We start from the raw sequence: 72,089 nt of genomic DNA, 5'->3' as shown, positions 1-72,089 counted from the left end.
GGAGCAAAGTGATTTAATTTCTCGATTGGAAATGTCACCCAGAGCACTAGCAGGCTTGCTTTTTCATTTAGATTGAGGAGCATAATATGAAATCATGGTCTTTAGTGCATGAGTTCCTGAAACTACAAAGGAAATGTTTATGACAAGTTTTAAAGGTACAGCTAGCTAGCAAATGCCTTCCCATGAATCAAGTAGATATCAAGAAGCTAGTATCCTGCCTTCTGAATGTGACCCAGTTCTCTCCCCAGAAGTTTTGTTTTTTTTTTTTAAAATAAATAATGGTAGGCTCAGTAAGACAGACCTCTCTGGATTTATTGCAAGAGATAAGAAAGGCATCCAAGGGTTCATGGTTTCACAGTATTACGAGTCACACTGATAAAGATGGATAAATTAGGAGGCTGGCAAATTTCTCATGGCTGCCCATGAAAGAGGAAGGAATATCAGGGTAAACCCTGGCAAAGTTGAGACAAGGGAGATGATAGGAATGCCAGTTCTTCTTTTTGTCTTTAGAGATGGGAAATACTCCCTCTACAGCTTATATGCCCTTGGGTTGTTTTCTAGAAAATTGGGACCAATTCAATCTGCAGACATGGAAAAGGAAACACTTGATGTTTGTCTGTACCCAAGCCTGGCCTGCTGGGGGCTGAACAAATAATGTCTGGGGTAGGCACAAACTATAACACCATCTTACAACTAGACTATTTTACAAAGCGAAAAACTGTTCAAAATGACCTATGTGTGAGGTTTTGGCTCCAGTGCTCAAAACATCAAATTTCCCTGCTCTTTAGCTACCCATCTGATTTCCATCTGGATTATAAACTCATAAACAAGTGCTCAAACCGATTCAGGATGAGAGGGACCAAAAAAGTGTCATTGTAAATCCAAGCTGCTATAGGACAAAAAGGACTACAATCTCTTTTCTTGTACTCTGGTGTTTTACTCTCTCAATAAATTCCTCCCTAAATAGTTTTCTCTTCTCTTCAGATGGGCACAGGAAATAAAAATGCAAAGATCCCATATGTACAAAGTTTCTTTTTCTTGAACATTTTTTCCTGAGTACTTCATGGGATTCCACATTCCTTAAATACTGGGCTGACTCCATTCTGATCCAAAAGTACACTTTGTTCTGATAAAGTTGTTCTATGTGCTCCTTTTCTAGAATAAATACAGTGTGTCAGTTTTTCAGTCTTTGTCTTATTCCAAACTCAAGGTTTTCTGACGGATTTCTTTGTTCCTGCATCAATGAGTCTTGTTTTGTCTAAGGAGTGTTTCATGACCTCTGTTTTCCTTTCTACTGTTTTTATTTAGAAGCCAGCTATTCAAGGGTTAACTCTCAAATACACTACCAAGGAAAGAGATCTTTTCCATTGAAGAGTCCTAAGCAGGGAGAATAAATAGTGGTAATGGTGGGAGTGGATCTACCCCCATGAAAAATGAGTGACCATCTGAACTGTGCTTTCAGCATCCACATGACTAATAGACTCTATTTCTAATATCCCCAACTACACAGGCCCACCTCATGCCTATGTCATACCATAAAAACCTGTGTCAACCTCTTTTTTTAATTTCCAAAGGGTTAAATCTGACAGTCTGTGTAGTAAACAACAATAACTCTTTTGTTCCCTACCTAAAGTTAGACTTGTTGACTGTGATCTCAAAATAAACAGGAGATATAATACTTAACTAATAAAGTTCAGGGATTATAGAAATTGTATTTCTTGGTTCAAAGCTGTTGTACTAACTAAATCTATTTTTGCTCGTTTTAATCTCATTTGGTGTTTCCCTTGTCAAACTTTCTGTTGCATGTTAGTGTGTTAAAGAAGTAGTGCTTCCAATAGAACAACCTGACTTAATTTGAGACAATAAGCCATCACCTATAGGACAGAGAGGATAGGAGCTGACTTCCAGTACTAATGCTGACCCAAATTAAATGGAAGGGGTGAGTATAACGTTAGAGATATTAATTTTCAAATCCAGTACTCCTATGTCACAACTGTTAAAACTGGCCTGCTAGATGTTTAAAACAAAAACTTGGTGACCCAAAACAAGGAAGTAAAAGGGCCAAGGAAAAAAGGGCCAATATGTTGGCCTTTGTCCTATGAGGTCAGCCACAACTCAGAGAATGATGGGACTATTCTGAGGGCCTTCATCTCCCTTGAGTCCCCCAACCTCCTGATCAGGGGGATAGCATGGGCCCCCGAAGACAGGAAGCCGACCAGTCCACATTCTGCAACAAAGAGGGTCACTGGAGAGGGAAATGTCCCTGGTGCTTCCAAGGGAAGCTACATGTTCTGAGCAAGACCCTGAGCATCCTGGCAGATGGTATGAGTGGCAGAGGAAAGATAAAGGCACCTACAGGCTTCTTCCAAGTTTCCAAAATTGATCCCTGAGGAATCTCAGCTGACACTTAACAGCAGATAGGAACGAGGTCAATTTTGTCCAACTTTTTCTTAAATGCCTGGGGAAAAAGTATAACCAAAACATAGACATTTAACAATGGTTCTTTAATGTAACTTGAGATGTATACTTGAGTCAATTTTCTCAGGAGTAAGTAAAACCAGGAGGCTATAAAGAAAGGGCTCTTGAGAGCTAGGGAAATAGCTCAGTTGGTAGAGTGCTTACCTCATATGCACAAAGTCCTGGGTTCAATCCCCAGAAAATAAAAAAGAAAAAAAAAAGGTGAAGGCAAGAAAGGGTTCCTACACAGGAGTACCTGTTAACTACTACCAAAGATCCTGCCAGAGTCACAAGGTTGCTTTTATTCGGTTTGAGTCCTAATCTCCTCCAGAAGGAATCTCAATTTGTTTTTCACAGGTAGGACTGTGTATTTGGTCTGTTATTTATCCCTCAGATTGGTCTAAAAGATGTCATGGGGCACATAAAACCCTAACTTACTTTACCAGGAGAGTGCTGAGTCATATAGCTAAAGGGATCCTTCTACTAACACCACAGTAATGGCAATGAGAAAGCTAATTTACAAAAAATCTGATGGCTTTCCACAGCTTGAGGGGATACCTAAGACATTATGTGAATGAAACGTTGTGTATGTTTCTAGCAGCTCCGCTAAGGTTTTTAAAGCCTTAAAGGGCCTCCACTCATCAATCAATGGCATGTCAGACCACACCTCAAGCTCCAACAACTTGCTGTCTTCAGGGATTTCAGAGGCTGATTGATATACTAATTGCTTTTGTGCTCACTGTTTACAGGAAATGTTCTGCCATATTGTTTATTGTCCTAGCACATCCCTTCCCTATGTGCACATCATCTAGTTTTCTGTCAACTGCCATCACGGACCTCTGGTCTGCCATGATGCATGTGATGCACACCCTTGTGTCTGCGAATTTCATTTTTTATTTGTCAGACAAAGAACCCAACCTCATGCTTCCTGCTATGAAAGAATGAAAAGGGAACCTTTATTCATGACTATCAAAATAGGTTATAGAGCCCACTGTCTTGGAGTCTTGGAGTGGGGAAAAGAGCTGTGGTTCAGCACCTAACAGAGCATGGGTGAATGGGAATTTAGAGTCAAAGAGCATGGTCCTTAATGGGAGGTGTCAGTGGATGAAAAATGACTAATAAACATCAGGAGGGAGCTGATTCTGGCTGCACAACCTCATAGGATTCTTGTTGAAAGCAGTGCAGTGTGGTGAGACATCACATGTCCCATACTGGGCATAGTGGATGGTAGAAGAAGAGAAGGCTGATCAGAAAGGGAGAGTCACCAGATATCCTCCTGGGAAGGGGTTCTTGCTATACTATCCTCTAAGCTCTTTGCCAACAAAAGATTTACAAGGAGGTGGGGTGATGGGCCCAGAACATGGTCCAGGAGACTTACAGAAGTTTGGCCAACTAGAGAATCTTTGTCAATTTCCTCTCTTACTTCAGAAACAAAAACATATTCTTCTCTTTTGAACAATTTCAATCTATTTTCTCATTGGTCACTTTTTGTTTATCAGGAACCAGTTGAGTCACCTGTTGAATCTTGGTGGCAAATGTTATCTGCTGGAGAGTGCTACCAGTCGGGCATTCTGGAGGAAATATTTCTATGAAAATGAGGACAGAAAATGTTATAGAAGGAATTTAACTCAACTTTGTGAAGGCTATGTAGGACAAACCCCAGACCAACATTATATGGAATGGAGAAAAACTGAAAGCATTGACTCTAAAAACAGGAATGAGATAAGGCCATCCACATTCCCCACTCCCATTCCACATAATTCTTGAACCTCCAGCCAAAGAAATTGGGCAAAAGAAAGAAATTAAACAGATACAAATTGGAAACAAAGAGATCAAAGTATCTCCATTTGCTGACAACAAGTTCCTAAATCTAAGAGACACAAAAAACTGTACCAGAAGACATCTAGAGCTCATAAAGAAATCTGGCCATATAGCCGGATGCAAGATCAACACAAATAAATTAATTGTATTCCTATATTCCATTGAAGAATCTGCTGAAAAGGAAATGAGCAAAATTTTCACATTTACAATAATCTCAAAAAAATACAATACTTGGGAATCAATCTAACAAAAGAGGTGAAGAAGGACTTCTATAATGGAAACTGTAAAACACTGACGAACAAAATTGAAGAAGATCTTAGAAGATGGAAAGACCCCCCATGTTCTTGGATAGGCAGAATTAATATTGCCAAAATGACTATTAAACCAAAAGCAAGTCATAGATTCAAAGCAATCCCCACCAAAATTCCAATGGCATTTTTCACAGCACTAGAAAAAGCAGTTATGCAATTCATCTGGAAAATTAAGAGACCCAGAACACACAAAGCATTTCTTAGCAAGACCAGTGAAGCAGGAGGCATCACAATACCAGACCTCATATTATACTACTGAGCTGTAGTAACCACAACAGCACAGCACTGGCACTGAAACAGGCATGAAGACAAATGGAAAAGAAGAAAAGACACAGAGACAAACCCACATAAAAACAATTATATGATACTAGATGAAAGAGCCAAAAACATACCTTTGAGAAATGATAACGTTGTAAACAAATGGTTCTCAGAAAACTGGAAATCTAAAAGGAAAAGAATGAAATTTAACCCCTATCTCTCACCCTGCCCCCAAATCAACTCAAAGTGGATTAAAGACCTAGGAATTAGACCAGAAACATTTCAACTACTAGAAGAAAAGGTAGGCGCAACACTCCAAGATGTGGGCACCAGAACCCACTTCCTTAACAAGGCTCCTAAAGTACAAGAAATACAATGAAAATCAATAAGTGGGATGGCGCCAAATTAAAACCCTGCAGAGCAAAGGAAATAATGAAGGATGTGAAGAGAGAACCAACAGAATGGGAGAAAATCTTTGCTATCTGTTCCTCGGATAGGGTATTAATACCTAGGCTATGCAATGAACTGAAAAGACTTGACACCAATAAAAAAACAGTTCTATCAATAAATGGGCAAAAGAACTGACTGGAGACTTGTCAAAGAAGAAATACAAGTGGTAAAGAAATACATGAAAAATTATTCAACATCTGTAGCAATTTGGGCAATGCAACTTAAAAGTACATTGAGATTTCATCTTACTCCAGTCGGAACAGAAATTATCAAGGATACAACTGTTAATGAAATTCAGGGAGTATGTATCATGCATTGCTGTTGGGGCTGCAAATTGTGCAACCACTGTGGAAAGCAGTTTGGAGATTCCTCACACAAGTAGGAATGGAAACATCACATGACCCATCTATCCCACTCCTCAGCATATATCCAAAAGATTTAAAATCAGATACATCCACATCCATGTTTATAGCAGCACAATTCACTTCAGACAGCTATGGAACCAAAATGGAGAGCTTCAACAGATAAATGGAGAAAGAAAATGTGGTACATATACACAGTGAAATATTACTCAGCCATAAGGAAGAATGACTTTATGGCATTTTCCAGTAAATGGACAAAACTGCAGACTATCCTGGTAAGTGGAATAAGCCAGTCCCAAAAAGCCAAAGGAGGAATGTCCTATTGCAACTGCTAGAAGAATAGGTAGGCGCAACACTTTGATATGCGGAAACTAATCCAAAATAAGGGGTCAGGAGATTAAAACAAAAAAGAAACAAAGAAAAAGAGAAAGGCAAACAAAGAGGGGGTGGGGATTTCATCACAACCCAGGAAAGGTGAATAGAGTAGACACAGTGGATTGAGAAAGAAGGGATGGGAAAGGGAAGAACAGTGGAATGAATCTGGCCTAACATTCGTATGGGCATGCATGTGTGTGGCACGGTGTGCCTTGATATGGGGCATATCCCTAGACACTACCTCAAAAAAAGTAAACTGTAAATGGATTGAAAAAGAATCAGTGGAGGGATAGGGGGGAGGATGGGGGTAGGGGCTGGAAGGAATTGCTGCAGACTGAATTTGAGCTGGTTGGGTTCCATGCTTTTGTGACTAGCTCAAGGCACTTCCTGGTGTCCTATCATAACTAAAATTAATTTACAAATGTGACTGTTACTGAAAGCTGGGTCTTCATCCCCAATGCCAACTTAATAAAGAGAACACATTTTTCAGAAAAAGGAAAAAGAAGAGTTAATGCTTGGCTAGCAAGGAGAAGCACAAGGGACTCCTGTCCTGGAGGCTGTGATTCTGCTCATAGGGAAAGCAAGAGGCTTTCAAAGAAGCTCTTCAAAGGCTGCCTTCTGGGTGTGCCCTCAGGGAATGGGGGGCCAGCCCAGGTGTGCCATGATGGTGTCTTGAAATGCACTTGTTAATTTGGGAGTTGGTCATTTCCTGCACCTTCCAAGAACATCTCTTTCCTGTGGTGTGTGTGTCCTTAAAGACAGATAATTAGGCCTAACATGGGAAAGGAAAATCTTGTCCCAGCCCCCAGATTTCGGAGGGGGAGAGGAAGAAAAGGAAAAGAAATACTTGTCCCTTTTAAAATAAGCAGTGGGGGCTATATTCAAAAGGTGAAGAGGACCACTGCTACATGGCCACTGTACTGCATGTTGAGTATCCCTTATCCAAATGCTTGGATCAAGAAATGTTTGGAATTATGAATGTCTTTGGTTTTGTATTTGCAGATACATAATGAAATAGATTGCAGATGAGATCCAAGTATAAACAGAAAGTTCATTTACTCTGGGTCCAGCAGTATGCCTATAATTCCAGTGACAGGGGAGGCTGAGATAGAAGGATGACAAGTTTGAGGCTAGCCTCAGAAACTTAGCACGATCCTTGGCAGCTTAGTGAAACCATGTCTCAAAATTATATATATATATATATATATATATATATATATATATATATATATATATATAAAGGTAGGTGTCTTCTTCTTTTAGAAGAAAAGGTACCTTTTCATCATATATATGTCTGTATATATATATATATATATATATATATATATATATATATATATATGAAGGAGATGTAGCTGAGTGGTAAAGAACCCTGGGTCCAATCCTCAGTCCCCTCAAACTATATCTGTGTTGCGCATTTGCCTTCTACACCTAGCCTGAATGTAATTTCACACAATATTTTCAGAGTACATACATGTTGACTCTGAACCACCATGTGAGGTTGGGTGTGGAATTTTTCATTGGAGGACATCACCGGTGATAAAACAGTTTTGTACTTTGAAGCATTTTCAGATTTCAGGTTTTGGGATCAGGGCTGCTCAACTTGTACTTTCTAATCCAATGCACAGGGCAAGCACAGAATAGGACCCGGGTGCCAATTCTGTCTTGCCCCATAGCAACTGACCAAGCAGGATACAGAGAGAGCAGGGGCTAGGAAATTATGTCCCACATGTTAAAGCCACCCTTTTTGTTTTGTTTTGTCCATAAACTAAGAATGGATATTTACATGTTTAAATGTTTGGGATGGGGGAATCCAAAGAGAAATAATAATTTGGAATAGGAACTCAAACTACAGGAACTCAAACTCTGAGTCTGGACAAAAGCCCTGAGGAAATCTATTGTAACCAGAGTTTTGAGATGAGACTGAATTCCCCACCCCATCAATTTCCTTCTGGGTTCTTGTCTCCCAAACCTGAACAATAAAATCCATGAACAATAACAGAAGGGAAAAGTAAACCAAGTAGTTTTTATCTAACTGAGAAGAGATAGCGCTCCTGCCATGTGGGAGGGGGCCAGGTAGTGTTAGTGAAAGCTGGGTCCTTGTCCCCAGTGCCAATTTAATAAGGAAGACATGGTTTTTGAGATCAAGGGGGAAAGGAGGTTTATTGCTCTGCTAGCAAAGAAGCACAGGGGACTCCTGTCCCAGAGACAGTAATTCTGTCCATCAGGGAGAACAGAGAGCTTTTAAAGAACTATTCAAAGGCTACAGTGCAGGTGTTTCCTGTAGGGGAATTGTGATTCACCTATTAATTTGAGAGATAGTCACTTCCTACATCTTCCAGGGACATCTCCTTCCTGTGGTGGGTGTGTGCTCAAGGACAGATAACTAGGCCTCAAATGGGGAAGAAAAGATAATGCTGTCTCTCTAATCCTATTAGGTAGGGGAAGAGCAAGAAGAGAGAGAAGAGAATGTCCCTTTGGAAATAAGCCCCAGTGCATCCAGGGTTGTATGAAAAGGTGAAGTGGACCATTGTGACAATAGTAGGGAATCCCATTTTGGTGTGCTAGCTTAGGGCCCTATATGGCTCTGGGTAGAACATGGAGCAAAATCTGTGTTACACAGGCATTGAAAAAGTATCAAGGCTATTGGTTGTGTTCTTTGGCCTGAGGTTTTTTTAAAAAAAAATATTTATTTTTTAGTTATAGTTGGACACAATACCTTTATTTTACTGATGTATTTTTATGTGGTGCTGAGGATCAGACCCAGGGTCTCGAAAGTGCGAGGCAAGTGCTCAACTGCTGAGCTACAACCCTAGCCCCTGGCCTGAGTTTAATCCTTCCTATAATCCCCACCTGGGTTCACACCAAGATCCCACTGTCTCACATCTGGGACATAGGAGCTGGCCTGACAATGTTCCCACAGGTGAGCCTCATGGTCTTTTCTATTGAAAATGCACCTTGATGATGCCATTAATATTTCCACCTGTTAGCCTCCTGGTGTGGTTTATGTAATTGACCAAGATGTCCATTGGAGCCCTTCACTTCTGTCTGCTGACCATTGACTATACTTATCATCAGTAGTTTTAGACAATATGTAATATCAACACCTGGCATTAAAAGAATGTCATAATCCTATTTTGACCTGATTCACAAATTTTGCTTAGAACAATGTCACCCAAGTTTGAAAGAGGTCTTTGGTGTGTGTGTGGTGTGTGTGTGTGTGTTCCTGGGGGAAAGAACACAGGGGCTAATACCTGTAGCAAGACACTCTATCACTGAGCTATATCCCAGCCCTCAAAGATGTCTAAGTAGGTACAAATTAAATACAATCATTGAAATCATCATGAGACATTATCAAACAAGATATACTTGGATCAAAAGAAGGTCAGATTAGAAGTATTTTTAATACTCTTATGAAAAGCAACATTGGAAATGATCCTGAATTCTGTAGATGTCTAGAAAGGGGAAGGCATTAAAATCAATTGGAAGAGACATTCGCATCAAACTGCACACCTATAAAAATGGGTGATTTCCTAGATAATACAACAAATGAACAGACTCAAAGAGGGAAACCATGAACAGACCAATGAGTACAGAAAAGTTTTGAATACTGCCTCAAGACCTCCCATTGTTAGAGACTCCAGGAACACAGGGGTCTCCCCAATTTCTTCTCACTTGCAAGTTTTGACTGACCCTTAATATATGTTGACCTTTTTTGAAATGGTCAAGATCTAGACAATAGAGAGGTGTCCTTCTTCCATTCATTTCATGGCATTATATCAAAGCTTCATACTGTCAAGTTAGTTCACCTCCCTAACGTAGTATGTCAAGGTATGTGAAACAGACATGATTTTGACTTCCATGGCAGATAAAACACGGCCAATTAAATTGTGACTTCCTCAACAAAAGTAAAAATGTTGCTGATGATTTTCATTCCATGAAAGCCAAAGAGTAAACTTGTAATACCTTCTGGCTTTGGTAGAAAGAATACATTTAAATTGAAATAACCACATCAATTTGAATACACAAACTTTCCATTTTTCAATGTTGTTTCTACTTCTTTAACACTATAAGAAACAGAACCATTCAAAACTCAATAAAATCTAGTAGGAGTATGCAGAGATCTCTTCCCTGGAGCTGAGGGGTGACTCCTCAGAGCCCCTCCCCAACATTCCTAAGAACCCTACATAGGCTTCTTAGTGTTACCCTGTATCAGGCTTTCTGCCAATGTCAAACCAGTGCCTGTGTTGTAATGCACAGCAGCTAAAGCCTCAGTGAAGGGATAATTTTGTAAAATCAGTCTTGCTAAAAGATGACAGGAGAAAGTAAGGAATACAATAGGCCAAAGGGCAGAGGCCCCTGGAAACATCAGGCCACTAGCCCACCTGGGCTGCACCCAGAATGATGGGTACTGTTGGTCCATCATTTGGCCTGTGCCACCCTTACCATAAAGGCTCCTGGGAGCTGAGGCCCATGATTTGGGGCAGTATAGTCTGGCATTATGAATGCACAGCCCTCACCTACAAGGCCCCTGGGAACTTCAGGACACAAGCTTACCTGAGAAACCTTGGGATTCTGTGTAGGGCATTCCAAAGCTCTGCCAGGCTGCACTCACTGGGAAGACTCCTGAAAGCTGAGAACTCATGGATTCTGGACAGTTCAATGTACACTTGAGCCAGATCTTGAATTTGATTTTGAACTTGACCGTGAACTCAACTTTGAATTTGACCATGAACCTGACTTTGAACTTGACTGAATTTGACTATGAATTTGAAGTTGATTTGAAGAACCATGTGTTCTCAGAACATTCCATCTTCCAGCCATGGCCAAGCCTGGCTTCATCAATGTCTGGAGTCTCTTCACCCCAGCCCAGAGGGTAGCATTAACAGCAGCATTAACTAGGATCGGAGGGGAAACCCGTGCTGATGACAAAGCCAGCCACTCACAGCATGCTATCCAGTGTTTTCCAGCAGCTCCAGAGAATGAGCACCCCCACCTTGATGCCCACTTTCATACACAAGAAAGGAGAGGCAGCCAGGATACCTCTTTGTGGGGCACAGGAGGCCTCCCTTGACCAAAAGAAGCTGAGCCCTTGGTGGGATCAAGAACCTATTCCAATTGCATGGCACATGCCACGCTCTCTGTCATTGTGCTACTCTGCCGAAAGCAGACCCATGGCACCACACCAATACCTGAGGGTCTGGATAAAGACTGGTAGACGTCATGTTTTTGTAAAGAAGGATCAGAGTAACAACAATCAGGGTGACAGCCCAGGGACTCATTACCAACTTTTCTCTCAGCTGCCCAGGATCCTGGTAACCAAAGCAATGCCTTGAGGGAAGAGCTGGTCTTCCTCAAAAGCCAGGAACCAGCTGTTAAGCTGCAAATTGCATTTTCATACAATAATCATTAAAAATACCCTCACTGCCCAATATCATGCTAAGCAAAGCAAGCCAATCCCCAAACCCAGAGGCCGAATGTTTCTTCTGATAAGCAGATGCTGATTCATAGTGGGGATAGGGGTGGGAGAGAATGGAGGATCTTTGGATCAGGCAGAGGAGAGTGAGAATTGGGCAGGGGCTCTGGGGATGGGAAGGATGGTGGAACAGATGGACATTATTACTATATATATTTGCATGACCAGTGTGACTCTGCATCATGTACAGCCTTAGGAAAGAGAAGTTGTGCTCCATTTGTGTACAATGTGTCAGAAATTGATTCTGCTGTCATGTATAACTAATTAGAACAAATAAAAACTTAAAAAATAAAATTAAAGTTAAAAAAATAAAAATGAAAATACCATCACTGTTGATCAAGCAAAGAATTTCTGTTCTCCTGAGGATGCAGTCACATGCTGAATGGGATGTCCCTTGCGGCAGAGTGAGGGGAGGCCTTGGGACATCAAGACAGAAAGCCCTGTGGAGAACAAGAGTCAGCTTGGTCCTGACCCAAGGAAGGGACTCCACACTGACAGTGGGGAAATCTGAGATGTCTCCCCCTCTTGCCACCTCCCTGCCCAAGGGAGCAAGAACAGATAGCCTAGCAAGCGGGTGGAGGGAAGCCTGCATCGGTGGTCTAATTTGACTCTTCAGGTTGCTCTTTCTTGGCTCTGGACTTTGGGAACCATACTGGCCCGCAGTGGGGTGACAAAGGATCCTTTTTTGGGCCATAGCACCATTGAATTAGAAGGTGCCAGATGTTCCAAAATGACCAACAGAGAATGAATCCAGAGACCAGCAGGGGAGCCAAGGCAGCTCCAGCGCCCTTTCCTCAGGGTACAGGACATAAGCACCAGCACTGACCTTTGGAAAAAGAGTTGGTGAGAAGACTGGATGAGAGACCTGGTAGAAACAGAGAGAGCCACACTCTGTTTCTTGCACTGACCATTTCCCACATTGGTAGAACAAGAATCAGATGAGCGCTATGAAAATGGACAGTTTTCCCATCAAAAAAGGAACTAGAGACAACAAGCAGGGGAGAGGCCCCATGTTTGCAGGGAGTGTGGACAAAGATTGAGGCCTACATCAGTCCTCATCATACAGCAAAGGGGACGCTCAGGGGAGAGGCCCCATGGTTGCAGAGTGTGAGAGAAGTTTTACATAAATGAATGCAGGCAAAGTTTTGTCTGAAACAGATTTTGGCAGGGCTTGGAGTTTATGTTTTTAGCAATGAAAGGACCAATTTAACGCAATCTCTACAGTCACTGGCACAATGGACACAGACCTTGATCCTCCACCTCTGAGGATGCATCAGAGGAAGTCTAGTGACCCCTCCTATTCCCAAAGACTGCAGAGACCAGAAATGACTGATTCAGCAAATGCTCCACCTCTTCACAGGAGCTGTAGTAGGAAAAGAGGAGAAGGCTCCTTAGGGCTTCCACAGATGTTCACTGGTAGTTCCTTCCCACACTGATCCCTTCTTTTCTTGGCGTCCTTATACTAACAATCCTGTTGTGGTTCCAATCAAATTCAAGACCTCATTCTTCCCCTGATTAATGAAGAATGAAAGTCCCAAGAGGCCATCAGGAACGCTTGCACTGAGCTCAGGATGTCACAGGAATTACAGGAATTTGGTCCCTACAAAGCAAAAGCCCGGAGTTACTCTGGATAAAATATTGGAAAATCAACTGCTGGGTCCAAGAAGGGACATCTCAAATTTGACCCAGAGTTGGGACTGGGGAGGGGGTCCCTTGGTCGCCTGGGAGTGAGGCTTCTTCTCCCTCCCCTCAGCTGCCTGGCTCATTCCTTGGCTTCTCCTGGGTCCTGTTGTGATTTCTTCCAACTTCTCAGAGGAGAAAACCAGACAGGGATGTGAGTGCATGCCTGCTGTGTGGGACCGCGCAGCTTCTGCCTGAGAGCAGAGATGTGTGTGTGTGTGTGTGTGTGTGTGTGTGTGTGTGTGTGTGTGTGTGACTGGTATGCAGATCTGTGTTGGGATGAGAGGATTGTGAGGGTGCATCCCTCAAGGTGTGCCTGCACACATATGTGTACAAGTATTTGTGTGTGCCAGTGTGAGTGTGTGCATTTGGGTGTGCCCCTCAGGAAAGGAATGCATCCCCCTTCCTCCAGGGGAATCTTAGATCCTCACCCTCCTTCTGCAGAGAAACAAAATGACAAGAAAACACACTCTTAGGCTGGGCTGTGACACAGTGGTAGAGTGCTTTCCTAGCTTGTGGGAGGCACTGGGTTCCATTCTTGGCACCACATCAACAACTTACAAAATAATTTTAAAATATTATTCTTTTAAACGCATCAAGAATGAAGGTAAAATGATGGATATTTTTAATTAAAATTCAGATATAGCCAGTCAAGGCCCAGCCCACCTTGGGGAGGACAAGGACACCCTCCCAGTGGTCCTAGGGAGGAAGCTTCCTCCATTTCACATTGTACTGCCCACTTGTGCTCCCTGGGGGTGGCTTGAATCAGGCCTCACTTTGCGACCCCAACAGAAAGAGGAATAAACTGTGCTGAGGATTTCTTAGAGGAAAGACTCTTGCAGGAGGAGGATCAAGGAAGTAGGAAACACAGCAGAACCAGAGCAGCCATGCGCCTTGCTGAAGGTGGAGGAAGAGATCACCTCACCTGTGCTCTTTGGACAACATCCTCCATGCCCACTTTCATTTCCCCTTCTGCTGATCCAAGTTTGTTTGCTGCATGAATATATGTTTTCTTCAAATTCATAATAATGTTTTCACCATTCTCTTGATTTTGTTATTGAAAACAAATGTCCAGGGGACAATAAATGATATCTTTAGGATTAAAATGGCCAGCATATTTATTTCTTAGGGCTGGGGTTTTAATAACTACAAACTCTGTAGCAGAGAACAGAAATTTAGGGTTTCACATTTCTGGGGTTAGAATGCCCAAATCGAGGAGTCAGCAGGGCTTTCTACCTTTGAATCCTCTTGGGGAGGGTCCTTCCTTACTTCTTCCAGCTTTTGGCTGGTTTTCTGGCAATGTTGGGTGCTCCTTATCTCACGCAGTAAAGGGAAACTTATACAATGATGCTTATTGAAGCATGGTAAGAGAGCCTTTATTCAGGACCACTGCAAGTGTTGGATGGGGGACTTGGAGTGGGGAAAGAGGTGGGGTTCAACACTAATGTAGAGGGTGACAAGGGAATTCAGAGCCAAAGGGCAGGGCCTCTTAAGGGGAGGGGTCAGTGGATGAAAAATAACTAAGAAGAAACATCAGGGCTGAGGTGATTCTGGCTAGACAACCGGATAGGATTCTTGCTGAAAACAGTCTGGTGTGGTGACACATCACACAGTCCCATATGGATGGAAGAGGAAGAGAAGCAAAGGGAGAGTCACCAGATATCCTCTGGGGACGGGTTCCTTGCTAAACTGACCCCTCCAAGTTCTTTGGCCGCACAGGATTTTACAAAGAGAGGGTCCAGGAGCCTGCCTAATGTTTGGCCAAGCAGAGAATCTTTGTCAGTTCCCCTCATGTTCAAGAAACAAAAATATATCCTTCCCTTCTTCAAACAATTTAAGTCTGTTTTTTCACCTGGTCACCTTTTATCAGGAACCAGCTGAGTCATCTGTTGCCACCTGGTAGTAGAAGCACATCTGCTGAAAGGTGCTACCAGCCAGGCATTCCAGGAGGAGAGATTTCTATGAAAATAAACAAGGCAAAGGTTATTGGAGAAGTTGGAAATGAGGTTTCTGAGTCGATGCTGGGCTGGAGTATGTCAGGGAAGAAATGAGGGCTAGAAATCCCTCTCTCACCCCTGTCCTCTCCCACCCTGGATTAAAAGGCACACACAGAGCAAGTGTCCTACAACTATGATCAATACATTGGCGATCTACTCATAAATGGTAGGCCACGACCAGAACAAGCATTGTTCATAAAAGGCTAGGAATAAAAGGTAAGCCCCAAAACTTAAAAACCCTATAACTGAGGTGACTGCTAACTTCGATGGACACTTCAGGACCTGGACACAGCCAGTGAAATAGTTAGAGAGCCTGAAGATATGTCCACAGAAACACTGCAAATGGACATACAAAGAGGCAAAAGAATGGACATGATGTTGTACAAACAGTTGAAAATTGGCAGAGAAACATCATTAGAACACCAGGTGAGGAAAGGGGAGCCCAAGAAATGTTTGTTATAATATGGGCCTGTGAATTTTCCCAGATTGAAGACAGACACCCAACCTTGAGAGCAGGAAGGTCAGCAGGAGAAGCAAGAGCAAGCAGGAGAAGTCCCCCAAAGTCAAATGTCACCTTCAGGCTGCTGAAAAACTAAAGACCACTGAGAAAACCTGGAAAGTAACCAGAGGGAGAAAATTGCCTAAAGCATCTAGTGGCTATGGTAAGAATGATAATGAACTTCTGGTCAGAAACCACACAAACAAGAGGTAAGTGAAATAAAGTGCTATAATTAAAAAGAAAAATCCATCCACTTGGCAATCTGTATCCAGCAAAATTATTCTTCACCAATGAAAGCAAGGACTCTCCCAGAGAAGCAAAAACTGGGGGGCACTTACTACCAGGCAGAACTCCCTTGCAGAGAACATTGCAATGAGTGCTACAGAGGAAAGGATAAGGACACAGGACAAAAACTAGCATCTCGGAAAGAACGTTTGTCCAAGAAGAAACCCATGATGACGCAGTAAAATTGGTTTTGTTCTTATTCTTAAATGATATCTAAAAGAGAATGTCTCATTCCAGATAATAATGGCCAAAAGTATTGAGTGATGGCAGCACATGGCTAAAGGGAATGAGTGACCGACCACATTGCCAGAAGGGACAGAAGGGAGGAATTGTAGTGCACGTGAAGCACCAGCAGTAATTTGAAGAGAGACTCTGATGAGTCGTAAAGGTAAGCTACAAGCTGCAGGGTAACTGCTTAAATTTTTAAGCAAGAACATAATCTATATGCTAAAGGAGGAGAAGAAATGGACTCATACAAAATGCACAGTGAGACACAGCAACAACAGAGAGAAGGAACGTAAAACAACAAAATGTCACGCACAGAGAACAGTTGTGAACGTGGTAGATAGGACCCTAGCTGCCTCACTGACCACTGTGGATTTGAATGTCCTAAATACAACAATAAAAGGCTTCTCTAGTCAGAGTGGATTTCAATAAAAGGCCCAACAAACTACAACTTGTCTACAAGAAGCACGCTTTACACATAAAGATGAGAAGTCTCAAATCCAAGACATCAGACTCTATTCTGTCATACCACAAAAAAAAAAAAAAGGACTGGATTCATAAGTAAAATCACTTCTAAAAAAATAACTACTGATCCACAAGGCCCACTAGCTAGCAAATAACCCTCAAGGAAGAAAGAATGCCCAATCCAGGTAAATACTTCCAAGTATTTTAACTTAAATTTTCAAGCACATATCACAACAGCATCACTGTGCATGGAAGAAGACATTATAAGAAAGAGAAAATACAGAGATTTCTAAACAATACTTTAGCAAATTGAATGCAACCATATGACATCATGAACAAATAGGATTTGACCCAGCAATGCAAGGTTTGCTTAACATTAGAAAGTCAGAGGACATGCTTCCCCATGTGGGTGAGTTGAATCCATGTGGTCATCTGAGAAAATATTCCTAAAATTCGACACCCTTGGATGGTAAAAGGTGTAGAAGGGCACTTGACCAGAGAAGGAGCACCATGGAATGTCTGACAGCTAACATCATCTTTGATGGTGACACTCCAAATGACTTCCCCCTGAGATCAGGAACAAGGCATGCATGTCCACCCTTGCCACTTCTGTGGATGTTGGAGTCAATGCAATGAGACCACCAAAAGAAATTAAAGACATGCTGATTGAAAAGGAAGGAGGAAAGCTCTGTCACTCTGCAGATGACATGATCTGGTAAACATCAAAAGTCTCAGGGAACACACAAAAGACAGACCGGAACTAAGTAGTCACTGTAGGTTCCCAGGTACAAAATGACTGCACACAACTCAATTGGACCTCCATGTAGGCTAGTAACACACAGTGGGGCATTGACATGATTTTGCAATAGCAATGGAAAATATGAAATATGGAGAATAATAGGAAGGTGGATATGCTGAAAGCTGCCACTGAGAGAAATGCAAGTCTGAAATAAACGGTGAGAGAATCCATGCTCTTTGCACAGAAGGTTCAATACAGTTAGCACATTGAATCTCCCAAACTGCATGAGAGAATCAGTGGGATTCTGATCTAACCTCCAGCATGGGTTTCTGGGGAAATTGACAGGAATATTCTTAAAATCGCATGGAATTGCAAAAGATCCAGAACAGTGACTATAACTTTGAAAAGACAGTTGGAGAATGAAGACTACCTCATTTCAAGGCTTACAGAAAGGCAAGCGTCATCCAGATAAGTGTGATGTCCACATGAAGATGGACGCAAGGACCCCAGAAATGCAGATCTACTTTTATTGCTGTTAAAATAGATAACACAGGCCTAGAACCATCCTTGTAAAGACAATGAATAGTTGATACCAATAGAAAGGCAATGAATGGCAGAAAGGGGAGACTTTTCACCAAGTGATGCTGTAGCTATTGGATAGTCATATCTTCGCCCAAATGAGCATTGCTCAATGGGTCCTACTACAGGCCCAAACTGAGTCACAGTGGATCTTAGACCCACATGTGAGTTTAAAAATCTCTATGAGAAAATATGTGGAAATCTGTTAGTAGTTTGTGTTATGGAAAGTTTTCATAGCTACAATATAATCCTGATAAAGGGTCACCATCCAGAATACACATAGAACGATGCATACAGTCTCAGTAAGAAAGATGCAAATGACCCAGTTGAGAATAGACAAAATGTTAGAATAGCTGTATAACAAACCTGGTGCACACCCCTGGTGCTTGGGGAAATACAATTATAAACCAGTGTTTGATGCCGGGCTGCAATTAAAAAGACCTTCATACACACTGAGGGCTAGGACAGGAAGGCACCAGAGCAGGCCCCTACCACAGATGGACATATGAAATGATGTAGTCATTATGGGGCACAGGACCGCTCTGCCTGTCACATGGGGAAAACCAACCACCTGAGAGGCAGGGTGCTGATAGAGCAAAGTTCATTCTGAGGAGCTAGCTCTTCAGAAGGCAGCTGAAGGGCCCTACTGGTGGGAGTCCGACTCAGAGGCAATTTGTTTAGGAGCTGTGCACAGGTGGAGGTGTGTGGCCAAATGATGAACATCTCATTGTAACTGCCTAGTCACCAGGTTCTTTTCAGTTCAGCAAATCTCAAGAGCAACAGATGGTTATATCCTCAGGCTATTTTCATCACTGATTAGTTTGCCCACATGCAGTTCCCAACATATTAGGCAATGGACAGGCTAGAGGGTTAGGTGCCCCAGTCCCTCTGGCCGCCCACTGAAATCTTGGCAATAAAAGAAGACATACTTCACCTGATTCTTGCAGATGACCAGGGTCAGGTGAGGTGAAGTTGGGAGTCTCCAGGAGATCTGGTCTCAGTTCTTGGCTTCCTACCCACCTTGGGAAATGGTTTTCCCCGCCTATTAAGCGTTCAATACACACCTACCATGAGATTCATCCGTTCCAGCCCCAATACCTACCTGAGCACCAAGTGAAAGCAGACATCCACACGAAAGTTGTTCTTGCATGGTCGACATAGGTTCGCTTGCAGTGGATCCAAATTATTAACATCCCCCGTGTCCAATCAGAGAGTGAGGAGATACACAAAGTCTTTCATATCTATACAGGAGAACGCAACACAGCAATAAATATAGATGAACTACTGAGGCATGGTGAATCTCAAAGTAATTATTTTTTCTTTTTAGTTTCATTGACTTTATTTTTTAAAATATATGACAGCAGAATGCATTACAATTCTTATTACACATATAGAGCACAGTTTTTCATATCTTTGTATGTACAATATGTTTATGCCAATTCATGCCTTCATATGTGTACTTTGTTTTGTTTGCATTACAATTCTTATTACACATATATACCACAATTTTCCATATTTCTGTTTTTTATGAAGTATGTTGACAAGAGAACACAACAGAGCAACAAATATAGATGAACTAATGAGGCACAGTGAATCTCAAACTAATTATTTTAATTTAAAGCAGTCAGCCCTTAAATCCATGTTGCAAAATGTGTGTGCACGTGTGTGTATTTCACAATCACTGTGCACATTTCCAGAAAATGCAAAGTAACCTACAGTTCCCAAAAGGTATCCATGTTTGCTGGTATGGGGAGGAGAGTGTCAGGGTGAGTTGCAGGGAGGGGTTGACTGGGGCATGTGAAAATGTTCCGTATCTTGACTGTGGTGATTGTGCCACAGACCATATGTCAAACTACCTAGTGGTGTGCTTTAAATAGGAACATCTTGTTGTACATCACTGACACCTCAGTGAAGCTTCAAAAACTCAACCAAAAATGTGGAAAAACTTGCCGGGTGCAGTGGTGCATGCCTGTAATCCCAGCTCAAGTATCTGAGACAGGAGGATCTCCTGTTCAAAGCTAGCACAGCAACTCTGTGAGAACTTGTCTCCAAAGTAAAATGCAAAATAGGATGGGGGAAGTGGCTCAGTGGTTGAGTGCTCCTGGGTTCACTCTCCAGTACACACACACACAGACAAAAAAAAATGTGGAGAACCTCACTGACCTTTGGGGATATATCAAGTCACCAAGCAGACATGCAATTAGTCTCACTGAAGAAAAGAGGGGAGGGGGGATGCACAGGTATTTGAAGAGATCGTAGTAGAAAATGTTCCAAATATGAGGCAAAACTATAAACTCAGATCTCCAGGGAGTTCTACGAAGCCCAAGCAGGAAACAAGATGAAGGATGAAGCCCACCAACTGCCAAAGAACAAATAGAAGCAGACATTCTTAAGAGGAGCCTGAGAAAAGATGCATGATTGAAAGAGGCTGGTGGGCAGAACCAAACCGTCGGAAGCCATCACAGAATTGTTACATAAAGTCCGGTTCAACCCTAGTGTGGGTGATTCTGTAGCCTTCAGTATGACAAATTAATGGGTTCTGCTTGTGTTAACCTGTTCTGTGAACGTAGGAAGTTGCAGAAGAGCATGGAGTGTACAATCCCATTTCTGACCAAAGGAAAAGAAGTGCCTGCACAGAAAAATGTCAACACATTGCAATTTATTTCTATGAGCTTGAGAAAGAAAAGCATCACCAAATAGCAGATAAATATGTTCTCTGTAACCTCAGGTGTCTGGGGTTGGTGGGGCTTGTAATAAATAGTAAGGGGACTGTCAATCTTTATTCATGCCTCTGTGCTTTGTTGCATTTGTGTCAACAGCATGGGTTAATTTGGCCATGTTTATGGATTCCAGTAACCCAAAGATGGGAAACTCGTGGCAGAATAATATGGTGGCTAGCAGGATTAACTGGAACTAGACTGCCTTGCTTTGAATCGCATCCCAGACCCTGCCAACATGTGGCACAATTTCCAGAAGCTCGTGCAACCAAGAAAGAGAGGATATGTCCTTGGTGAGATGGGGGTTCTTCTCTGTCCAGCGATGCAGGCTACACTCGGGGAGGAAACAAGTCCTCCAATTAATGTTATTAGAGATTCGCTAAAAGGTCAAAGACTTTTGTGGTTTCAAGGCTCAAGGGATTCAGTGAGTTTTCCATAAGTGAACATATGTGTGTGTGTCAATCTCTATGAATATGGAGGATACAGAAAGCAGGAGGAGAGGTTGAAGGAAGGAAAGGGTGGGGTAGGGAAGGAAACATCTTCCTAAAGTAAGAGATCAGGGGAAACCGAACAGGGTGTGTGAAAAGAGCTGAGAGTAAAATGTTGCACTGCAAGTTAGAGTCACCAAAGGAGGGACTCAAAAATCAGAAGCAGGTATAAAAATTGAGAGAAAGAAGGAGAAGGCAGATTAACAACACAATGAGTGAGTTAGCAACTTTCTCTTTAGTAGAATGGGGTTGATCACTTGTTGATGTCTGAAGCTGATGAAGTATTGAAATGGAAGGGTGAGCTCTTTATTTAGATATAAGGTGGTAACTGACAGAACAAGGAAAACAGAAATTATTCAAACCCTCTGTGAACCCTGTGAACCACCCAAGGAGTAGGAAGTGATGGGCCCCTGGTTCTGTGCTGCTCTCCATAAGCCACTTTGTGCTTTCTGATCACCACTCCTCAGTCTGTATCAGGGGTTCTCTTGATGTTTTGACTACATCCCCTTGTTGCTCTGAAACTTATGGTTTTTTTTTTTTTTCTTTTCACCGACCTTCTTTTGCCTGATTTTCTTTTCCCTAACCTTCTCCTCCACGATCTTTTCCCTCATCTTCTCCTTCCTCATCTCTCCTCCCTGATCTCATTTTCTCTGAATCACCCATTTAAAAAACCCCTTTTCCCAATGATGGGCAGAATCACAGGCTCTGGGACAGGAGTCCCCTGTGTTTCTCCTTTAGTAACAAAGCAATGAAACATTTTCCTTTTTGTGAAGACTTTGTCTATTCTTGGATTGGCACCGAGGACAAGGACCAAGCTTTCGGTGACAAGTCCACCACATGCATGGCTTCTGCTCATTAAGAACAACCATTTTTTGAGAAAAGTGTTTAGAAGATGGTGTGTACGGGAGCAGGTCCCAAGTTTCATCACAAAGACGTTAGCAAGATTTTGCTATAGTGAAGGAGAATTCATTTTGCATCTGTTAAACAAGTGAGAACCTAAATTGTGCAACAGCTCATGGCACTCATGAGACAGCAGCCTCTCACACTCCAGAGTCCAGGAAGGAGTCGCTTCAGAGTCCACGAATGAGTCGCATCAGAGTCCTGGGCCTTGAAGATATTGTTCCAGAGGCATCATGAGACCATGCAAATGCACTCAGAATGGTTGCACTATAGCAAAACAGTTGAAGGAGTGTGTCACCTTAGGGTAAATTATGTCCAAGGTGGCACCCAAAAGGTTGCTCGAAGGGATAGCAGAAAACTCACTCCTGGCTGAATACCCCATTTCATTGGGACCTTATTCTCCAGTCTTCTGCATGGTTTTCTTGAGTACAGACAAGCCCATGCTTTCGTGTATTCATTTGCAACATCCTCGAACCTCACAAGATTGAAGGTCCTAGGGTTGGGAAGACTGTGGCAAACTGCAACCAGTGTGTAAGCTCAGAGAATCAGGCGGTTGGTTGCCTGGAATCCAACCTAGACATTGCCCAGGGTGGAGCCTGGAAGCTCAGACTCTCTAGATGCTGATACCTTGCCCTGGTTAGAGAGAAACTTCCTGCTTTCCTGAGGAGCTAAAAAGAAAAGTCTCTGGCCTTCAAAAACCAGCAGAACAACAAGCATACCCTCAGGACAGAGGGAAAGGGGGTTAAAAGGAGTCTATTGTATTGGGCATTGAACACATGCCACACACTGGTGGAAAACATTTACAATACATTATCATTTTTCAGCATTACAAATATCCCTTTGTTCAGAAGAGGACTCCAAAGGTAAGAAAAAATAAAAGAAGGTAAAGCAATTTGACCAAGGAAAGCAAAACTAGTCCCTCATGGCCTTTGACGCATCATTAGTTATCCCAGGTCAACTGCCTGGGATTTTGACAAAGAAGGCTGTCAGTTAAACCTTTAAGCATGTGTCTGAAGGTGAATTGGTTCCAGAGAGAACAACACCTGGACTGTTGCTTTGTTCTTGCTTGCAGAGCAGGGTTGGGGCAAAACTCCTAGTTTAGAAAGGAAACTCTTAGGATCCTAAATCAGAGTTTCTGGAATTCAAATTCCATGAGCATACTAGGGCTCAGAGAGGCTACAAGTTTGGCTCTGGAAGTCGGTCTACAAGCCAGTTTGATTCCATGGCCCATCTACTTTGGTTCTCACCACAGCCAGGCCCAGGACTTCAGGAATATGTAAGATCTGCCAGAGAATAGTCTTCTTTCCTCATGACCATCCAGAGGCCAAATACCACCAATTAGCATCGTTTGGTGGACTCTGCCTGCTTCCTGGAGACAGAGAGTAAAGAGTCAAAGGGATCCTCAACCTCAGGGAAGGGGGGAAAAGGGGACAGACAGAGGAATAGAAGTGTGAGAGAAAAACCTAGCTCTCCCTTGTCTCCTAGGCAGGCCACTTTGTGGAAGGACAGACAGGGATGGAATGCAGAGGGTAGCAAAGGGGTGGTAGCTGTATTTTGTACTGATTCATTACCCTAAATAATCTAAACACCTGGTGACAACAGAGGAGAATTTTTTTGTCTTTTATTTTCCCATTCTGGCTGACAGAGCAGAATATTTTTTTTTCTTTTACTTTCCCATTCTGACCGATGTTGTGCATCTCTTCTGTGACCTGCTGCAATTTCCTGTATTTTCATAAACTCCCTTATGATTTTAAAAGGAGGGAGGAAGGTTTCAGGGAGGCAGAAGCCCACAGGAAGAATCGAGCTCAGAGCCCAGAGGAGTCAAAGAGTTCTAACAACAAAGCTCCATGTTGGCCAGGGCAGAGAGAGACAAGAACAGGGAATTGGCCAAGGGTCACATCAAGCAGCCCATTATACTTAAGCCACACCAAGGAGTCTGCATATTCCCAAAAGCTCAGTCCTTGTCCCTGATATACCAATTTAATAAGGACACAGTTTTGAGGAAAAGGAAAATGAAGGTTTATTGCTTTGCTAGCAAAGGAGAAGCACAGGGACCTCCAGCCCCAGAGGCTGTGATTCAGACCATCATGGAGAACAGAAGGTTTTAAATAAGCTCTTCAAAGGCTGCCTTCCAGGAGTGTCCTGACAGGGGTCCCAGGCGAGCCCTCATGGCTTGTTGAAATTCACTTGTTAATCTGGGAGATAGCCACTTCCTAAATCTTCCCATGCCACCTCCTCCCTGGGGTGGGCAGGTGCTCCAGGACAGAAAACTAGGCTCAGGATAGGAAAACAGAATTTGTTCCCCATGCCCACTTTAGGGAAGGCAAGAGGTAGAAGAGCAAAGGAAAAACATGTCCCTTTTAAAAAACAGTGAGGGCAGTATTTCAAAGGGGAAGTGGACCACTGTCACAAGCACTTTAGTCAAAGTGAACTGGGGATCCATAGTGGGTTTTAAAGGAGGGAAGGCAGAAGACACAATTCACCTTTTTTTTAAAATTGACTTTATGTTTTTTAAATACATGACAGTGTTACTGCTGTTTAGCTGTGATAAGTCCTTGCTTCCCTGAATGCTGAAGTATAACACCAGAGAAGCACGCAGAGGCAAGTGTAGAGTGGAAAGGGTTATTAAAGGGAAGCAGAGGGTCTGGGGATGAGGCTCAAGTGGTAGCTAGTTTGCCTAGCTTGCGTGAGGCATTGGGTTCAATTCTCAGCACCACATAAAAATAAAGATATTGTGTCCACCTAAAACTAAGAAATGAATATTTTTTTTTTAAAAAAAAGGACAGCAGAAAAGACTTCTCCCCAGAGGAAAAAGGGGACCAGAAAGGCAGGTGGAATCCCTGGAAGGGCAAGGTCTTCCCTTTTTTATAGCTAAGGTCTTCTTTTAGTCTTCCCACATTCCTGTCCTTTGTTTCCCTTTATCCTGCAGTGATAGAATGCAGGTGGGAAGGCCAAAAGGTGGGAGATAGGTGGGCTGAAGGAGTAATCTGGGCAGGAAGGGCCTTGGATGCTTTTTGATTAGCACCTCCCTGTTTGCTGGGGGCTGTTTCATTAACAGTTCCTTAGGATGGGTTCTGGGCATTGGGGACATTAACATTTCAGTTTCCCCAAGTGCTGCTCTGGTTTCCTGGACTCCATTCTAGATAATGTCCCCCATTTTCTTTATCTTCCTTGATATTAGACCTGATTTCCCTAACCACACTAACTATCTATCTTTAAATCTGGCTTCAACAGCGGACACGGTTAATAAGGACACAGTTTTTTTCAGAAAAGGAAAGTGAAGGTTTATTGCTTTGGTACCAAAGGAGAAGCACAATTCTTATTACACATACAGAGCACAATTTTTCATATCTTTGTATATAACATGTTCACGCCAATTCATGTCTTCAAACATGTACTTTTTTGCATTACAATTCTCATTACATATATATACCACAATTTTCATATCTCTGTGTATAAAGTAAGTTGACACCCAGAAACATCAGCCTGGCTACTGGACAGAGAAGTGACTTTGGTGGAAAGGGGTAACCAGTCAGGAGGCTATCGTGGGAATGCACGTGACAGTGGGGAGGGTGTGAGGGGCTCCACGTTGCTGTTTTAGGATGAAATGCCTATGAGATATGCAGGAGGAGACATCAAATAGACAGTCCAACAAGTAGGACATCATCTCTTGGCCTCATTCCTCCCCTAGCCCACCCACAATGTCTGGGCGTTATACCATTGCCTCCTCTGCAACTCGCCTTCCCCACCTAGAAATAGCACACAGTTTTGGAAACCCCACTGAATCATCCCACGTATAAGTAAGTCACGCTCATTGGTGTTTGTGTGATCACCCTTGCATAAAATGGTTCTGCCACAATGCATCAGTCTTTCTCCAGCCGATAGATGCTTGCTTCATGTCCTACTTTGCCCGGTAGGAGTTGCTCTGTGATGAAACATGCTTGCAGGTATGTCCTTATGTTGTGGAGCTCTGATTTCCATAGGACCAATTCCCATTTCATCCCTCCGTGCTCACATCTGTCTCCCTGCACTCTTCAGAACCTTATCCGTTTGCTAAATGGGTGGTATTTGAGATGATTTCATAGCAAGTGTTCATCTTTGTTAAATAACAGGGGCACTCCCTAGATAAAAGCCTGAGCTGAGTTTTTGTGGGGCTGAATCTCACAATTATTTTTGTTTGGAGAAGTTTGATGGAAATGAACAGAAACAATATGCCTACCCCTAAATACACTTAGGCTTCCGTTCTCCATTCTGCTATGCATCCTCATGCAGCCCTGGCAATGAGAAATACATGGGAGGAGGCTTCACAAAGTGGACCTCTGACTTTGGAGTTTTGATGCACTTTTGCATAGAGTCCATCTGTCCATCTCCCTACTGGTGCCAACCCACCTCTTCCTTCCTCCACTCTTTCTATATCTTCCCTCCTCTCTGAACCATACTCCCACTCCTTTGGCTATCTCCCTCCTGATAGGAAGAAGGAGGTGGCCATACGGAACAGCAGACCACTCTTTGAAGGTCTCCATATCCACAGCTCTCATTTCAAAGCCTCACTGGGAGATGATGAAAAAGAGATGTCCAAACCCCAGCCCACAAAGTTGTCCTCATCTCAGGTTAAACCAACTCCCCTACACATGCAGCAAGGAGCAGTCCTTCTCAATCCCTTTTGCGGGCTTGTCCTCCTCGAGCCCACTTCTCACTGTTCGAGTGGCTCGAGAAACAGCCCAGCACCTGCTTCTAGTGGCTTGTCCTCTGTATAGGTGATCAGTCCTCAGAATGATGGCTTTAAACACTATCTGCATCCTGTTGCCTCCATAATTTGGTTTCCCCAGACTTCAGTAATTTGACACGTGCAAACAGGAGCTCCATACACACTCCCAACTGTCTCTCAGCCCTCTCAAAACCTATCCCACCTGGTCCCCTTACCTCCAAAGACCGCGCTTGGCACCTCCCTGTTGAGCATGTGCAAGGAAATATCCCCACAGGAAACATTCATTTCTGAAGTTGGTTCACCAACTGCCCTTAACCCCCCTCAAGTGCCACCTCTTCTGTTTGCAAAATTCCACGGGAATTCACCCACTGCTCTCCACATTATGCTTGCGGTCTGGGACAAGGCATTGCCGGCTCTCCATTGGACGATAGCAGGAGCCTCATAACTGGTTCCTTTGCTTTCCTTTGTGCCCTGCCCACTTGCATCATTTTCCAAACAGAGCAGCCAGAGGGAAATTACTGAATGTAAATTCAACCATGGCACTCTCCCTGGCTCCCCAGAGCACCCTGACTAAGAACCAAACCTCTCCAGTGGCTCCTGCCCTACACTGCACCTTTCTTCATTCCCTCCCTCCATCTCCTCTGGCACAGGGCTCCAGCCACACACACAGTCACATCACATAATCTCATCACCTCATCCCCACTTAGCAGCAATCATGGCTTGCCCCTGAGCCTCTGCATCCTCGGGTTCCTCTTGGACAACCACCTAAAATGGTGAGGCACAGCTCATCAACCTCTGCCTGCAAGCAACCTGGACCCCCAGGAGATGGCTCCTAGCAGTGGTGGCAGTGGTCACCGTGGTCAGCTATGGACTGTATGGCAGGATTCTCCTAGGTCTCTGCCCCTTGCCTCTGCTGTCTCTCGCCCTGCCTAGGGCCAGAGAGCTGGGCTCTGCAAGCCAGCAAGGTGTAAGTCTGTGTGCGTGTGTCTCCTGCTCAGCCAACCTGGGATGCTTGCCAGGCATTGAAGGTAAATTCTCACTGTCTCGCCCCCCCTCCCCCCCCCCCCCCGCCATGGTAACTTAGTGGCTTTCTTAGGTTCAGGGTTCACAGTGGTTGTTCTTTCATGCGTGACTGCTACAGGTCCACCTAACACCACCACCAGAGAAAGCCAGCTTCATTTACCCAAACACAGTGGATGGACAGGGGGTAGGGAGGAACGTGCTGAGCCCATGATATTCCAGGGCCACTGCAGTCCACTCACCTGGCATGTATATGCTGCTGCTGGCAGTTTTGTTATCCATAGGGGCAGCATGAGCTCCAGTGTTGGGAAGATGTCCTGGATGGGGGCACTATGTTTGGTCCCTTGGTTGTTATCTAAGTATCTGAACCCACTGGCTCATGGTAAGTGTGAGACCCCATATCTCGAATGAAAGAGGGATGAGACAGGTTTGTTCTGACTCTTTTGCAACTGGTCCCATGTGACTGTCTACTTTTTTTTTGCCACCCCCATCTTGGGTTGATGATGTGTGCGTGTGCCAGAAACAAGCACAGGTGTGTTCTCACAGATGGGCACTTATATGAATGTGGATGATCAATTTGTTCTCTCTCTCTGAAGTTCTGATTGTAAATCTTCCCTGCTTGAACATGCACAAGAGTGGAGCCTGTGATCTGCAGGGCAGGTTTCAGGCACCTTAGCTCACCTCTCTGCCTTCAGGCCCTATCTCCTACTCTGCACCTTTTTTTTTTTTGTTTGTTTTGTTTTGTTTTGTTTTGTTGGTTCTGTGGAGTGAATCCAGGGGCACTCAACCACTGAGCTACATCCCCAGCCCTTTTTTGTGTTTTATTTAGAGACAGGGTCTCACTGAGTTGCCTAGAACCTCTCTGGGCTGCTGAGACTGACTTTGAACCTGGGATGCTCCTGCCTCTACCTCCCAAGCTGCTGGGATAACAGGCGTGTGCCACCAAGCCCAACCTTACTCTGCACTTTTGGAGACCATGATCTCTGTCCACATCAGATTATTAGGCATGAGCAGAAGATACCATGTGAGCTCTATCATGCCACAGATCCTTGAGCACACAAGTGATCCCTCTGCCTCCAATGCCTCCCCTCCTGTCTAGACATGATGGACTGCTACTCAACTTTTAGGGCCTACCTCAGGGTGTTTCATCTTTGAGGCAGCCTCCCTTGATTCCTACTAGGAAGAATTAGTGGCTGAACTCTAGTTTCAATTATAGTCTACTCTGAGGGTAGATAGCTGCTTGCTGATCTGTTCCCTCAGCATTAAGCCCTGTGTAGCCTCAATGCTCCTATCTCTCTCTGTCCCCTATGCGCTCTCTCTCTTTCTCTCTGTCTCACAGGAACACAAACACACACACACACACACACACACACACACACACTCACCCCCACACACTCATGTATATACACATAGGAATCACTTCTTTTCTTCCTGCCCCATACATCAACAAATGAACGCCCATTGCTCAGTTATCACATCATTGCCTGTCTCCTAGCCACCAGTGCTGTAGGTATAGCTGGTAGACTGGGACTAGGCACCTCATTCTACAGAGAGATTTCAGGTTTTGTTTAAATTTTTCTTTGAGTGCAGATGTACCTTTCTTGGTCCAGGTTGGAAACCTCAGCACCTTGAGGGCACAGGCAAGACTAAACAAGTGCCTGGCTCTGGACTAGGCCCTGTTCGCTGCCCTTGGTTAGACATTTCTCACTTGAGGATTGAGGATGGTGCTAGAGAAAGGGTGCTCTTGGTCCCCTCACTTCCAGGCAGGTGGGCCCGAGCTGGGGTGTTCAGAACCCCAAGTCCATAATTCTGCTGAGATAGGGTTTCCGGTCCAGATTGTCTGCTCCCAAGACAAAGCTAAAAACCAGGCTATGTCCTCCTGTTTCCCAGACCTCTGCATCCCTAAGGACTGGCAGGGGCCATCCATAAATATTTGTGGCAGAGGAGGGAAAGAACTGGAAAAAGGAAGGAGGGTTCAGAAAACAGACCATTCTGCTGCATGGGTAGCTTGGGAGCCTGGGAAAGGGAATGTTTTCATTGGTGGTGGTGACTTTGGGGCCCTCTGTGCTTTGTGGTGGGGAGGAACCCCTGAAAACTCCTTTCCTTGGCTTTGTTTATCTTCAAGGCCGCCCCCACCCACTCTTGCAAGGTACTTGATTTAAACATTGAAATGTTCCATTACAAGGAGAAGGGCACAAAAAACAGCCCTGCCCCCCACCCCGCGCCCCCACCATGGGACCCGAATTCCTTTGGTCCACAGTGGAGCCCTTTCCTTGGCATCCTCTTCATGAATATGCGGAGGCCCCCAGAGGCATTGAACACCCCCATCCCACCTCCCTAGCCACCCCGCCTCTAGCCTCAGGCTGTGCTCCTGCTCCTGCTCTGGCTCCCGCCCCCTCCCACCACCCGCGGCCCCACAGCCCCGCAGCTGCCACAGGGGGAACCAAAGAGACAGAAGCCTTCCCAGCTGCCCGGACCACAGACGCCAACACCCCCCGCCCCCCACCACACGCCGCCCTCCCGCCCGCGCCCCGCACGTTAGCCCACGACCGAGCGGCGGCGGCAACAGCAGCAGGCTGAAGGCTGCGGCGACTCGCATCGGCGCGCTCCTGGCGGCGCTCGCCATCCCAGGTGATTTGGACTCGCCAGATCGGCTAGCTCCGGGGCCACCTTCCTCAGCTCCCGATCGCTCCCCCTGTCCCGGGTTCCGGCACCCACCGGGCCTCCTGCCCTCCCCCTCCTCTCCACCCACTCAGTTCTCTGGAAGGGAGGTCGCGGCAGCGGCCCATTGGCAGCGGTGATCCTGGCGACAGCGGCGACAGCTGCGACAGTGGCGGCGGCGGTGGCGGCGGCGGCGGCCGCAGCGGCAGAGGCTGCGGCGGCGACCGTGGCCGAGGCGGTGGCGGAGGCCTCCGTAGCGGAGGCGGAAGCAGAGGTGGAGGCCGAGGTGGAGGCCGAGGCCTCAGGAAAGGAGGCAGAGGCGGAGGCCAACCTGGGGGAGGAAGCGGAGGCCGCTCGTGCGTCAGCTTTGGTGGCTGCGGCGGAGGCCAGCACTGCCGCTGCCGCCTCCGCAGCAGTGGAGGCTGTGGCGCCCCGCATGGGGGAGCTGGATGTGGATGAGGAGCTAGCGGCGGCGTTGGCTGCCGAGGATGCAGGTGCGGAATTGGGCGGGGGCTCGGAAGGGAACCCAGATTTTCCCATGGCCTCTCTGTACGTGGGCGACCTGCATCCCGAGGTGACCGAGGCAATGCTGTATGAGAAGTTCAGCCCAGCGGGGCCGATCCTGTCCATCCGCATTTGCAGGGACAAGATCACCCGCCGCTCTTTGGGCTACGCATATGTCAACTACCAGCAACCGGTGGATGCCAAGCGAGCCCTAGAGACCCTGAACTTTGATGTCATAAAGGGCAGGCCAGTGCGCATCATGTGGTCCCAGAGGGACCCCTCGCTCCGCAAGAGCGGGGTGGGCAACGTCTTCATCAAGAACCTGGGCAAGACCATCGACAACAAGGCGCTGTACAACATCTTCTCGGCGTTCGGCAACATCCTCTCCTGCAAAGTGGCCTGTGATGAAAAGGGGCCCAAGGGCTATGGGTTCGTGCACTTCCAGAAGCAGGAGTCGGCCGAGCGGGCCATAGATGCGATGAATGGCATGTTCCTAAACTACCGCAAAATTTTCGTCGGGAGATTCAAGTCGCATAAAGAGAGAGAGGCTGAAAGGGGAGCCTGGGCAAGGCAGTCCACCAGTGCTGACGTCAAGGATTTCCAGGATGACACCGATGAGGAGGCCACCTTGCGATGAGCAAAGCCAAATCTTGGCTCCCACCCGGTTTACAATCCCCCCCACACACCCCCAACCCACCAGCAGTGTATTGTATTGGGAGTGCAGGTCTCTCTCTCTTCACCCCACCTCCCTCTCCCTCTCCCTCTCCTGGCCCCCTCCCAGAGTCTTTCCTCTCTCCCCCCCTTCCCCACTTCCTAGCTTCTGCCTCCTCTCCTTCTGTCCTCCCCCGCCCCCCACACCCCCTACCTAGGGCGTCCTGAGCAACCCTACTAATCTGTGCCATTTGATAAGTTAAAGGCTGCCTCTTCTCCCTGTGGTTTGGTTCATGAATGCATTTACTGTCTCTCTTTGTTTACTGCACAGGTGATAGAATTTCATGGTACAACTATCAGAAAGGAGAAGGAAATCATATGAGAGAAAAGCAAGAGAGTAGTTGCTCCCTATGATCCCACTTCCCAGAGAGAACCACGTTTACCTTTTTGGTGTGCTGTTTTTCCAGGCTCTCTTATCTCCCTCCCTCTTGCCCTCACCCCGCCTCCCCTCTTTACATACTGTTGTAGAATGGTTCATCTATGTGGTGTTTCTTAACCTGCTTTTTCAGCAACTAAAACCAAACAAAAATCAACCCATTGAACTTCTTTCCATGTTATTCAACAGGCTTATGAAACGTCATCATCAGTGCCTGCAGAGTGCTCCTGTGTATCCATGGACCTTAACATTTCTGTAATCATTCCCGCATTGTTGGACATTCAGGTGGTGCCTAGTTCTTTCCCTGTGTTTAAAACCAACACTGCGTGCTCTGATGAGTGAATCCTTCCTTGTCAAGCCAAATCTTTGCTAGCATCCTGGATGGTCTCCCTAACTGTGGACTTGCAGGATCCACATATAGACGTTTCAGAGACTTTTCCTGTGTGTTACCAAAAGGCCCCCTTCATAAGCATCGTGCCGATTTGCACTTGTGCCAGCCAGCGCAGCTAGTAAAAAGAGTATGCCCATTTTCCCTGCATAGTCTTCTAGTTGCTGTAATTGGGGTGTGTGTGTGTGTGTTTGTGTGTGGGTGTGTGCGCGCGTGTGTGTGCGTGCGCGCACACACATGCTTGTGTGTTTGTACCTTGTTCAGCTCAGATGGGCTGCAAATGCTATTTCGCTGTCCTTGGTTGTTTTGCTGGAATAGAATACTGTTAATCACCCTTTCCCCCTGTGTTCACTTTCTGTCCCCTTCCCTGTTGTCCAAAAAAAGTTCAGCTTCACTGCAGGAAAAAAAATCACAACGCAGACAAATCAACAGAAGAAAATTAGTGTTGTTGCTAATCAATCCTAATGACTACCCATGCCTTTCTGAAACATGCTCATCTGTACCTACCCAGTATTTTTCGTGTGATATATATATATGTGAATTTAGTGTATATACTGTTTCAATATCTGCTTTTTCACACATGAAGATATAATATAGATTATAGACATAGATGTATAGATATTCTTGAACTTCCTTTCATGTCATTAAATATTCTTCTACACTACTCTATGGGAGTCTATTATTCTGGTGTATGAATGGGCTAAATACAATGATAGATCAATGTATGTACACATCTGTGTTATTTTATATATAGTTATGTCTACTTTTACATATTTTGTCTTTGTTGAACATCTTTGTCACCTTACATTTTTTTCTTATCCTAATCAAATTGCCAAGAATATCATAGTGCACATAACTTTCTGTACTTACTACTATTTCCTGAACAAATATTGTTCAAATTAAATAAAAAAAAATGAATGTATATGGACGTTTAAATATATGTAAGTGATCATCCATGAAGACAGTATCTTTTTACCCTAAGGACACAAATATTCTGAGAGGACTTAGACAAGTGGTTAATTTTCTGCACTCTATTATAATCACATCTGCAATCCTAGTATTTAATCAGAATAATGGAGTTTTTGCTTTATTGATTTTAAATATTTCTAGAAATATTATCAAAATAGAATCACTTAAAATTTTACTGATTAGGAAAAGAATCAAAATCATTCCTAATTCTACCATTTGACAAAAGAAATCTTTAAAATGTGCATACAAATAACTAATACCTCCAAAAATATAATGTAGAATGTGTTTCATTGTGGAATATTTTCACCATTTTGGGTCTTATCATTCCAAATTATTAAATGTACATATTTAATTTTACTTTTTATTTAATGTTCTAATTTATGTTTGAACTATGCTTTCTTAAACTCATCCCATTTATTTATTTTCAAATGGTTCTCGCTTTAGCCTACTAAGATCAAAGTTAAAAAAGGTAATACATTTATAGGTGAATATTTGCTGACATCTAGGGATATTTAATTGTCTTATTTACCTTGCTATCTTTTGATAAATGGTTTTTATATGTAATTTATGTCCAACTACAGTCTAAGAGTGTTCATAATTCCCTGTTTGAGTTGTTAAGTTAGCATTTTTTTAGGTTATGAGAAAATTGATTATGTTTGTGGATTTTTCTGTTACTGTTTTATAAGAGCAGTGATTTCAAAAGAAGGCACAAAACTTAAATATATACAACAATCACTTAAAAAATTTATGCCTTTGAAGGCTTTGCCTATTTATAAATTTTTAATCATAAATTGAATCATACTGAATATATTCTGTATAATATATTCCCTATATTTATATTGAATATATTCTCAAAATTTTTCTTTTAATATATTTTAAATACATCTAAAACACTCTTCTTTTTTTTTGAGGCTTATGCAACAGGAATTTATTTTACCATAATTGTGCATGCTGGAAGTTCAAGATCATCATATCAGCACATTTGTTTTTTTTTTTTTTTTTTTTTTTTAAAGAGAGAGAGAGAGAGGAGAGAGAGAGAGAATTTTTTAATATTTATTTCTTAGTTCTCGGCGGACACAACATCTTTGTTGGTATGTGGTGCTGAGGATCGAACCCGGGCCGCACGCATGCCAGGCGAGCGCGCTACCGCTTGAGCCACATCCCCAGCCCAGCACATTTGTTTTTAATGTCTTCTGAACTTTCCTCTGTGTATGCACATCCTCTACTATCTCCCTGAAAGTCCATATATCATCTTTTTTTCCCAGAGCTTCTTCTTTCTCAAATTTTATTGGTGTATTATAGTTGTACATAATAATGGGGTTTGTTGTCATATATTTGTATACATGCACACAATACAACAATATAATGTGGCCAATATCCCTCCCCAGTACTTCATCTCTCCCTCCCCAGCTCCACCCCTGGTCCCTTTTCTCCACTGCTCTCCCTTTTATTTTCATTAGATTTGCCCTCACCTTTCTTTCCTTTTCTCTCTTTAGCTTCCACATATGAGAGAAAATGAACAACCTTTGGACCTGAGTTTGACTTAGTTCACTTAACATGATGGTCTCTATTTCAATCTATTTACCTGCAAACTATATAATTTAATTTTTCTTTATGGCTGAATAAAATTCCATTGTCTATTCCACATTTTTTTAATCCATTCATCCATTGATGGACACCTAGGCTGGTTCCATAGTTCGGCTATTGTGAATTGTGCTGCTATAAACCTCAGTAGGCATGTATCCCTATAGTATGATGACTTTACTTCTTTAGGATAGATACCAAGGAGTGGTATAGCTGGATCATATGATGGTTCCATGCCTAGTCTTTTGAGGAACCTCCATACTGATTTCCCCAGTGGTTGTACTAATTTATAATCTCACTAACAGTGTGAAAGTGTAAAAAGTTTTTTTTCTATTAAATATTCTCCCATAACTCCCTGCCAGTTTATTAGTGGATCATAATTTTTAAAAAGTGTTTCTTTACTTTGGACTTTTAGTTTCTAAATTTGCCCCAGTAAATTCAAGTCTGTGCTAAATAATTTTATAGTAGCACACTCATAATATTACTTAAGATAAATGCCTAAGGGGCTGGGGTTGTGGCTCAGCGGTAGAGTGCTCGCCTAGCACGTGTGAGGCCCTGGGTTCGATCCTCAGCACCACATAAAATAAAGACGTTGACCATCTACAACTAAAAAAAAATAAATTAAAAAAAAAAAAAAAGATAAATGCCTAAAAGTGCATTTGAAAAGTGGAAGCCTTTTAAAGTTCGAATTTACACTGATACATTAGAAGAAATTGCATTTTCCTTCCCTGGTATCCTAGCTATTTTATTACCAATATTATGCTATCAAAATCATGTCCTGTTTGTTTTGCTTTCTTGTTTTTTAAAAAATTTTTGTTTGCAATTCAAGTAATATGAGTGCCTTTATAGAAGAAATTAGCATTGATAGGCAAAATATGGAAAATAAAAAACACCTGTCATTCTCCTACCCATGTATAATAATTGTCAACCTTTTGGTCTGCCATAGATCTATTATGATAGATTTAATCTTCATCTGGCCTCAAGTTTTGATGAATTTTTCCTCATTCAAACCAAATGTTTCCTCATTCAAATGAAAGCTGCTTGGAATATTCGGATGCACCAATCATTGCTTTCACTCAGTATTATTTCCTGAATAAATATTCTTACAAAAATATTTAGCATATCCCACTATTGGTATGTAGTATATAACTTTAATTTTATATATATTATATTAAATAGACAATAAATGTTTATTACAAAATATCAGTGACTTCAAATTACAAGAATTGAATTTAAAACTGCCTACAATCCTATCCTTAATACTGCTTTAAATATTCTAGCCAGTACCTTTCCAGAAAAAATATATATTTATATTATTTGCATTTTTTACTTTATATATACTTCTTATATATAAAAATCAAACCATGATTCATTTCTTTACATTGCTTCAGAATCTATTCTATAATAAATAGCCATCTGACATTTTCATGTTTATTTTTCCACATCATTCCAAAAGGTCTTCCAACCTTACATTGTCATAAATTTCTTTATTCTTGATTCTCCTATAATTTCAAATCACTGTTTACTACATTTTCCTAAATGTATAGTCACATCTTCAATACCTTCCTTACCAAATGCTTCTAGAAGAAAAACAAAAAAATATATTTTAATAATTTATATTTTGTGATCAAATTTCCACTTTTAAAGTTGTGTCAACTTCCATTACTGTGTTTTTGTAGTCTTAAATGTATTCACACTTCTATGCACATTTTGAACTATTAGAACTTACTTTAATTTTTCTGTATTTTAGGTGGATAAAAGACAATTCTTATTTTTAAATTTTACTTGTAAAAATTAATTTTACTTGTAATAGCATTTTTAAATTTCTGTTTGATAGGCAAATAATCCTAAAAATATAATGTATTCTTACATAGAGGGAAGAACATGGAACGTGAGTATATGCCGCAGTCTGACTGGGCACAATTCAGGAGCCACTTATCAAAAGAAACAAACTTTATTTTTAAAACTACAAACGCCAAACAAAACAGCTCCTCAGGAAAACCCTCAGAGCCCAACTGCCACCACCGGCTTCCAGAAGCCTCTCCCCACACAAACCACACCACCTCCCACAATCCTCCTGCTCTTGAGGCCGATTGGCTGGGTCGCGTGGGCGGAGCCAAAGAAGTCCCCCAATGAGCAGTTCCGTAGTCTGAAGGGCAGGGAAACAGCCCAATGAACATGACTGCAGAGGAGCCAATCAGCTAGATGTTGCTGGGGTCACTGTGAGCCAATCATCAGCTGGCAGCTTGAAGGGCAGGGAAACAGCCCAATGAACATCGCCGCAGAGGAGCCAATCAGCTAGATGTTGCTGGGGCCACTGTGAGCCAATCATCAGCCGGCAGCTGGGAGTTTGCTGGCAGCTGGAAGTTTTCTGGGGCCCCTTTGGCTGTGGCTCTCAACAAGTATAACCCCACCATTGGGTAAAAACTGCATTTAAATTCTATTGTATGACTCTTCACACTTATATATGTAAAGATACATACAATATACATATTTTTCATGTATATTAGAATTCTCCAGAAAAACGGAACCAGTAGGACCATGTTATATATGAGGATATTTATTTTAGGAATTGTACTGCATGATTGTGGAGGATGATAAGTTCAGCAATCTGCTGTCTACAAGCTGGAGAATCAGAAAAGATGAAGAGAGAAGGCAGTCTAATAGAAGTGGGGAAAGGGTGGTCATGGGCATTTGGGCCACTTTTTCATGTAACTTACTTATGCCTTCACATATATAGCTAAACATTTCTATTTGCTAATGGAGAATTACCTTGCATATCCAACTTTATAAATCGGTAAATCAGATATAACTCAGATCATGATGAGAACCTCAGGTCATATGGTTACTTGGTGTTCCATGGCCAAGTGTTTATTCTTTACCAAGGTCTAATAACAGGCCAAGAGTCATCCCTATAAGGGAGAGTAGTTATCTTTCAATGATAGCAGGGCCTTTCTCCAAAGTCCTAAAGTCCTATAATAGCAATTCATGTGTAGGGTCTATCAAAGGCTCCAAACAGCATCTCTATCTGCCACTGATTTTTCAAGTGTCATTACATTGTCTGTATCATATGGCCCAAATGCCAAAGCACCCTGAACCTGTAACAGAGTCTTCTCCTATTCTGGACCCCACTCAAAACTAGCACCTCTTCAGATACATTGATAAATAGGCCAGAGTAACATACCTAAATAAGAAATGTGTTGCCTCTAAAATCCAAATAGGTACACTAGCCATTGTGCCCCTTTCTTAGTTGTAGAAGTGGCCAGATGCAGCAATACATCTCCCACCTCTGAAGTGATATCTCAATATGCTCCACACCTTGAACCCCTAGAGGTTTAACTGAGGTAGAAGGCCCCTGAATTTCAGATTTATTTCCCATCTTCTGACAGACAAATGTCCTACCAATAAATCTAAAGCTGTTGCTACTTTTCACTCACTAGATGCAATCAACATGTCATCAATGTGATATCTTGTGGAAGAGAAAGATGATGAAGATCCTTTTGAATTAAGTTCTGATATAGGAATTCACAACTGATATACCCTTGAGATAGGACAGTGAAGTTATTGCTGGCAAGTCTGAAAGCCAACTGCCTATGGTGGGTCTTGTGGACAGAGAGAGAAAAAGAGGAACTTCCCAGATCAATAGCTGCATGGCAGGTACCAAGGGATGTGTTAATTTGTTCACATAATGAAAACACATCTGTTACAGAAGCTGAAACTGGAGTCACCACTTGATTAAGCTTATGATAACTTACTGTTATTTTTCAGGGTTCATTTGTCTTCTACACAGTCAAATAGGAGAGTTGAATAGGAGTGTGGTGAAAATCTCCACCTCTGCTTCTTTCAAGTTCTTGATGGAGACACTAATATATGAAATCCTTGTAAGGTTAAATCTTGCATTCATTGTATTATTTTCCTAGTTTGAAGCAGTTCTAATGGCTTTCATTTAAACTTTCCTACCATAATAGTTCTCATTCCACAGGTCAGGAAGCCAATATGGGGCTTCTGCCATCTGCTAAGTATTTCTACTTCAATTATGCATTCTGAAACTGGAGAAATAACCAAAAATGGGTCTGGGAACCCACTAGACCCACAGTGATATGTACCTTAGCAAAAACTCCATTGATCACCTTACTTTCATAAGTCCTTACCCTGATTGGAGGGCTTCAGTGATATTTTGAGTCTCCTGGAATCAGTGTTAGTTCAGAGCCAGTGTCAAGTCATCCCTGAGAGGTATAATTATTTCCTTTTCCCCAATACAAAGTTATTCTGGTTAAAGGTGTAGGCCTCTGTAAGTAAACTGGAAGAAATATTATAGCTTTTTGGTAATGTACTAGAGTCTTTCCTCAAAGGAATCCAGTCTTCTTTTCTTTCCAAGTGTTCTGAGTCTGTAATTTGGCTCAGTCCTTGGAAATGATTAAGCAGCATACTGTCACTGTCTTTATGATTCAGTTTAGACCTCTGTTCATTTTACCTAGAACATTTTTGCTTATATAGATTAAGTAAGGATTTAGAAAACATGCTATCTATTTCACTTCTGGAAATACCATGGTCAGCCAATGTCCAAATCTGATTGACACAGGTGTGGATCAGATCCCTGATTGATGCTTTGACTCTGTGTATTAGAGTAGCCATGCCCACCATGTGTCTTGTGGTTAAGTGCCACTACTTGGTCCCTGCCACCATGGGATCCAATTGCTCCTATTGGATTTATTTCTCAATTCAGTGACTGTGGTTCTTATTGTGAGGTCTGGCCTACAAAGAAAGTAATCACAGAGCTCCTCAAGGATGCTGAGGCTTCCCTCACAAATTTATCCCTTGTGGTGTTGGTGAAAGATATGTCTTCTGGATCCTCACATCATGATTGAAAATCCACTATAATATTTCAGTCTCCCTAATACTTTGAATCCTTCCCTATACATTAAAGCAAGACATGTACAACATTTCCAATTCACTCATGATAGGCTGTCTTTTCATCCATTCCACCAAACAGATTGATAGAGACAGTTATAACTCCCAAGAAGCAACATAAATGAATAATCTGCATGAATCAGTAAACTCAGTCTGAGCCAACTTTATTTGCCTTACACAATTATTCCAGACCTGTAGTGTACATTCTCACACATGTTCCCAGAAATTCATTTTATATAAATTATGAAATTCAAGTAGGTATTTTTAGTGCAGTATAATTCCTAATAGGTCACATATTGTACCTCATCTTTAGGGACATGCTTGAACTTGTGTCTAATTCTAGATATAGAAGCAAAGGGCATGGTGGGGTCTTGAGAATAATAAGAGATGTCTTATCAATAAATGTTATCCACCACATCAATAGACTTAAAAATAAGAACCATATGATCATCTCGATAGATGCAGAAAAAGCATTCGACAAAGTACAGCATCCCTTTATGTTCAAAACTCTAGAAAAATTAGGGATAACTGGATCATACCTCAACATTGTAAAAGCAATCTATGATAAGCCACAGGCCAGCATCATTCTGAATGGAGAAAAATTGAAGGCATTCCCCCTAAGATCTGGTACAAGACAGGGATGCCCTCTCTCACCACTTCTGTTCAACATAGTTCTCGAAACACTGGCCAGAGCAATTAGACAGTCAAAAGAAATTAAAGGCATAAAAATAGGAAAAGAAGAACTTAAATTATCACTATTTGCAGATGATATGATTCTATACCTAGCAGACCCAAAAGGGTCTACAAAGAAGCTATTAGAGCTAATAAATGAATTCAGCAAAGTGGCAGGATATAAGATCAACACACATAAATCTAAGGCATTCCTGTATATCAGCGACAAATCCTCTGAAACGGAAATGAGGACAACAACTCCATTCACAATATCCCCCAAAAAAATAAAATACTTGGGAATCAACCTAACAAAAGAGGTGAAAGACTTATACAATGAAAATTACAGAACCCTAAAGAAAGACATAGAAGAAGACCTTAGAAGATGGAAAAATATACCCTGCTCATGGATAGGCAGAACTAACATCATCAAAATGGCGATATTACCAAAAGTCCTATATAAGTTCAATGCAATGCCAATCAAAATCCCAACAGCATATCTTGTAGAAATTGATAAAAGAATCATGAAATTCATATGGAATAATAAAAGACCCAGAATAGCAAAAACAATACTAAGCAGGAAGTGTGAATCAGGTGGTATAGCGATACCAGACTTCAAACTATACTACAGAGCAATAGTAACAAAAACAGCATGGTACTGGTACCAAAACAGGAGGGTGGACCAATGGTACAGAATAGAGGACACAGTAACCAATCCACAAAACTACAACTATCTTATTTTTGATAAAGGGGCTAAAAGCATGCAATGGAGGAAGGATAGCATCTTCAACAAATGGTGCTGGGAAAACTGGAAATCCATTTGCACCAAAATGAATCTGAATCCATATCTCTCGCCGTGCACAAAAGTTAACTCAAAATGGATCAAGGAGCTTGATATTAAATCAGAGACATGGCATCTGATAGAAGAAAAAGTTGGTTATGATCTACACGCTGTGGGATCGGGCTCCAAATTCCTCAATAGGACACCCATAGCGCTAGAGTTAACAAATAGAATCAACAAATGGGACTTACTCAAACTAAAAAGTTTTTTCTCAGCAAAAGAAACAATAAGAGAGATAAACAGGGAGCCTACTTCTTGGGAACAAATCTTTACTCCACACACTTCAGATAGAGCCCTAATAACCAGAATATACAAAGAACTCAAAAAATTAGACAATAAGATAACAAATAACCCAATCAATAAATGGGCCAAGGACCTGAACAGACACTTCTCAGTGGAGGACATACAATCAATCAACAAGTACATGAAAAAATGCTCACCATCGCTAGCAGTCAGAGAAATGCAAATCAAAACTACCCTAAGATACCATCTCACTCCAGTAAGACTGGCAGCCATTAGGAAGTCAAACAACAATAAGTGCTGGAGAGGATGCGGGGAAAAGGGCACTCTTGTTCATTGCTGGTGGGACTGCAAATTGGTGCAGCCAATTTGGAAAGCAGTATGGAGATTTCTTGGAAAGCTGGGAATGGAACCACCATTCGATCCAGCTATTCCCCTTCTCGGTCTATTCCCTAAAGCCCTAACAAGAGCATGCTACAGGGACACTGCTACATCGATGTTCATAGCAGCTCAATTCACGATAGCAAGACTGTGGAACCAGCCTAGATGCCCTTCAATAGATGAATGGATAAAAAAAATGTGGCATTTATATACTGTGGAGTATTACTCTGCATTAAAAAATGACAAAATCATAGAATTTGGAGGGAAATGGATGGCATTAGAGCAGATTATGCTAAGTGAAGCTAGTCAATCTTTAAAAAACAAATACCAAATGACTCCTTTGATATAAGGGGAGTAAACAAGGACAGGGTAGGGACGAAGAGCTTGAGAAGAAGATCTACATTAAACAGGGATGAGAGGTGGGAGGGAAAGGGAGTGAGAAGGGAAAGTGCATGGAAATGGAAGGCGATCCTCAGGGTTATACAAAATGTCATATAAGAGGAAAGGAGGGGTAAGACAAGATAATACAAATGGAAGAAATGATTTACAGTAGAAGGGGTAGAGAGAGAAAAGGGGAGGGGAGGGGAGGGGAGGGGAGGGGGGATAGTAGAGAATAGGACAGACAGCAGAATACATCAGACACTAGAAAGGCAATATGTCAATCAATGGAAGGGAAACTGATGTGATACAGCAATTTGTATACGGGGTAAAAGCGGGAGTTCATAATCCACGTGAATCAACCGTGTAATATGATGTATCAAGAACTATGTAATGTTATGAACGACCAATAAAAAAAAAAAAAAAGGAAAAAAAAAAAAAAAAAAAACTGAAAAATCGTAAAAAAAAAAAAAAAAAATAAAAAAAATAAAAAAATAAAAAAAAAAAAAAAAAAAAAAAAAAAAAAAAAAATAAGAGATGTCTTATGTGACTACTTCCAGGAAGTCCATTGTCATCTCTTTAGGCAATACAGACTTAACCCCCTCAGTCTGAGGTGGAAAGGTTGATGTCACTGTGGGCTGGATGGACAATTCCATTGAAAGTAGGACAATGACTGCAAAGAAAATTCATCAGAATTTATGGGTTTAATGTCCTTAGCTTCATCAGGGTCTTCACACATACCACCCTCCCAATTTACACAATTCTAATTTTCTCCAATCTATGTCCCCATTTTAACAGTAGATACCCTGCAATCCTGGGAGCTCAACTCGGATTGTATTTCAACCAATTGCAGATTGAGGTCCTGCATTTGATTTTCAGCAGTTTCAACCCTGTGACTAAAAATGTTACAGTTCTTCCTCAGGGTACACCCAATCATTTATATGATTTTTGACCTGGGAATTCAAATTCTTTGGATCAACATTTTAAAAGTAGTACTTTTCCAGTGACATTAGTAGCACTAACTAACATTATAACCCATAGTTTTCAAAAAATGTTCAAAAGTATCATATTTGGAATCACTTAGCTCCTTGCTTCTTATAGGCTAGAATCACTTAACTTTTTGCTAAGAGGTTTGTTAGGAGTATCCAATACAGGTATTTTCAATTCATGCCATGGATTATTGGTGTTCCCCCTGACTACTGAAAATAAAGTCATTAGTGTCTTTAAATGTACTCAGATTAGACAACCAATTCCAGAAACCCAGAACCAATTTAGAAATATTATCCTTAAAATTATATTCTTTTAGGACCACTTTTGGTACCAAAATCTATGTTAGTAAGGGTTTTCCAGAGAAAGAGAACTAATAGGAAATGGATTTTATGGGAATTTTTTCATGTAATAATGAAGACACATAAATCCCACCATCAGCTGTATGCAAGCTGGAGGACCAGTAAAGCCAGTGGTATAATTTAGTTTGAATCTGAAAACTTGAGAACTAGGTGATCTCAGTGTGTAAGTCCCCAAATCCAAAGGCATCAGAGCCACTAGTTCGAATGTTCTAGTGCAGGAAAAGATGGCTGTCCCAGATCAAGAAGAGAGAGTAAATTCATCCTTCCTCTAACTTTTTGTTCTATTTGTATACTTAGTGGATTGGATATTGCCCAACAACAATGGGAAAACAGTCTTTTTTACTCACTCTCTCAATTCAAATACTTATCTCTTCTGGAGATTTCTTCACAAGCATACCAAGAAATAATGTTTTATCAACTACCTGGGTATTCTTTAGCCTAGGCAACTTGACACATAAAATTAATGATCACAATCTTAAATCAACAACTTTAATATATGCCTTAAGCAACTAGAAGAAAAGGAACAAAATATACCCAAAGACAGGAGAATGAAGTAAGTAAGAGAAGTGCAGACATAAATAGAATTGAGAAAAGAAAAGCAATAAGGAAATTAAATATAGTCAAGCCTTGGGTCTTTGAAAAGACAATAAGAATGGATAAACATTTTTTATTAATCTAATTGATTTTTTATTTATATATGATAGTGTAATGCATTACAATTCTTATTACACATATAGAGCACAATTTTTCATATCTCTGATTATATACAATGTATATTCACACCAATTCATGTCTTCATACATGTACTTTGTATAATAATGTCCACTACATTCTACCATCATTTCTAACCCCATGCCCTCTCCCTTCCCTTCCCACCCCTCTGCCCTATCTAGAGTTAGTCTATTCCTCCCATGCTCCCTCTCCCTACTCCACTATGAATCAGCCTCCTTATATCAGAGAAAACATTTGGCATTTGTTTTTTTGGGATTGGCTAACTTCACTTAGCATTATCTTCTCTAACTCCAAGAATGGATAAACTTAACCAGAGAGAAATACGAAATAAAAAGAGAGCATTACTATCAATTTTATAAAGAAGTTAAAATTATTATATGAGACTACTATGAAAAAATGGTTAACTTATGTAAATGGACAAATTTTTAGAAACATCCACTTGCCAAGATTAAAACATGAAGAAATAGAAAAACTGAACAGACATATAATTATCATGGAAGTTGAATCAGTACTTAAATCTTCTCAACAGAAATGCCCAAGACAAAATGACCAGGGAAGAATTATATCAAATACTTAAAGAGAAATTAACAACACTCCTCAAATTCTTCCAAATAACTAAAGAGGAAGGAACACTTTTAAACTCAATTCTACAAGAGCAGAATTACCCTGAAAGGCATTATAAGAATGGAAAATCACACACTGATATCCATGATAAGTATCAACGTATAAAGGTTCTTAACCCATTTTGTTCTACCATCCCAGATGCAGAACACTTCTAGAAACTTAAATTGATCAACAAATATACCACTTATGCTAACTTTCACACATATATATGAAAATATATTTAAAGGATATATAAACTCTAGATTATGGTTTCTGATCTATTTTATTCACCTGTGACATTTTGTTGAAATATTTACAAAAAAGCTTTGGAAGTAATGAACTAAGAAAAATACTAGCAAATTAATAAATAGCACATTAAAAGGATTATACAACATTACAAAATGGGATTTATTCCTGGAATACAAGTACTATCAAACATAAAAATCAAAAAATGTAATATACCATATTAACAGAATAAAGGATAAAAACTGCATGATACTCTCAATCGATGCAGATAAAGCATGGGCCAAAATTCAGCATCCTCTCAGATTAAAAACACATTACAAACTAGAAATAGAAGGAAATTAGCTTACTGTATCAAAAGTCACTATAAAAACCCACAGTTGGGCTGGGGATGTGGCTCAAGCGGTAGCGTGCTCGCCTGGCATGCGTGAGGCCTGGGTTCGATCCTCAGCACCACATACAAACAAAGATGTTGTGCCCACCGAAAAACTAAAAAATAAATATTGAAAAATTCTCTCTCTCTCTCTTTAAAAAACCCCCACATTTAACATAATACTAAATAGGGAAAAATAAAAAATTTTCTCCAAATATCCAAATATTAGGAACAATGCAAGGATGCTCATTCTTGTTACTTCTATTCAACATAGCAATGGAAGAGGGATTAACTAAAAAAGAAAAAAAATGAAAGGAAGAAATAATTAAGTTTGAAAGGAAAATATAAAATTATATCTGTTCACAGTTAAACAAAATCTTTTATATCTAAGTAACTCTAAAGATTCCACCAAAAACCTGTTACAACTAATAATACAACAGAATTACAGGGTACAAAATACACACAAGAAAAGTCAGCTGCACTTCTATGCATTAAGAATGAACAAACTAAAAAAGGAAATTAAGACAATAATTACATTTGCAGTATCATACAAAGGAATAATATACTTAGAAATAAACTTAATGAAGGAGGCAAAAGACTTGTACACTGAAAACAAAACATTTTTGAAAGAAGAGAAAAAAATAAGTGGAAAGATATTCCATGTTCATTGATTGGAAGAGTTGATATTTTGTCAGCATTACCTAAACTAATCCACAATTATAATACAATCCCTATCAAAATTCCATCAATGGTGTTTGCTGAAATAGAAAACCATTCCAAAATCCACAGGAGATTGAAAGATCCCCAAATAGCCAAAATAGTTCTGAAAAAGAAAAACAAAATTGAAGACATTACATTTTCTAATTTTAAAATATACTGCAATGCTACAATAATTAAAACATTGTGGTATTGGCTTAAAAATAGACCAATGGCTTATAATGGATAGCCCAGAAATAAATCCTTACATATATGGTAAAATGATTTCTAAATTGGTACTACCATTTAATATGAAAAGAATAGTCTTTTCATCAGAGGGTATGGAGAAAACTAGATATCCACATACAAAATAATCACGTTGGACCCTTACCTTATACCATGTACAAAAATTAACCCAAATGGAGTACATTTAAATATAAGATTTGAACCTATAAAACTTTTAGGAGAAAAGTTTTTACAAACTATAAAATGCATGATACTCTCAATTATATGCTTATAGAGGAAAATCTTCATGACATTGAATTGAGAAATGATTATTGGATGTGACACCAATAGCTTAGGCAACAAAAGTAAAAATGTCAGTCTACATAAAAATTAAAAATTTTATGAATCAAAGAATTTATCAACAGTGAAAATAGGGCTGGGGATGTGGCTCAAGCGGTAGCGTGCTCGCCTGGCATGCGTGCGGCCCAGGTTCCATCCTCAGCACCACATACAAACAACGATGTTGTGTCTGCCGATAACTAAAAAAATAAATAAATATTTAAAAAAAAAAACAGTGAAAATACAATCTGCAGAACAGGATGAAATATTTGCAAATCATATATATGATGAGTTAATATGATTTGTATATAATATGCAAAACATATAAAGAACTATAACTCAACAACCATAAAAAATAAACAATAAAAATTAGTAAAGGACTTGAATAACATTTCTGCAAAAGCACACAGATGGCCAATATGCATATTAAAAAGTGCTCAACATCACTAATCATTGGGTAAATGCCAACCAAAACCACAATGAAATTCCATTTCATATCAATTGGGATATCAAAAGTGCGCACATGTGCACACACACACACACAATAAATGTTGTCAAAGATGTGGAGAAATTGGAACTCTTGTCTGATGCTGATGAGAATGTAATATGGTACAGTTGATATGTAAAGTCAATGTAAAAACTATGCTGTTTGGAAATTCCTTAAAAAGTGAAAAGATGATGATGATGATGATGATGATGATGATGATGATGATGATATGATAATTCTACTTCTGGGTAGATACCCAGAATAATTAAAACACAGGTATTGGGGTTGGGGATGTGGCTCAAGCGGTAGCACGCTCGCCTGGCATGCGTGTGGCCTGGGTTTGATCCTCAGCACCACATACAAACAAAGATGTTGTGTCCGCTGATAACTAAAGAATAAATATTAAAAAAATTCTCTCTCTCTAAAAAAAAACACAGGTATTAATCATTATTCATAGTAGTCAAATGGTGGAAATAGTCCACATAGCTATTGATGAATGAATATTGTGTTACCTTCTTGTTATTGTAACATATACCAAAGGTAAATCAATTTAAGAAGAGGAAAGGAATATTTCAATTCACAGTTTTGGAGGTTTTAATCCATGTTCAGTTGGCCTCATTGCTTTTGGGCTTTTAGGAGGCCAGTACTTCATGGAGTGGGTATATGGCAGAGGAAGATTCTCACCTCATGGTGGCCAGGAAGCAAAGAGAGAGAGGAGGGGTCAGGGACCCTTCAAGGGCATGCTATCACATGACTAAAAAATTTCCAACTAGGCCCCACCTCTTAAAGGTACTGGCACCTCCAAATTGCATCATGGGCTAAGGCCCAAACCAGAGCAAATGGATAAACAAAATATGTTATATATTACATTTGAATACTATTCAGCCTTAAAATGAAAGAAATTTGATATGTTATAACACTGATAAATTTTTAACACACTATGCTAAGTGATATAAGCTAGCCATAAAATGGCAAAACCTGTGTTTCCACTTATATGAGGTTCCTAGAGTAGTCAAATTCATAAAGACAGAAATCATAATGGTTTCCAGGATCTGAGAGGGCAAGAAAGAGGAAATAGGGAGTTATTATTTAATGGGTACAGAGTTTCAATTTTAAAATGTTCTGGAGATGGATGGTGGTATTAGTGCAAAATTTGAGCATCTGTAATACCATTAAACTTTACTGTTGATGTGGTGGTAAGGTTTTGGAAATAGTATACATTCCAAATATCTTATTATTCAATCTCAGTTTTTAGTAGGCCTGAGTCCTTGGGCTATGAACTTTGTATTTCTTAGACTTTGTTTTTCACCTTACATGAGATAGAAAGGTGAATAGGACTGGAGTTATCTAATTGTCTTTCCCTAAGATCAGGTAATAGTCTGGTAAAGTAACTGCTATGCAGAATACTTTGGACACATTTCAAAATGTCTACTTTCCTTTTCTCCTGCCCAAACTACTAGGTAATTTTTTTTCCAATTCGTTTGCATATCTGATGCTAAAATCCACTAAAGGGTGTGAGCCTCACAGGAGACTTTAGTTCTCAAGCTAGTCCTTACTCAGCTTGCAGCAATTTGTCAAAATTACCACTTACATGTTACTGGCTCAAGCAGCTTTTGCTCCAGCAAGCCTATCTTATCTGTAATTCTCCATCTGCCTATCTCTTTTCTATATTTGCAGTGGTTTTCCCTGTGACCTCAATTCTCTGAGAAATTTAAGAAAAGTAGGTTATTTCCATTTTGTTTATCTGCTTTCTTGTTTTGAGAATGGAAGTGATAACTTTCAAGCTCTTTATGTCAGAGATTAAACCAGAAGTTATCTTGAATTTATTAACATATATTTTACTTAATACATGTCTGATTTGGGAATCAATTTATTTTTACAGAGAAGTTGCAATAATACTACACAGAATTTCTAAAAACCCATCACCAAGTTTCAGTTTCTTCTAATGTTATCATTGTACATTCTTGTGGTACATTTATCAAAACTAAGTAACCAGCACTGATGCATTACTATTAATTATACTCAGTCTTTATTTGGGTTTCCCACCTTTCAACTATTGTCCTTTTTTTCCTGTTTCATGTTCCAATCCAGAGTTTCATACTGTATTTAGTTGCCATGTCTTCAAACGTCCTCTGGGCTCTCACCGTTTCTAAGTCTTTCCCCATTTCTCATGATCTACACGGTCTGGACAAATACTACCATGTAGAATTGTTTCAATCTGTATTTATCAATTTTATTTGTTGTTATTATTTTGGGGTTTTGTTTGTTTAAAAGAATACCACAAAAGTGAAGTGCCTCTCTTATAATTTCAGAGGGTAAATAATGATGATGTGACTAATCACTGGTGTTAAATTTCATCACTTAATTAAAGTGGTGCCTATCAGATTTCTCCACTATGAAGGTACTATTTTTTACTCTCTGTTTTCTATTACTTAGAAGAAATTTACAAAGAACAGCCTAAATTCATTGAGGGCATTAAGCATCATCTCCTGAAGAGGGAATTGTCTACACATATTAGTTGGAAATCTTCTGTAAAGATTTATTTCTTCTTCAGTTTTTATTTATTCAATTATCTATATTATGGACTCATAAACATTTATTTTATACCATGGTTTAAAATACAATAGCACATTATTTTGTTGCTCAACTTGTTACAGTTTTGGTTGTTGAGCACTCTTTCAAGTTTACTTCTGTGTATCTTTGACATGCCCCCAACTTTTTCTATGAATACTTCTTTTTGGTACTATAAGATACATCAGCCCTAGCATCTGTAATTTCAGCAAGAATAAGCTCTCTCAATTGACAGAGCTAGATAATATATGTTTATATACTAACCCATTTATATACACATTTTTCAGACTGTATACACATATTTATAAATTGCTCCTGTTTCTATATATCTGTACATACTAAATCTAAAAATATGTTCATACAAATTTCTTTAACTCTAATCCAGTAAATAAAAGCTCATTTTGCCTTCCTCTATTACTCATCGACAACTCCCTCTCTGACTATGAATGTGGCCTTCAAAATTTACCATTCATGCATTTGTTTGTTCAGTTCTAGTACACGTGCAAAGCAAATTCAGAATTGCTAATCCAACAAGTTATGTCAGCAAGATGGTGGATAGGAGTTAACAGATCTCACCACCCCAACACACACACACACACACACACACACACACACACACACATCAATTGAACACCTATCCATGAACAAAACATAGTTCGTAGCACACTTTGGAATCCAGTTAAGAATGTTCAACACAGTGCAGGGGAAAAAAGAAAAATGACACAGAAAGTGTAGAAAGAATGCTTTTGTTTCTCCTTCATCATACTTCCAGGCAAGCATACTGTAACTTTGAGAAGGATTTCCTCTGCCTGTTAATTCCTTTTTAAGAGAAAAGGAGAGCAGTCTGTGTCTAGCTTCCCCAGACTTTGGGGGCATTGTGAAAAGAACTTAATTTGGTTTTACCCCATCCATACTTCTGTGGAGATTGACATAGTTGAGACACATGAAGATGGTTAGGAAACAGGAATCAGAGGGGCTATCAGTATCAGCTACTTTGCAGGTTCCACTAGAATTTCCAGTGGCCAGATCTACAGAGCATCCCAGTAACCTTTGCTATTGAGCACCTCAACAGCCACTGAAGCTTTTGCCACAAAGTTTTCCACAGTTTAAACCTTCATGGACTCCAGCTGCCTGAACTGTTGCCCTCAATACCTACCATCATTAGAGTTTCCTCAGCCAGTGCTACTGTGGAGGCACCAGCCCCAGGACCTGATAAAGCCATGATGTGAACCCCACTATTGGTCCTGTTCCTCACCACTGCATGTAAACCCAAACCACCAAGGACCATTCAGTGATTGAACTTATCATTTTATTGCTTTCCTGGTTTTAATAAACTGCTTATCCATGTTCTCTTGCAGGAGCCAAGTGTCTCTAAAACAGTATTTTGAATTCTTTGTCAGGAAATTTGTGAAAGTTCATTTCTGTAGTGTGGGCCACTAGAAGTTTATTTATTTATTTTTTTGGTGGTGTCATGTTTCCCTGATATTTCATGTTCTATGTATCTTGCATTGAACTCCATGCATTTGAAGAAGCAGTCATCTTACACTATCCACAGACTTTCACAGCTTTTGCTGCTGAGACAATTAAGTAGTTAATGTTGCAGTTCCCAGATGCTTGAGTCACAAACTACCAAATTCCCAGACTCAGAGCTGAAACACAATTTTGCATATGGAAACCCATTAGGGCCATTCAACAGTGCACTTCCACATGCCCTTCCAATTAGTACCTATATTAGTCCATTTTTCATTACTATAACAAAATAACTGCAGCTAATAGGAAACTTTAATACTCACTTTCAATTAAGAATAGAATATCCAGCAGAAAATCAATAATGGCACAGCTGCCTTGAACAAGACTACAGACCAAATGGACCTAATATACACATACAGAACATCCCATGCAGCAATGGCAGAATATATATTCTTCTCAAGTGCATAGAAACATTCTCCAGGATAAACTATATGTAGATCACAAAACAAGTCTTAACAAATTTAAGAATATTGAAATCATACCAAGTATCTTCTCAGACAACAAATTGAATGAAACTAGAAATCAATAACAGAAACAAAACCGAAAATTTCACAAAAATGTGGGAACTAAACAATACTCTTCAACAACCATTATGTAAAAAAGGAAAATAAAAAGAAATGGTAAAAGTATCTTGAAACAAATGCTAAAATACAACTTACCAAAGTTTATGGGAGGTAGAAAAAACAGTACTAACAGAGAATTTTATAGTGATACACACCTACAATAATAAAGAACAATCTCAATATAACAACCTAATTTTACAGCTAAGGAAATAGAAAAAAATTCAATACATTTTCAACATAGAGGAGATAATAAAGATAAGAGCAGAAATAAAAATGGAAAAATTATAGAAAAAAGAAACAAAATCAGGAGTTTATTTTTTAAACATAAAACAAACAAATCCTTACTAGAGAAAGAAAAAAGAGGAGACTCAAAATCACAAACAAAAGTGTAGTCATTAAATCAGTGATGCAAGAGGAAGATTCCAAGATGACAAATTAGAAGCACTCCGCAATCACCAGCTTCTCCAGGGGATAGAATCAAAACAACTGGAGAGCATGTACTCTTTGAGGTAGGTGATTGGGGAAGGCACTAAAGTTTAGTTGTGAACAGAGACTTGAAAAACCCTGAAATCTTTGGACAGCAGAACAAAGAACAAGAAAGAGAGCACAGAGCTGAAGGTCTGGCAATGTGAGAAAAGGCAGATGTAGAGATGAAAGGAAAAGGGAGAAACCTAGAAAACACAACTAGAACAGATCTCAGCACCATTGAGAAGAGAAGTCTAAACAGACAGTGGACCTTGAATCTGCACAGCATACCAGCACTGGAAAAGTACTCTCTATTTCTCAAAATAATTATACTGTAGTATTGGAGAGCCATCTTGAAATGGTCTTTTCTGAACTTAGTGCTTTGAGAGAGATTCCTACATGTTCCTTTCTCTGGGAATGAGTAGCAAATGTCAACCATGGATCCAGCATGGGTTGGCCTATGAGAGCAGGTTTGGCTATGGGGGAAATCTGAAACAAAACCACTGAGACACAACAGGAAGATGGTGAAAGTGAGATAGGAATTGCGTCTTGATTTCCACACAAGAGAGAAAGAAGGCAGTAAAGGAAAAGCAGAATTGAGAGGTGGGTGACAAAATAAATGCTCTAAGACTAAATATTACAAAGTCTGAGACCTAGAGAGACTTGAAGATAGGTTACCAGAATAGAAAACAAATTCAGAGTCCCCTAACCCTGAACCCAAACCTGAGGATGAGAAGGGGGAGGGATAACAGAGAGAGAAAGAAGGGGGAAGCTGACATTCTCTTAAGGTCACACACTTAAAAACTGTTAGAAAGGTAGACAAAATTTAAAGTGTAATGGTAACAGAAGGTTTCTTAAAACAAACCAAACAGTTTAAAACAAAGTTGTGATAAGAAAACTGAACTGGGAGTTCACAGACATCTTGTGGATCCCTCAGTTGACCAGTCACTCTCTTAAATCAGCACAGGGTATTCACATGCCAAGACAATTACAAATTAAATGAGAGGGAATTCTCCTTCAGTAGGACCTCTTAATAATCAGGACACAAAGAATTTCTAGAGGACCATTACTAGCCCAAAATTGCTGAAACCCCCTCCTTTCCCTCACTGCAAACTAGGGGAATAGAAGGAACTAGTAGGGACCTCTGCCAGGAATCATGCCTAATGCTGCTCAGCCTGCACAACCCAGGCAAGTGTGGAAAATTCTGCAGAGCATCCACTCAGTCTATTCAGAGACAGCAATGAAGGAGCTCTGTCCCTGAACAGTGGAAAGCAATTCACTAGGCCCCAACCACTGACACTGGGGGGAGGCATTGTGCGAAACCTATGGAAATCCCCTGGGAATGCAGAGCTATGCCAGAGGGAAGGTGCCTAAATATCCAGTGACATAGAGACCCAGTGGAAAATTACCAGAGTTTATGCAGCAGGAAGTGGATGATACTAGTCTTAAGTGGTACACAGCCTGACCCCTGATCACAACTGGCAAGTGACAGGACTTTGTTTGGATACTTGTGGGACCTTTCATCAGAATTATTAAACATAGGGAATCAGTGCCCGCCATTCACAACCTGGGGCAGTGAAAAGTAGAGTCCAAGTGAACCACCTGAGACCATTTTAAACAGTACCTCAGAGAGTGGTGACAGCTGGGGGAATACTTCTGCATCACAGAACTTCAGTGCAAAACCCACAACCAGAATTCCTGCGTTCACAGAGAGCCATCAGGATCTTCACTCTCATGAAAAGGGACTTGTAGAGGGAAGCAAGGACACCATGACCCACAACAATCACAGGGACACTCCAGAAATTGCACCCTAAACTAATGCCCACAATAGAAATAGCCAACCCATAACACTGCACCCTCCCAACAGTTAGCTGAAAGCCCCTGAGCTGACAAACCAGAAGTTGCTCATAGGAGGTCCATAGTAACTGGGAAATTGGCTGCTGTGCCCCTGAAATTCATGAGAGCTCCACAGCCAAGGACTGATGAAAATCTGCTAAATGTCCAAATCCAAATGAAATCCAAACCAAGATTCAAAAGAATTTTCTTCACCTTGACATGGTTTATTATACATAAATCTAATGTCAAATTTCATCATATAAATAACTCTTTAACTTGAAAAATAATTATTAACTCAATAGCCAACATAGTGCCTTGAACCCATTTAAATGTATTTCACCTAATGATTTAAAGTATTAATTGGAATCAATCATTCTATATTTGTTTTCCTAGTTCTAGAATACACTGGGCGAGTGTAAGCTACTCTTACCCCATACTAATTCTCTTGCATTATCTGCTACTACCATTAATACCAACCATTTATCTACTTTTTCTTTTCTACTTTGGTATAAATTATTATTTTATATCTTTTCTCACTATTTGTTTCGGTCTCTTTTCCCCCTCTCCTTTTTGCTCAATCTTTCTCTTCCCCCTTTTATCTCTCACTTAAGGTTATAGTAAGTTTACTAAATTTAACAACTAATTTTTTACCTATTCTGGAACATTATTATAGATTTATGCCTGAATTTAAAGAGCCATGGATAGCAATTGCAACAAGTTTTTGTTTATTATAAAGGTTGAATAGAACAAGCCTTGGCTCTGAAGGGATTATAGTAAATAGGGCCCAGGGGCATCTCTTAAAGTGACCTAAAATATCATTATCTGCATATTCATCCAACCCAGGGCTCTTGAGAGAAAGAAGCTCACAAAATAGTCCTTCACTTAAAAGTAGTCAGAACTACACCAACATATGGATAGACATACAAACGATATGAAAAATCAAGGGAATAAGCCATCCCAAACAACCCATAATGCTTCAAAAACATACTTCATTGACAACAAAGTGGAGGAAATGTCAGAGAAGATATTTAGAAAGTTCATAAACTGTTCTATGATCTAATGGACAATGTAAGGAGTGAGTTAGAAAATAAGGGCGTGAAAGATAACTTCAAATAAAGAGATAGGGATTCTGAAAAAGAACCAAACAGAAATCCTGGAAGTAAAAGACTCAATAAACCAAATTAAAAATTCAATGGATCTGGGCATGGTGGCACATGCCTGTACTACCAGCAACTCAGGAGGTTGAGGCAGGAGGATCACAAGTTCAAAGCTAGCCTCAGCAATTTAGCCAGGTCCTAAAGCAACTCAGTGAGACTTTGTCTCTAAATAAAATATAAAAAAGGGATTGGGATGTGACTCACTGGTTAAGTACCACTGGGTTCAATTCCTGGTACAAAAAAAAAAAAAATAATTCAATGGAAAAGACCATCGAAGGATTAGACCACTTCAAAAATAGATTATCAGTCCTTGAACACATAGTATATGATTTTGAATATAAAGTTGATCATAAAGAAAAAAGTTGGGAGACCATGAAGAGAATATTCAAGAAATCTGGGATAAAATGAGAAGGTCAAATTCAAGATTCATTGGGATAGATGAAGGCTCTGAAATACAAATAAATTAATGCACAATCTATTTAATTAAAAAATCAGGAAAATTTTCAGACCTTAAGAATGAGATGAAATTCAAATACAAGAAGCATATAGGACTCCAAATATACAAAATCATAATAGATACACTCCAAGACACATAATAATGAACCTGCCTAACATACAGAATAAGGAGAGCATTTTAAAAGGTGCAAGAGCAAAATGGCTGCTCACATATAGAGGTAAACCAATCTGTGTTTCAATTGATTTCTGATCCCAGAGTAACAGCCAGGAAGACTTAGAATAATATGTACCAACCTCTAAAAGAAAATGGATGCCAACCAAGAATACTACACCCAGCAAAATTAGGCTTCAGAATTAAAGATAAAATAAAAACATTCCATGATAATACATAATTAGAAAGCCTGTACTACAAAACACACTCAATGAAATAGTGCATAAGAAGAAAGAAAAATAAAAAATGCAAAACAGTATAGGAAGGAATTACACTAGATTAATGGTCAATGAAAGAAGAATAAAGTCAAATTTAAACAGTATAAAAAAATCACAAAAATGTCAGGAAATAAAAATAATCTCAATAACATTGAATGCAAATGGTCTAAATTCTTAAATCAAAATACATAGGTTGGCAGATTGGATTAAAACACAAGACTCAACAATATACTGTCTGTAATTTACTCACCTCACAGAGAATGACATCCACAGACTGAAGGTGAAAGCATGGGAAAAACATACCATTCCCATGGGACTAATATACAAGCAAGGGTAGCTATTTTCATTATCAGACAAAGTGGACTTCAAGCCAAGATTAATCAGAAGAGAAAAAGAAGGTTACTTCATATATACTTCATATATCATGGGAACCATACATCAAGATAAAATGATAAAGTAAAATTCTATAAAGTAAAGTAAAGTAACGATAAAGTAAAATTCTATAGAACAAGAAAAAAATTAATAATATGGACCTAACAGACATCTATGGAATATTTCATTCAATGACTAAATTTATTTTTTTAGCAGCAGCACATGGAACTTTTAAAAAAATAGACCATATTTTAGGTCACAAAGCAAATCTTAGAAAATCCAAAAATAGAGATAATGCCTTGTATTCTGTCCAATAAAAATGGAATGAATTTAGAGGTCAATGATAAGAAAAAAATTGAAAACACTCTAACACCTGGGGATTAAATAATCAACTTTTCAATGACTAATGTATAGCAGAAGAAAATATAGGAGAAATTAAAAAAATCTTAGAAGAAAATGAGAACAGTGATACAACAAATCAAAATCTCTGGGATAGTATGAATACAGTTTTAAGAGGAAAGTTCAGGGATTGGGACTGGGGCTCAGTGGCACATGTGAGGCTTGGGTTCTATCATCAGCACCACATAAAAATAATCAAATAAAATAAAGGAATGCGTCCATCTACAACTACAAAAAAAATTTTTAAAAGAGGAAAGTTTAATTCATTGAGCCCATACATTAAAAGAATAGAAAGATACCAAATAAATAATATATCATTACATCTCAAGGCCCTAGAAAAAGAAAAAGCAAACAACACCAAAATCAGTAGAAAATAGAAAAAAATTAAAATCAGAGCCAAAATTAAGGAAATTGAGATTAAGACAATAATACAAAAGATCAATGAAACAGAGTTGGTTTTTTGAAAGGATTAACAAAATTGATAACCCTTAGACAAAGTAACCAAAAAGAGAGAAAAACTCCAATTATGAAAATCCAGGATGAAAAAGAAAATATCACTACAGACACTACTAAAATCCTGAGTATAATCAGAAACTATTTTGAAAATTTATACTCCAATAATCTAGAAAATCTTGAAGATATGCACAAATTCCTAGAGGCACATGACTATCCAAATTGAACCCAAGATGTAGAAAACTTACACAGATCAATTTCAAGTAATGAAATTTAAGCAGCTATCGACAGCCTTCCAACAAAGAAAAAGAGGACAGGGTGGATTCTCAGCTGTAGACCTTTAAAGAAGAACTAATACAAATCCTCCTCAAATTAATACATGGAATAGAAAAGGACAGAACACTGCCAAACTCATTCTACAAAGCCAGTATCACCCTGATACAAAAATCAGACAAAGATGCATCAAAGAAAGAAAACTTCCAACTAATATTCTTGATAAACAAAGATGTAAAAACTTTGATAAAATATTGGCAAACCACATACAAACATATTCAACAGTGTACCATGATCAAGTGGGTTTCATCCCAGGAATGCAAGTTTCATTCAACATACACAAATCAATAAATGTAATTCAACTCATAAATAGAGTTAAGGACAAGAATAACATGAGTCTCTTAATAGATACAGAAAAAGCATTTGATAAATATAGCACCTGTTCATGTTTTAAGCACTAGAAAAACTAGCTAGAAGAAAAATTAGCTAGAAGAAACATACCACAACACTGTAAAGCCTATATATGAGAAACCCAAGGCCAACATTTTTTTTTTTCTGAATGAGGAAAACCTGAAAACATTATCCTTTAAAAACAGGAAAAAACAAAGATGCCCACTTTCATCAATCTTATTCAGCACAGTTCTTGAAACTCCAGCCAACGCAATCAGGCAAGGGAAGGAAATTGAAGGGATACAAGTAGGAAAAGAAAATCTCAAATTATCACTGCTGACAGCATGATCCTGTATGTAGAAGACCCAAAAACTGTATCCACCAAAGACTTGTTGAGCTCATAAATTAATTCAGCTAAGCACAAGATCAACACTCAAAAATCAATTGTGTTACTATATTCCAATGATGAATTTGCTGAAAAAGAAATTAGTGAAACTATATAATTCACAATTGCCTAAAAAAATAACATTGTCTCTACCTAGACAATGAAAATTATAGAGCACTAAACAAAGAAATTGAAGAAGACCATAGAAGATGGAAAGACCTTCCATGTTCTTGGATAGGCAGAATTAATATTGTCAAAACAGCCATACTACCAAAAGTGCCATATATATTCAAAGCAATTTCCATTAGAATTCCAAGGCTGTTCTTCACAGAATTAGAAAGAGTGCTTATGAAATTCATTTGGAAAATTAAGAGACCCAGAATAGCCCATGCAATTCTTAGTGAAGAATGCAAAGCAGAAGACATCTCAATAATGAACCTCAACTTATATTACAGAGCTATAGCAACAAAAACAGCATGGTACAGGCATGAAGACAAATGGAAGAGAATACAAGACACAGAGAAAAATCCACATAAATACAGTTATCTGATATTAGACAAGGGCCAAAAACATACATAGGAGAAAAGATAGCCTTTTTAACAAATGGTGCTGGAAATCCGTATGTAGGAGAATGAAATTTAACCCCCTCACCCTGCACAAAACTCAAAGTGGAGCAAAGACCCAAGAATTAGACCAGAAACTCTGCAATTGCTGGAAGAAAATGTAGACCCAACACTGCAACATTTGGGCACAGCAACCAAATTCCTTAAACAAGACTCTTAAAGCACAGGAAGTAAAATAAAAAGTCAATAAGTGGGAGGGCTTCAAGTTTAAAAGCTTCTTCACAGCAACAGAAACGCTTAAGAGAGTGAAGAGAGAACCAATACAATGGGAGAAAATCTTTACCACCCCACTCCTCAGATAGAACATGGGTATTCAGGATATACAAAGAACCCATAAAACATTTTAAAAAGTGCAATCAATAAATGGTAAAAGGAACTAAACAAAAGATGAAACAAGTGGTTAACAAATTTATGAAAAAATGTTTAACATCGTTAGCAAACAAATGCAAATTAAAACTATATTGAGGGGCTGGGGTTGTGGCTCAGTGGTAGAGTGCTTGCCAAGCACATGCGAGGCCCTGGGTTCGATCCTCAGTACCACATTAAAATAAAGGTATTGTGTCCAGCTACAACTGAAAAATAAAAACAAATAAATAAATAAACTATATTGAGATTTCATCTTATTTCCAGTTGGAATGGCAATTTTGAAGGTTACAAGTAATAATAAATGTTGTCAAGGGTTTGGGCAAGAAGGTTGAGTCATACGTTGTTGGTGGGAATGAAAATTGGTCCAACCACTCTGGAAAGCAGTCTGGAGATTCCTCAAAACAATAAGCAATAAGTCTCAAAGTTGGGTAGAAGTCTTCTTCCCACTTTATTCTTTGCGATATTCTAGTTCCTTTGCCTTTGCACATATGCTTTAGAATAATGTTGTCTATATCCACAAAAACAATCTTGCTGAGATTTTTATAGACATTTGTTAAAATTTTATGCATGGGGGTTAACCATTATATCATTCTGAGACTTCAAATGCATGAACATGTATATACTACATTTTTTTATAAGCATTGTTGTGAACAAACAAGTCATGTATAGTTTTTGTTGCTATTATACCCAAGAATTTAAATTTGTTGAGTTATTTTAAATTATATATTTTTTCATTTGAGTATTACTATGTTTACTGCTATTACATAAAAATACAAGTGATTATTTTGATCCTATGATTTTTCTATACTTGCCTATTTATTCTAAGAGGTAGTGAACAGGGGAACCAAGATATTACAACTGGTTCTGCTCATGAATCATTCCCTCTGATGGCCAAGTGAGCAACACAGGAAAGACTAATGGGTGAACAGTTCACAGCCTATTCTTTCTCCCTAAGGTACATAACCAAAGAGGTCATGGAAAGAATACCTATTCAGCATAGCTTGAGAGCACTCCTTTTTTGCCTTTACCATCAAACTCGTTGGTTGAAATAAAACTCTTACCTTATTAAGACATTTTAAAGTTATATCTGTGTGATTTGAATACATTTGTATATATGTGTTTGCATAATCTGTGTCTTATTTTCCTTTTCCTGTTGTCTCAACATTTTCTATAATTTTAAATATTTAATTTTAATATTCTTCCTTCTTCTCTTTCCCCCTTTTAATTTAATCTTTAATTGTATGTTCTCTCTCTTTTATCCTTCCCCATTTTCTCCTATTTTACTTTTTTTCTGTTTTTATCTTTACTTGGATCTTCTCTATTTTCTTCTTTCTTTCTTTCTTTTTTTGGTGTAGTGGTTGTACTTCTTCATTGCTTATTACTGAATTTCCATACCTGGTTTGTTTACATGTAGTGGTTGTTACTTCCATTTGTTTTCTTCTGTATGTGTGGCACCAGGATCAAGCCTTATGTCTCAAGCACATTTTGTGGGTGTTTTGCTACTGGATTGCACCCCTGGCCCATTTATGTGAAATTGCACATAATCCAAATTTTGTGAATATTTCAACTTAAAGAATAAGGGAGAAAAAATCCTCCAGATGATAACTTATCCCCAAGTAGGCTGCACATCACTTACAAGTCTGGAAGATTAACCACAGATGGTGCACCCAATATATTCAGCCATCTATAACAGACCTGCCTGAACTTCCACAGGGAACCAACACTTGGGAATCTTATAAGCAGGTCACATAGGCTCTGACAGCATGTGCTGCATAAAAACACACTCATCACAACTAAAGATGCCAAAAAGAAATTACACTAAGATCTCTTATTTGGAACTAAATATTATACACAAACCAATTTCCCTGGGCACATCATAAAGGGAAGGCTTCTTGCTAAGAAGTTCCTTATGTAAAAGCTGAAAAACATTTAATCCTAATAAATGCATAAATCTCAACATAGTAACAAAAGAAGCATGAGAAAACAAGATAACATGACTCTTCCAAAGGTTAACGACTAATCAATTTCTTTGATTCAATATTATCAAACTGGATGAAATACTGGGTAAAAATTCAAAATGTTATTTGTTAAAATGATCAATGAAAGCAAGTAGCTGTGGTGCATGCCTGTAATCCCAGTGGCTTGGGAGGCTGAGGCAGGAGGATCTCAAGTTTAAAGCCAGCCTCAGCAAAAGCAAGGTGCTAAGCAACTCAGTGAGACCCTGTCTCTAAATACAATACAAAATAGGGCTGGGGATGTGACTCAGTGGTCAAGTATCTCTGAGTTCAATCCCCAGTACCCAAAGAAAACAAAATAACTGTCAACTTAGATTACTATTTTCATCAAAGCTCTCCTTCAATTGAGGAACTGTGAAACCAACCTAGATGCCCTTCAGTAGAGGAATGGATAAAAAATGTGGCATATATGCACAATGGAATATTACTCAGCAATAAAAGAGAATAAAATCATGGCATTTGCAGGTAAATGGATGGAGTTGGAGAAGATAATGCTAAATGAAGTTAGTCAATCCCAAAAAACCAAATGCTGAATGTTTTCTCTGATAGAAGGAGGATGACTCATAGTGGGGTAGGGAGAGGGAGCATGGGAGGAATAGAAGATCTCTAGATAGGACAGAGGAGTGGGAGGGGAAGGGAGGGGGCAGGGGGTGACATGAATTGGTGTGAATATACTTTATATACAAACAGAGATATGAAAAATTGTGCTATATATGTGTAATAAGAATTGTAATGCATTCCACTGTCATGTATTTAAAAAATAAAATCATTTAAAAAAATCTCTCCTTTAGAATTAAGAGAAATAAAGACTTTCCAAGATAAGCATCAACTAAAAGAATTCAGCGTCCGCCAAGAACTAAAAAATAAATATTAAAAAATTCTCTCTCTCTCTCCCTCTCTCCTCTCTCTTTAAAAAAAAAAATAATTCAAACCACTAAACCACCATTATAGAAGTTATATAAAGGAATCCTAGATACAAATGAAGAAGCATGTACATAACCACCAGAGCAGGGAAAAGAATCAAACTCCCTAGCAGAGTATGGGACTAAATGAGGAATAGGAAAGAATCAAATATGATTATATTAGTAAACCATTAAAACCTCTACGATGAATAAAGGAAAAGAAATAAATACAGAACTATTCAAACAACCAAAACAAAAACAAATGACAGGAACTAGTACATTTCTTTCAATAATAAAATGTAAACAGTTTGAATTGTTAAATTCAAAGATGGATAGTACCTGATTAGATTTTTAAAAAAAAGAAATATCCATTTGATGTTTACATGAAACTCACTTCATGGGGAAAGACATACACATGCTGAAAGTGAAAGGATGGAAAATTATATTCCAATCAAATGTAATTCAATCACAAAATTCATTTGGAAAAATAAGAGACTCAGAATACCCAAAGCAATCCTTAGCAAGAAAAGTGAAGCAGGTGGCATCACAATACCAGACCTTAAACTATACTACAGAGCTATAGTAACAAAAATGGCATGGCATTGGCACCAAAATAGACTGGTAGACCAATGGTACAGAATAGAGGACAAACAGAGACAAACCCACATAAATATAATTATCTCATACTAGACAAAGGCTCCAAAAAGATTCACTAGGGAAAAGATAGCCTATTCAATTAATGGTGATGGGAAAGTTGGAAATCCATATATAACAAAATGAAATTAAAACTCTATCTCTCACCATGCATGAAACACAACTCAAAGTGGATCAAAGATTTAGGTACTAGAACAGAGATCCTGCTCCTAATAGAAGAAAAACTAGGCCCAAATCTTCACCATACCAGCTTAGGATCTGACTTCCTGAACAAGACTCCTAAAGTGCAAGAATTAAAATCAAGAATTAATAAATGGGATGGATTCAAACTAAAAAGCTTCTTCTCAGCAAAGAAGACAATAACGTAAAGAGAGAGCCTACAGAATGAGAGAAACTCTTTACCACATGCACCTTAGATAGAGCATTAACCTCCAGTATATATAAAGAACTCAAAAACTTAACACTAAAATCACAAATAACTCAATCAATAAATAGGCTAAGGAACTGAGCAGACACTTCACAGAAATAGAAATACAATCTATCAACAAGTATATGAAAAAAATGTTCAACATCTATAGCAATTAGATAAATGGAAATCAAAAGTAACATTTCATCTCACTTCAGTCAGAATGGCAATTATCAAGAATACAAGCAACAATAAGTGCTAGTGAGGATGTGGGAGAAAGGTATCCTCATTCATTGCTGGTGGGACTGCAAATTGGTGCAACCACTATGCAAAGCAATATGGAGATTCCTCAGAAAACTTGGAATGGAACCACCATTTAACCCAGTTATCCCAGTCCTTGATTTATACCCAAAGGACTTAAAATCAACATATTAGAGTGATGCAGCTACATCAATGTTTATAGCAGCTCAACTCTCTCACTGTGGAACCAGCCTAGGTATCCTCCAACAGATGAATGGATAAAAAAATGTGATATATGTACAATGGAATATTACTCAGCCTTAAAGAAGAAAAGAATTATGGCATTTTCTGGTAAATGGATGAAGCTGGAGAATATCATGCTAAACAAAATAAGCCAATCCCCAAAAAACAAAAGCTGAATGTTTTCTCTGATCTGTGGATGCTAATTCACAATAAGGGGGGCACTAGGGAAGAATAGACTTACTTTAGATTAGGCCCAGGGAGGTGAAGGGAGAGAAGGAGGTATGGGGTAGAAAGAATAGTAGAATGAATTGGGCATTATTACCATATGTGCATACATGACTACATGACAGGTATGATTCTACATCAGGTACATCCAGAAGAATGGGAAGTTATACTTCATTTATGTATGATGTGGCAAAGTACATTCTCCTGTCATGTATAACCAATTAGAACAAATAAAAAAGTCACATAAAAAATGGTCAGAAGATACAAAGAAGATCACTACATGTTGATAAACGGAATAGTCCATCAAGGAGGTAAAACACGGACTGGGGTTGTGGCTCTGTGGTAGAGTACTTGCCTAGCATGTGTGAAGCACTGGGTTCAATTATCAGCACTACATATAAATAAATAAATAAACAAACAAACAAATAACAATAAAAGTCCATCAAAAACTATAAAAAATTTTTAAAAGAAGGTACAACGATTGTAAATATATATTCATCAAATATTAGATTACTCAATTTTATAAAACAACCACTACTGGACATAAAAGGAGAGATAGGTCCCATTACAATAATAGTGAGTGATTTAAATACTCCACTCTCACAAATACACAAATCATCCAGATGAAAAGATTAAGAAAGGAATCTCAGAGTTAAAAATGAAACTATTTCTGGGACACTATAAAGGCAGTTCTAAAATTGAGTGATTATGTTAAAAAATGGAAAGATCCCTCTTCACACTTCTAATTGTTTCTGTTGTGATGCAGAATCTTTTAGATTTGATTTTGTTCCATTTATTGATTCTTGATTTTATTTCTTGCACTTTATGAGTTTTGTTAAGGAAGTCAGTGCCTGTGTCAATATATTAGAGTATTGAGCCTACATTTTCTTCTAGCAGTTGCTGAGTTTCTAGTCTATTTCCTGTCCTTTGAGTTGACTTTTTTGCTGCATGAGAAATAGGGATCTAGTTTCACTCTTCTACATATGGATATTCAGTTTTCACAGCACCATTTGTTAAAAAGGCTATCTTTGGGGATTGGGGATTTAGCTCAGTGGCAGAACACTTGCCTAAGTGAGCACAAGGATCTGAGTTCAGTCCTTGGCTCTGAAAAAAGGTTATCTTTGCTCCAACATATATTTTTGGCAGCTTTTTTGAGTATAAAATGACTGTATGTATGTACATTTGTCTCTGTGTTTTTACTCTATCCCACTAATTGTCTTGTCTGTTTTGGTTACAATAATGTGCTGTTTTGTTACTATAGCTCTATAATATAACTTGAGGTCCAGTATTGTGATGCCTCGAGCATTACTCTCCTTGCTGATAGCTTATTTCTTTGGCTGTTCTGGGTCTCTTATTCAACCAAATTAATTTTAGAACTATTTTTTCTAGTCCTGTGAATAATATCATTGGAATTTTCATGAGGACTGCATTGAATCAATATAATACTTTTTGTAGTATGGTCAATTTAATATAATAACATGGTAGATCTTTCCAACTTCTAGTGTCTTCTTCAGTTTTTTCTTAGTGTTCTTTAATTTTCACTGTAGAGGTCTTTCACCCGCTTGGTTAGATTAATTCCCAAGTGTTTTATTTTTTTAAGGTTATTGTGAATGAGATAGTTTTCCTGATTTCTTTCTCAGCAGATTTATTATCAGAATATGGGAAAGCAACTAATTTATGCACGTTGATCTTGTATCTTCCTACATTGCTTTTCCTCTTTCACCTTTAGCCCTGAAGAGGAGAGACTCCTCTTCTCACAGCTAACAAGTACTGGGTATTTTGTTTTTCTTGTTATGCTATTGTGTTAGAAGTCCTGGTCAGACCAATTGCATAAGAGAAAGAAATAAAGGACATTGAATTGGAAAAATAGAAATCCAATTGGTACTATTTGCAGATGATATGATATATTTTTTAAAAACCCAAAACACACCAAAATATTTTAAATAAACGAATTCAGCAAATTTGCATATCATAAAATCAATGTACAAAATTCTGTAGTATAACTATATGCCAATAGTGAATTATCTGAAATAGAAATTAAGAAAGCAATCTCATTTACTGTTGCTACAAAAAAATACTTATGAATAGTTAACCAAAGAGGTGAAAAAGTTTGATATTTCTTGCCCATTCCAATAGGTTTACTTCTGGGCTTTCTATAAATTTTATAATTGTTTTTTTAGTAATGTTAGTAATCTCATTTATATTTTGATAGGGACTGTATTGAATCTGTAAATCACTTTGCATCTATGGACATTTTAATAATATTGATCCTTCCAATCCATGAATAGAAGATTTGTTACCTTTTTTGTGTGTCCTCTCAGACCTTTTTTGTAAAGGTTTTATAATTTTCATTTTCAGACAATTGACTTTTGACAAAGGTGCTAAGAACACCCATTGGTGAAAGGACAGTCTTTTCAACAAAATTTTCTGGGAAAATTTCATGTTCACATGCAAAAGAATGAAACTAGACCCCTATGTCTTACCAGTTATAAAGATCAACTCAAAACTGATTAAGGACTTGCATATAAGACCTAAAACTATGAAAATACTATAGGAAACAATAGGAGCAATGCTTCAACATTGGAATGGGCAAGAAATGTTTAGACAAGACCATAAAAGTACAGGATACAAAGCAAAAAGACATGAATAGTCTTTCAACAAACTTAAAAGCTTCTGCACAGCAAAGGAATCAATCTATAAAACAAGAGAAAACATTTGCAAACCACATCTGAGAAGGCATTGGTATCCAGAATACATAAAGAACTCCAAAATATCTATAACCCCAAATCAACCCAATGAAAAATGGGCAATAGTTCTAAACAGACATTTCTCGATAGAAGACATACAAATGGCCAAGAGGTACATGAGAAAAAACTCAATATCACTAATCAGGGAAAAGCAGATTAAAACCACAATCAGTATCACCTAGCCCTAGTAAGATTGGCTATTAAAAAATTAAGAAACCAAGTATTGGTGAGGATGTGGGAAAAAGGGTATACTTACACATTGTTGTTAAGAATGTAAATTAGCACAACCAATATGGCAAAATAGAACCAGAGGATACCAGAATCACAATCCTCATTATATATCCAAAGGAAATGACATCAGTATGCTGAAGAGTCATAATAAATACCCATATTCATTGCAGCACTACTCATAATGGCCAAGAAATAGATGTTTGCACAGATTCAACCTGATTTAAACATTACACAGTGTTTATATATATATATATATATATATATATATATATATATATATATAAACATAAAGTAGTTTGTAAACATGTACAATTTTTGTTGTAAGTATCAATTTAAATCAATTTAAGTTTTAAAATACTTTTAGAAAAAAATAGAAATAGAGGAGGATTTCCTCAAATTTATATGTACCATTTATTTTTTAAAAAGCTATAGCTAACACTTACTTAAAAGTGAAAGACTAAATGCTTTACATCTAAAATGGGAAACAAGGTAAGGCCATCTATGCTTACTACTCTTATTCAATATTTAATAGGAAATTCCTGTCAGTGTAATAGAACAAGGAAAGGAAATAAAATACCTATAGATTGTTAAGGAACAAATAAAAGTCTCTGTATTTGTACATGTTTGTCTGTATTGTAAGTCCCTTGGGATCCACATAAACCTCTTAGAATAAATAGGCAAGAATAGAAAAATCATAGGATCAAAATAATCACTTGTATTTTTATGTAATAGAAGTAAACATAGTAATACTCAAATGAAAAAAATATATAATTTAAAATAACTCAACAAATTTAAATTCTTGGGTATAATACCAACAAAAACTATACATGTCTTGTTTGTTGAAAACAATGCTTATGAAAAAAATGTAGTATATATATGTTCATGCATTTGAAGTCTCAGAATGATATAATGGTTATCCCCCAAGCATAAAAATTTAACAAATATCTATAAAAATCTCAGCAAGATTGTTTTTGTAGATATAGACAAGATTATCCTAAAACATGTGCAAAGGCAAAGGAACTAGAATATCGCAAAGAATAAAGTGGGAAGAAGACTTCTACCCAACTTTGAGACTGATTGCACAATTATAGTAAACAGCATTTTGGTATTGGTGGAGAGATAGTCATATAAGTCAGTTGGACACAAAAGAGTTCACAGAAATAAACCCACACAAATATGAAGAACTGATTTTTAAAATCCAGTTGTAAAAGCAGTTTGAGGGAAGGAGTGTGGCCTTTTCAACAAATGGTGCCACAGCAATTGGACACCCACAGACAAAACCAACCAAACCAAACAAAAAATACCTTAACCTTTGTGTCACAACTTAAGAGTTCCTTAAAATTTTTTAAATTCTTTTTTTTTAGTTGTAGATTGACACACAATATCTTTATCTATTTTTATATGGTGCTGAGGATTAAACCCAGTGCCCCACACATGTGAGGCAAGTGCTTTACTACTGAGCTACAGCCCCAGCCCCAAATTTTACTACAAATTTACTATACAACTCACCAATTTTGCCTGTCTTTGCAAGATAAATGAATAGGAATAGAATGCCCTAGAAACTCTTTACCCACACAAACACCTGCACACAAATATCCTTGACAGAAGAACACATAAACACGTGATATGCATATGCAATTGCATATTATATAGCCATAAAAATGATTGAAGTACTGATACATGGATAAACCTTGAAAGCATTATACTATATGAAAGAAGTCAATCTCTAAAGACCTCATATTGAATTGTTTTATTTACATGAATTCTTCAGAAGAAACAAATTCATAGAGACTAAAGAACATTAGTCTGGGTCTGTTGCCTAGATCTGGTTGTAGAAATGGTGCCTGTCTGTAATGGTTAAAGGATTTATTTTTAGGGCAATTGAAATGCTCTGAAATTACATAATTTTGATGGTTGCTTGAAATGATTGAAATCATACAACATATTTTCTTCAAACACAATGAAATTAGAAATCAGTAACAGAGGAAAATATGATTTTCCACAAACACGTAGAAGTTAAACAACACACTCTTACATAGCTACTGACTCAAGCAAAAAATAATATGGGAAGTTTAAAAAAATTTTTGAAATGAATGAAAACGAAAAGACAATATCCCAATTATTAGAGTGTAATTTATAGTTGTAAGTGCCTAGGTTAATAAGAAGGAAAGATCTCAATTCAATAACTTAATCTTCAACTTAAGAAATTAAAAGAGCAAGAATAATGCTAAAACAAGCAGAAGGAAGGGAATACTAAAGATTACTGGGGAAATAATGAAAAAAGCAGAGAAACAATATAAAATTTGCTTAAAAAATGGTTCTCTGAAGATATTAACAATACTAATGCACATTTAGCTAGACTGACCAAGAAAAAGAGAGATCAATCAAAATAATAAAATCAGAAACTAAAAAAGCATAACAATATTAATTTTATACAAATAAAATTATTTAAAGAAAAATAATAATTGTATGCCAGCAAATTAATCACTTACATGAAATGTTATGGTTCCTTCAAAGACACAAACTACTGAGGCTACCTCAAAAAGAAATAGAAAATCTGAATGGACTTGTAGTACATAAAGAGTTCAATTAGTAAGTAGAAACTCTCTACAAAGAAATGCCCAGATCTGGATAACTTCATTGGTGAATAATAATATACATTTAAAGAAAAATTAATGACCATTCATCACAATACATTCTGGAAAACAGAAAATAAGAAAACATTTCACAACTCATTTACTATACCAGTTTTATCCAACAAAACCAAACAAGATATAACAAGAAAGCTATAAAATAATATTGTATGAATGTAGAAATTTAAATATTCAACATTTATTGAGTGAAATCCTTAAAGAAATACATAGCAAAACCCAAAGTAATATCAAAAATATGGAGAAATAGGATGCCCTAGAACCTCTTTACCCCCATAAACACACCAATTCTCCAACAACTCATGGACAAGTCCCCCCCCCCTCTTTGAGAGAGAGAGAGAGAATTTTTTTTAATATTTATTTTTTAGTTTTCGGTGGACACAACATCATTATTCTATTTTTATGTGGTGTTGAGGATTGAACCCAGCACCCCACGCATGCCAGGCGAGTGCATTACTGCTTGAGCCACATCCCCAGCCCAACAAGCTCCCCTTTTGAGAAATAAAAAACTAATTGAAAAGCTCTTACACCCTTGGAGAACATAAAACGTAAAACATAAAATCAGTCTCATCCAAGCCAATAGTGAGATTTTGAGCAATCTCTTGCTAGAGACTATCTCTAATATAGTGCCACATGATGCAGTGATCTCTTAGCTCCCAAATTCACCTACAGGAGGAAAGTGGTTGCTTCTTGCATTCAACAATCCAAATTTTTCAAGGGGTTCCACACATGACTAGCTTGTCTCTTGCCAGCATGGTAGTTCTGAAAGGACTGGCACTGTTTATCCACCCAAGGTAGCTGCAGTATGGGTTGGTAGATGTAGTTGATTCTGCATCTGCTAAATACTCAGCAATTAAACAAAAATAAAGCTCTCAGCTTCCTCCTGGGGAAGGAAGAAATTGATCTCTTTCACAAAGGAAAACCCAGGACCAGAAATTTTCACTGATAAATTATGCCAAGTTTAAATAAGAATTAATGCTAATACTTTTAAACTCTTCCAAAAGACCAAAGTGGAGAGAATAACTCCAAACTAGTTTGTGAGGTCACCATTATACAACATTATACTGATAGCAAAGCTAGAAAAGATATCATAAGAAAATTATTTTGATCAACATATATGCAAAATTCTCAACAAAATACTAGTAAATCATATCCAACATCGCATTAAAAGGATCATGCATTATGGCCAAGTGGAATTCATCCCTGGGATGCAAAGATGATATAATATATGAAAATATATGAAAATCAATTAAGGTGATAGACCATGTTAACAGAAGAAAAGATAAAAATAACATGACTGTCTCAATAAATGCAGGAAAAAACATTTGACAAAATTGAGTATTTCATGATAAAAATTCTCAACAAACTAGGAATACAAGAGAATACAAGATAATTTCCTAAATATAATAAAGTTCATATACAATAAGCCCACAATTAACATCATATTCATTTATGAAGCTTTACCTGTAAGGTCTGAAACAAGATGAAGATGCCCACTCTTGCTGTTTTTACTCACAATAGTCCTAAAGCTGCTGTCAAGAATAATTAGGAAAGAAAATAAAATAAAAGGCACCCAAATTGAAGGGAACAAGTAATATTGTTCTCATTTTCAGTCAAAGTAATTTTATGTACAGAAAATCATAAAGACAACATGGAAAAATGTTTAAAAGTAAAAAAAATCTGTAGATTTTTCATATAATTGCATGATACAAAATCAACATTGAAAAATTGATTACATTTATTTAAACTAATAAGCTGAAAATGAAATTGGCAAAATAATTCCATTCAGAATAACAAGAAAAAGAAATAATAAATATCTAAGAATAAACTTACAAAAGCTAAAGACTTGTACACTGAAAACTACAAAACATTGATGAAATAAAATAAACAAAACACAAACAAATGCAGAGACATCCTGTGTTCATGGATTGGAAGATTTAATATTGCTAAAATGTCTATACTACCCCAAATGATTTACAGATGCACTGAAATCACCAGGAAAATAATAATGGCATTTTTCACAGAAATAGAAGAA

The 72,089-nt window shown here is 39.1% G+C and overlaps 1 protein-coding gene across 1 annotated transcript; it reads left to right on the top strand.

Moving 5' to 3' along the window:
- Window positions 1-30,996: 30,996 nt before the first annotated feature.
- Window positions 30,997-31,614, top strand: LOC113175407 (polyadenylate-binding protein 1-like 2). Its single transcript, XM_026379674.2, has one exon. The coding sequence runs from the start codon at window positions 31,012-31,014 to the stop codon at window positions 31,612-31,614; it is 603 nt and encodes a 200-aa protein (XP_026235459.1). The 5' UTR covers window positions 30,997-31,011.
- Window positions 31,615-72,089: the final 40,475 nt, after the last annotated feature.

This window comes from Urocitellus parryii, chromosome X (genome assembly GCF_045843805.1).
Source record: "Urocitellus parryii isolate mUroPar1 chromosome X, mUroPar1.hap1, whole genome shotgun sequence".
NCBI lineage: Eukaryota > Metazoa > Chordata > Mammalia > Rodentia > Sciuridae > Urocitellus > Urocitellus parryii.
Note: the sequence above shows the minus strand (reverse complement) of the source record. Positions and strands in the feature narration are given on the sequence as shown.

Coding starts and splice junctions, on each gene's coding strand:
- LOC113175407 (XM_026379674.2), top strand. CDS start 31,012: ATGGCCTCTCTGTACGTGGGCGACCTGCATCCCGAGGTGACCGAGGCA.